This window comes from Vulpes vulpes, chromosome 8 (genome assembly GCF_048418805.1).
Source record: "Vulpes vulpes isolate BD-2025 chromosome 8, VulVul3, whole genome shotgun sequence".
Lineage (NCBI taxonomy): Eukaryota > Metazoa > Chordata > Mammalia > Carnivora > Canidae > Vulpes > Vulpes vulpes.
The window spans coordinates 86,167,336-86,239,424 of record NC_132787.1 but is presented as its reverse complement, the minus strand read 5'-3'; the positions used below and the strand labels follow the sequence as shown (position 1 = coordinate 86,239,424).

Genomic DNA, 72,089 nt, shown 5'->3' with positions numbered 1-72,089 from the left:
CCTGGTCACAGAAGCCACCTCCAATATCACCCAGAATAGAGGAGGGACCTGTAAGAATGACACCCAGAATCATATGATTTGATGGGTTAAGGGAGTGGGTAGAGGAGATGGAGGTGGAGTTAGGAATTAAGAGGAAAAAGATCCAGAACTTGAAGCATCATTAGGGAAGGCAAAAACCCTTGAGGAGCCTTAGGACTTAGAGCTTTAGGACTTCTCTCTTATGCATTCCTAAGAGAAAAGATTTTTAAAAGAGTAGATGGGGATTTAGTTTTTAATGGGTACAGAGTTTTAGTCAAGGAAGATGAAAAAGTTCTGGAGATGAATGGTGATGGTGGTTGTGCAAGAATGTGAATGCACTTAATACCACAGAACTGTACACTTAAAAATGGCTAAAATTATAAGTTTCACAATATACTACAAATATATCCTAGATAATCTGTGAGGGAAATGAAGTCAAAACTATTTTCACCAGTCCTTAATATATTAGTCAGCCTTCCAAATGGTGCCAATGATCCTCATCTCCTAGTATACACTCCCTTATATTGTCTACCCTGCCCCCACTTCCTGCCACAGTGGATAGGGCTGACCTGGGTAACCCAGTAGGATAAAGCAGAAATGACTCCCCAAGACTAGATCATAAAAGACATTGCAGCTTCCAAATGGTTCCCTCTTAGATCTCTTGCTCTGAGGGAAGTGAGCTACCATATTGTGAGGACACTTGGCAGCCTATGGAAAGGTCCAGGGATGAGAAACAGAAGCCTTCAGCCAAGAGCCAGCATTAACCCGCCAACCCACTGAGGAGCCACCTTGAAAGCAGATTCTCCAGCAGCCACATCCTACATCTGTACTTCAACTTCATGACAGAGCTTAAGCCAGAACTACCCAGCTCCCACATTCCTCACCCACAGAAATTTTAAGATAATATTTATAGTTATTTTAAGCCATCATTTTGGGGGGTAATCTGTTGGACAGAAATTGATAACTAATACAGAGTGCATGAAGACCCTCCATCAACTGCCTGAAGCTGATGAGATCTTTAATCATTTATATATCTCTATTCTGGGAATATTTCACAGTTGCTTGAAAATATTCAGTGATCCCATTTAGATAAAGTTGTACTTAGCTTTACATGTTTTGAACACCCAACAGATATTCCTTAAAAATATTTCCAAAAAAAAAATTCCCCAAAATTGGAGAGGCATTGCTGAATCTCATTTTTTAAAAGATGTATTTATTTGAGAGAGAGAGAGAGAGCACGACCAGAGGGAAGAGGCAGAGGGAGAGGGAGAACCAAGCTTCCCTCAGATCAGGGAGTCTGATGCAGGGCTCGGCTCAGTCCCAGGACCCCAGGATCATGACCTGAGCCAAAGGCAGATGGTTAGTCGATTGAGACACCCCAGCACCCTGCATTGCTGAATTTCAGACACTTAAGGCTAGCAAGAGTGATTCCTAACATAATACACCTTGTCAGGTAATGGAAAAGTTTTTCCTTTAATACTATAGATCCAATGCTTAGAAAACTGAAGATGGGCCAGTATTTTAAGTCATTTTACTCCTTAGAGTGTGTGAACTCTCCTTAAATATATTTGTATAAAAAAGTGAAGGTGGGGCCCCTGACTGGCTCAGGTGGTAGAGCATGTGATTCTTGATCTCAGGGTTGTGAGCTCAAGCCCCACATTGGGTGTAGAGATTACTTAAAAATAAAATATTTAGAAAATATAGAGAGGAGGTATATAAACACAATTAATTTTTAAAAGCAACTTAAGAGCTTTGTTAGGGCTAACTCCTTTTGTCTTGGCTGTGTGTGTGTGTGTGTGTGTGTGTGTGTGTGTGTACCTACCTAGAATCTAATCTTGGCATCTTGAGTGTCCAGTTTTTCAGCCCAATCTTGACAAACTGGAGGGGGGGGCCTCCACTTTCTCCAACAGCCTGGTCAGGCTAACTCATATGTCATTCCACCAGGGCAGCATCAGCACAGTTAGCTGTTCCAGGATGTGCAGCCTATCAACATGAAGAATCAGAGAGCAGTTCAGGAATTGAATCCATCTCGAAACTGATGAAGGATTAAGGGATGTGGGAGAAGGAATGGTCTTTTTCTCTGCAGCCCACTCATCATGGGATGAGAATCTACTTGTGTTTTGGTCAGTATTTTTATGGAAAGTATTAAAGAATATTCAGTGACATACAAATAGTATGCAGAATAGTATAATGAAACTATATTACTAATAAGCCAACTTTCAACAAACATCAGATCAGACAAGCTTGCTTCATCCTCACCTAATTCTTTTCCTTCTGAATTATTTTAAAGCAAATCTCAGTATCAGTTTAAAAAAAACATAATAATATCGCTATCACATTTTAAAACCATATCACTAACTCCTTTTTTTTTTTGTATCACTAACTCCTTAAGCAGATTTGTCTTTAATATCAATTACTCTCATCACTAGTTCTCTAGAAGTAGGCAACAGGTGGGAACCTCAGGTGCAATGGGCGTATGACTCAAAGCCATTGGCCTGTTCTTCTTATGGGTGGTTTAAGAAATGTCCTTAAAGGACATCTGGTAAGGCACATGTGGTCCAGAAACATCACATCTCAGATGTCAGAAAAATAGAAAACAAATAGCAATGTTTTTCTGACTATCCAGCACCCATATTCAAGTATCCAACTTTGGCTACATTGTCATTCCTACTCAGTTTGTGTAGAGCTTCATTTCATCATTTTCCAGGTGATTTTCAGATAAGTCAAGAATGCTCAGTTTGGCCAAATTGTGAAGATTCTGAGCTGGACAAAAAATTCAATCCAAAATAAAAAGCCTTTTAGGGAACTACATATGGATTTTTAAATATCCTTAGAATGCTAAGGCTTTATCTTCTTTGTTGATAATATACAAACCATTATTTGACCTGATTAATTAAATTATTTATTCCCAAAGTTATCTGGCTGCATTTAACCCTGAGCTCCCATGGCTGTGACTAAATGGACAGATATTTCAGTCCTAAGTTCTGACTAATAAACTTCAGTTCACATAAAACCTAATGCAGCATAAAATATAGTTATGTCATTATAGGAAAGTCACTCCATTTCTCCAAGCCTCCGTGTCTTCATCTTTAGAATGAGGAAGTTGCAGTAGATAAAATGTGAGATTGCTTCCAATTCTAAAATGCCCTTATCATGCAGGAGAAACAAAGGAACAACAAAAATAACAAAAAGCAGATGCGATAAGCAACTTTTTGTTGACTTCAGCTTAGATGATTTTGGTAATGTCATAGTTGTGATGTTGATAATAAAAACTTAGAAAGTAAAAAAAACACACAGGTGAGAAAAATAGAAAACAAATAGCAAAATGGCAGATGAAAATATTTATATCAATAATTACATTAAATGTAAATGGACTAAACATTGATCAAAAGGCAGAAATAAGACTGGATTTCTTTTTTCAAAAAGCAAGACTCAACTCCATGCTATCTGCAAGAGATGTAATTTCTTGACAAAGACACAAATATGTTGAGGTAAAAAATATGGAAAAGTAGTTTACATGTAAGCATTAATCATAGAATACTATCAGTCTAGCTAACAACTGCTTAGTTCTTTTCTTCACTTTAGATACATATCATGGTTGCTTAATCTAGTTGAAGTTTTTCCTATCAAAGAAGGAAGTGGTTCAATGGTTGAGCATCTGCCTTTGGCTCAGGGCATGATCCCGGGGTCCCAAGATTGAGTCCCACATCAGGGTCCATGCAAGAAGCCTGCTTCTCCCTCTGCCTATGTCTCTGCCTCTCTCTCTATGTCTCATGAATAAATGAAGTTTTTCTATCAAACTGATAAGAAAAATCTCCACTTAAAGAAGTCAAGTTTTTCATGGATATGAACTTTTGTTATAATATTTGCTAATTTTTTCTATTTAAAAAAATATTTTTTTAAGTAAGCTCTACACCCAATAAGAGGCTTGAACTCATGATCCCAAGATGAAGAGTCACATGCTCTACTGATTGAGCTGGCAGTTGCTGTAGCTATTATTATTTTTAATCAATCATATGAACCCTTGTCTTAGAGGAAAGTAACTTCTGGGGTTTGGTGCTTTAACATTAAAAAAAAAAAAAAAGGAACTTCTCTCAAAAAGTGTACAGCTGCCATATTTAGTTCTAAATCTGTCACTCCCCAGGGTCAGGTAAAGAAAGAGTGTACTTATCATTGTTGTCCTAGTAGAGGCTAGACAACCTCTTCTGATCATGGGTTTCTCTAGCTTTTGGTTTATATTAGCATACAAATGATTTCCTTAGTAGTCTTTACAGATTCCTAACAGTTTTATATTCTGTTTTAAGAGGGCTAGACCATCTTTTCCTTAAAATATAAATTTAAAAATATGAATTGAACATATCCAGTTTATCTAGATATATGGAGGGGTTTCTCAGTACTTGGTATGTATACCCTCTGGGAACTCAAAAGACTCAACTCTTATGTTAACGGAGTTAACATTAATTCCATCTTAACAGGACAATTAGTAAGAACTGGACAGCCTGAGAACATTTAAGGAAATTCTCTCTCTGCTTCTCAATCATTTATTTATCCAGTCATCCAAATATTTATTAGGCAGTTATTATGTAACAGAACATGTGCCAAGTTTCAATTACCTATATCTTGTTTACTTTCTCTTCACCATCTCTTAAAATTATAATATCTTCAATTATTCTGAAATTTTCTCCTAATTCTCCATTTTTAATAAATTTTTATTTAAGTCATGGAGAATATCATTAAAAACAGGCTAAGTACTACCTGGACATCTTTATTATCTTTTCCAGTTTCCCTGAAAATTAAATATTCATTTGAGAGACTTAGCATGCATTAGCATGAAAGTATCACATGTTCTCTTACACTGTTCTCATTCAGTTAATGCAGGCAACAATTATCTAGGGTTTTCACGGTGTTTGCTGACAGGCAGCAGCAAACTAATTGGATTTCTTCAAGGTCACAGGGTTCAGCTGACAGACTTTACTATGTAATCCATTCCCTTCCCGATATCAGACAAGTGGGTCATATGAAGTAAACTCATCTTCTTCAGGTTTGTCAGACTTTCAGCTGCAAAACATTGGAAAGGAAATACATTAAGGCATGAAGTTAATTTGATTTAAACATAGATTACTAGACTGAAAGGAAGGTAAAGAGCAATTGCACAGAGATCTTGCCATGCTCTTTCTGTAGACCTTGAGTTATAAAAAGCCAAAGAGAGCTATTCTTTCAACTCACTATCCAATCTCCTGGACTATACAAAGGTCACCTATGTGAAAGTCATTCTTTCAGCAGCATGGAAACACAGGAATGCTTTGTTTTTGTTTTTTTGGCCAGAGATGGGTGTATTCTTTAGCTAAAAATATGTTCTCCAAATGTAGCAGAAATGGACTAGAAAATAATAACAGAAAGATAACAAGGAAATCTCCAAACACTTGGAAATTTAACAATAGACTTCTAAAGAAGCATGCATCAAGGAAAACTAGAGAATGTTTTGAAAAATATAGAAATGAAAATATATCAAAATTTAAAACTAACACTGTGCTTAGAGAAAATTGAATCTATGGTTTAAATTTTTCCAAAAAAGAAATCTGCAGACACAGATAATTTAACCTGCAAATGCTATCAAACATTCATAGAAGAAATAACACCATTTCTATAAAATCACTTCCAGAGGGACGCCTGGAAGTGGCGTCCAGAGGGTGGCTCAGCGATTAAGCGTCTGCCTTCAGCTCAGGACGTACGTGATCCTGGAGTCCCGAGATCAAGTTCCACATTGGGCTCCCTGCATGGGGTCTGCTTCTCCCTCTGTCTGTGTCTCTGCCTCTCTCTGTGTGTCTCTCATGAATAAATAAATAAAATCTTAAAAAAAAAAATCACTTCCAGAAAGTAGAAGTGGAGGGAACACTTCCCAGCTCTTTAATGATGCTGTCATTAAATGATACAAAACCTAGACCAAAAACATAAAGCAAAAGAAAACTTCAGACCAATATATCACTCAGGAACATAGAAGCAAAACTTCTCAACAAAATGTTACTGAGGATTCCAGCCATATATAAGAAGAATGTTATACTACCACCAAGTGGGCTTCCTACAGGGAATGCAGAGCTGTTTCAATATTTGACTATCAATCCATATAATTCAACATATTAACAGTCTAAGAAGAAAAGCTGCATGATCAATTATATTGAGGCTAGAAAAACATTTGATGTCATCTGACATCCATCCATAATAGGAATTCACAACAACCTAGAATAGAATGGAACTTCCTCAACCTGATAAAAGTCATCTACAAAAAAACTACTTTTGACATCATACTTAGTGGTGAAAGTCTGAATGCTTTGTTCCTCATATCAGGAACAAGGGAGGATTTTTCTTTCACCCCTCCTATTCAACATTGTGCTGCAAGTCATAATCAGTGCAATAAAGGAAGAAAATAAAATAAATGCAAATTGGAAGGGAAGACATAAACCTGTTCTTGGAGGTGACATGAAGTGAGTTCAGCAAAGGTGTAGAGTATAAGATCAACTGACAAAAATCAGTTGCATTTCTATATAGTAGCAATAAATAATGGCAACCAATTTTTTAAAATTCTATTTACAATGAAAAAGTTAGGTGTAAATCTGATAAGACATATACAGGATCAACATGATGAAAACTACAAAATGATGATAAAAGAAATTTTAAAAATCTAATTGAAAGAGAAACCATGCTCATGGATTGAAAGATTCAACCAAATAAATATGTTGATTCTCCCTAAATTGGTCTATAGATTTCATGTAATTCCAATCAAGATCCCAGGAAGAATTTTTTTTATTTTTTTTATTTTTTAAAAATTTTTCCAGGAAGAATTTTTGATAAAATAAACAAGGTGAAAGACAAGGGAACTAGAATATAAAAAACAATTTTGAAAAAGAATAAAGGAGAAACAACATTACTCAATCTTATGACTTACTGAAATCTACAGTCACTAAGGATGTTGCCAAATGATGAATCAATAAGAGAAGAGAGTCCAGAAATACACCCACATAATTACACTCAAATGATTTTGGACAAAAGTACAAAGGCAATTCAAACATGAAAGAATAGTCATTTCAATAAAAATAGGACAACTGGATATCCATATGCAAGAAAAATGAACCTTGGTCTAACCATCATAATTTATATAAATGTTAACTCAAATAGATCATAAATCTAAATGTAAAATGTAAAACTTTAAGAAGAAAATGTAGGAGAAAATCTTTGTGACCTAGGGTTAGGCAAAAATTTCTTAGAAATCACACCAAAAGGGGATCCCTGGGTGGCGCAGCGGCTTAGCACCTGCCTTTGGCTCAGGGCGCGATCCTGGAGACCCGGGATCGAATCCCACATCAGGCTCCCGGTGCATGGAGCCTGCTTCTCCCTCTGCCTGTGTCTCTGCCTCTCTCTCTCTCTGTGACTATCATAAATAAATAAAAAAAAAATTAAAAAAAAAAAAGAAATCACACCAAAAGCATGATTTTACAAGCAAATATGGACTGCAACTAAATCTAAAATTTTTGTTCTATGAAAGATACCATTAAGAGAATGAAAAGACTAGCTACAGATTGGGAGAAAATATTTTCAAATCACTTATCTGACAAAGGACCTGTATCCAAAATATATAAAGAACACTCAAAATTCAACATGAAGAAGATAAATTACCCAGTTAAAAAATGGGTGAGAACTTAGACACTTTGCCAAAGAGGTATGTAGTTGGCAAACAAGCCTATGAAAACTTTTTTCACCTTTTACCAGCTAAGTATGATGAAATAACACTGCACCCAGAATTCCAGTTGCTCCACATCCTCCTCAGCACTTGGTGTTACCCGTTTTTTGTTTTTTGTTTTTTGTTTTTTTGTTTGTTTGTTTTTGTTTTTATTGTAGAGCAGTTAGAGAATGACAAAATTTAAAAAACTCACAAAGGAGGGCTGCCCGGGTGGCTCAGCGGTTTAGCGCCTGCCTTCAGCCCAGGGCGAGATCCTGAAGACCCAGGATTGAGTCCCACATCGGGCTCCCTGCATTGAGCCTGCTTTCTCCCTCTGCCTGTGTTTCTGCCCCCACCCCCCACCCCGTCTCTGTGTGTGTCTCTCATTAATAAATAAGTAAAATCTTTAAAAAAAAAAAAACCCACAAAGGATATTAAGTCCTTGTGAGAATGCAGAGCAGCTAAACCTCTCATACATTGCTATTAGAAATGTAAAATGATACATACTGGAAAATAGCTTGGAAGTTTCTTAAAAAGTTAAACAAGCACTTATCAAATGGCTTAACAATCCCACTCCTAGGTATTTACTTAAGTGAATTGAAAACTTATTTTCAGGGATGCCTGGGTAGCTTAGTCAGTTAAGTGTCCAACTCCTGATTTCAGGTCAGGACATGATCTGAGGGTGGTGAGATTGAGCCTCATGTGGGGCTCTGTGCTGGGTGTGAAGCCTGCCTAAGATTCTCTGTCTCTCTCTCTCCCTCCCCATCCTGATCTCTCTCTCGAAAAAAAAGGAAAACGTCTTTTCTTTTTTTAAAAATATTTTATTTAAATTCAATTTGCCAGCATATAGTATAACATCCAGTGAGGAAAATTTATTTTCATACAAAAACCTTCATATGAACATTTATAGAAGCCCTATTTATAATCACACAAGCTGGAAATAACCTACATGTCTTTAAGAGGTGATAAGATAAACTGTGGCACATCTATACAACACACCACTATTCAGCAAAGAAAGGGACAAACTAGGAAGATTCTGAAGAGACATGGAGGGCAGAAATAGAAACCAACCTTGGGTAGAAATGACAGGGCACTGGATTTTAGCTATAAGAATGAATGAGCACTGATTACAAACTCAAATGTCAACAAGGTTCAGGAAGATAATATTATTACAAGAAGTAGAACAGGTGGGTGCTGTGCCCGCATGGAGATGGTGTGTCTTGTCCACAGAGTATAAGAGCATCTCAGGAAGCTCAAGCTGATTGTTACCAAATGGAGATGGGCATGCAGTTGCCAGACTTACACTTTTCAATAGAAATGAGTGTCCTGTATTTTCACACTGCAATCTCCCAATCGCAAAATGCTGCCAACTCCAGGGAGAAGAATCATGAAGGGGATGGGAACGGGAAGAAGACTTCATTGTAGATTGTTTATAATTTGGATCATGTGAGAATATATTACTCAAAAAATAAATTATAAAAATTAAGAACAAAATATTGACAAACATTCAAAAGAAAATTCCACACAATATGTAGGCCAAACTCAGCACATGGGCAACCAGTTTGCAAGATCAGTGCAAAGAAATAGCCATCAAGAGGAGCTGGTGAGCTTCCTGACGCAGAAGGTAGCTAATAGAGTCCCAGGGACCATGCAGAATCTTATGGAAGGGGTTCTTTCATTGAGAAGGTGGCAAAAATTATCTGTGCAAAAGATTCTAGATTTTTTTAATGGTACGAAATTTCCTCCACAGGATGACAAGTGAGGCAGAGCCTGATGGGAAATCAATTGTGAATGAAAAGTAATCATAGATTACAGTCAAGTAGAGCAAAGCTCCTGCGGCCCATAGCTTCACACCACAACAGCTCCTGTTCCAGACAACAGGGATGATCTACACAGAGAAGTTGGTCTACACAGGTAAGGCAGACATTCACCTTTAAGACTATTTTGAATTTGGGGAAAAATCCCCCTTATTCAGAAAGATTGGCCCAACATGTATGAGTCTGAGATCTGAAATTTCTTTGTGTTACACAAAATCTGTTACCAAAATCTTCTATCAAAATGAACGATACTTGAGGGTAGGGTGGGGCTGGGTATGTTCTGCAGTTTCCTGGGTGAGAACCCAGTAACACAATAGCTACCAGCTCCCGCAGGTGATTAGTTTACAGGCTGGATTTCCTCCCAGACCTGAAGTGGGAGAGGTGTCATTTGGCAGAGAAGCAGTGGGAGATGGAGATGCTAAGAAGGGGGATAGGTCAATGAAGACAAGCTTAACCTACCATACACACACACACACACACACACACACACACACATCACACACACACGCACCCCATATAAACTATAGTGCCATTCAGTCAGACTGTATAGCTTCCGCTCGGGAATCCTTCCTAGTGCCTCCCAGTATGACAGCTTCCCTATCACAGACCTCTCTCTCAGTCCCTACCTCCCTTCCAAGTCCTGACACCTGGTTGAAAGTATTAGAAAATCTAAAGCAAAAAAAAAAAAAAAAAGAAAAAGAAAAAGAAAATCTAAAGCAAAACTATATGATACCTCATATTTCCATGGTGCCCCTGGGCTTGATTATAGCTTAAACTGCTGATGTCTCTAATCCCCTGCAGTCGTGGAGTCTGTAGGTCTTGAAAACTCAGGGTGGTTAGGTTTGTCACCAGTGTGATATATATACTGCTCATCTTCTATGGTGAGGGGACTGGCTTCCACAAGAGAATGAAGGTTCTCACAGGTGCTGAGAACCGAACCTCTCGGCCACACCACCCTGTCTTGTAATGCACAATCTGAGGCTTGTAGCAGGGCTGAATATCTTACCCAGATATTTCATCTTTTCCTGAAGTCTTGGAGTGCGACCTCCAGAGTCTTGAATTCCTGCCTCCAGCTGAAGAACAAAGACACAGCCCTGCTGGGAATGTGGGTTTCTGAGGTCTCTTCCTGAGTCCTGCTCATGTCTTCTGTAGTCTTGTCCCGTGAGGCCCTAGCTTCTCCTCAGAAGTCAAGTTAAATCAAGTCCAGAGCACTTGCACAATTAGGTAAGTGTTCAAACAAGTCAAATAAGTAATCGGGGATGTTCTCTGAGTTGATATATATAAGCTTTTAGCACAAAGGAAAATTTCAAATTCTTTGCTCAAGTGTGATTCAGATATACTCCCATGGAATAAATCAATGCCACATTCTGCAAAGGAATTGATGTTGATGGCTTTCAGAGTTTCTTGCACAGGAGTGTTTTTCACATTTTGCATAGATTCTTACCTCCAGAGAGGCTTCCTCGCGTTGGAGAGCCCCAGGAAGCTACTATGTGGATACACTGCTGCAGGGTGTTTCAAAACAGTCCTGGTGGCTTCAGTAGATGATCCACCCTCATATAAGAGCAGGATACTATACTTGATGTAATGTCTGAAATGAAAGCCATTTTCTGTAAGTGACTTTCCCACGTGGTCACCTCCTGTGGCTCTTGAGACTTTAGTGAATTGCTGAGTCTGCATCTTGCTGTGATAGTTCCCTGTGTCAGATTCCCCTTTGATGATGCAGGGTCTCTGAAGAGTGTCTAGCGGGGATCCCTGGGTGGCTTAGCAGTTTAGTGCCTGCCTTTGGCCCCAGGGTGCGATCCTGGGGTCCCTGGATCAAGTCCCACATCGGGCTCCCAGCATGGAGCCTGCTTCTCCCTCTGCCTGTGTCTCTGCTTCTCTCTCTCTCTCTCTCTGTCTATCATGAATAAATAAATAAATTAATCTTTAAAAAAAATTCATTGAAGAGTGTCTAGCAGACCATTCAGACCAGCTGCTCCAATATGTGATGGTGAGGGTCCTTCCTCCAAAGAACAGGTTCTGTGAAGGTGCCTTTCAAATTAAAAATAATGTCAGTATCTTCACCCAGGGGGAAAAAGTTCGGAAAAGATGGGATATGGTATAAAGCCTTTAGATCCTGAGAAAAATCATCTAAGTCTTCTCAATATCTGCTGAGAAAGACTTGGAAGAGAAGAGGAAGGTTAGAAGACTCAATTCTGTGTCTCCCCAGAACTTAGAGTTCAGGACGATAAAGAGGGAGTTGCGCCGAGAATCTTCCCTAGATGACTTGACTTTCCTTCCCCAGTTCTGAGCTGGCACAAAGGATTCCAAATATTTGCTCTTCCCATTTGGCCTTCTGTTTCCTCCTTTCACCACAGTATCTTTGTCACAGCCCAACGGAAATGGGAGGAGTCTGTGTTTGGGCTAAGGAAAGTGCATGAGAATAGTAGGGATGTGGCTGAGAGAGATGGTTAGGGGTAACTTTCCCCAGATCAAGCCTTAACTTTGATTAAAATCTATCAGGAAACAAAATAAAAATTATTTCTTTATGATAGTATTATTTAAAATAGTAATTCCTCATTGGACTAAGGAATTAAGAACCACAACTGCACCAACTTCTTGAGTGTGTTAACTTCTTTATCCAGTTTGACTTTGAATTGAGACTATACTAAATCAGTAATCCCTGACCCTGGGGGCATCTGGCTGGCTCAGTGGTTAAGAGTCTGCCTTCTGCTCAGGTCGTGATCCTGGAGTCCTGGGATGGAGTTCTGCATCGGGCTCCCACAGGGAGCCTGCTTCTCTTCTCTGCCTCTCTCTCTCAAGAATAAATAAATAAAATCCTAAAAAAAAAAAAAAAAAAAAAAGTGATCTCTAACTCTGGAGTGACTTAATTTGGCTTCAACAACAAGTAATCTAAATGGGCGTTTCTTCTGAGAGTGTCTGAGCTTTTCCTTTGCAGAACCAAAACCCACTACCCAGCACTATAAAGAGAGAGGAGAGCAGAGGCCCTCTTATGGGGATAGTCGATCTTCTTCATGGTTTATTCTATTTGTAGAACAGATACAAGAAAATTGGTACTTACTTTGTCCATTCAAATCCTGAAAAGAGGACATTTTCATTTTTCAAGGGATTTGAGATCAAGGTTACAGGATTGGGAGGCCATCTTCAAAGTCATGTGGTTGATCCTTCTCGCAGCATCCTGCTGGACCTTCTCACAGCAAATGATGTTTACTTCTTAATTCAGAGCATTCTACACAAATAGCTCATCCACAATTTGCTTTATAATAGTCATTTTAATCCTTTGAATGATGATTTGACTCTTTTTTATGAAATTCACTGAGGAGATGAGGGGAAATATATTCATTCATTCATTTGTATAAAATGTGCATCTCAGCATCCCTTTGCCAGAGCAAATGGTCATGCATTCCCACCTCCCACTCCCTCTCCTCAGACCCATCTTGAGTTATGGAAATGCCAAATGCTTGAATTCCAGGCCCTCAAGAAAAGCTCTGCAAAGCCCCTCATCCTTAATCTGAGAGTCTTTGTTGAGCAACATAGATTTTCTTTGGTAATGAAGTAGGGGGAGCAGTCTTGTGCCCCAATACAGAAGAGTCTCTAGGGAGGTCTAGTGGTAAGACTATGGACTTTAAAGTAATGAAATTGGCCTAAGATCTGCCGGTTGCTACAGTCTGTGTAAGCTTGGCAAGTTACTAACCTTCTCTGAACCTATTCCAGTGCTGTGCTGCTAAATATTGAAAACATTTGTTCTCTGGGGGTAAAGGCCCTAATTTGTAGCATTTACCAATCTCCACGTTAGAAATCTTTTCACCATGACTGATTTCAAGCTAACAACATATGTCAACTGGCTAAAAAGAACCATGAGAATTCAACAGTCAGGTTTTGTTTTGTTTTTATTTATGATAGTCACAGAGAGAGAGAGAGAGGCAAAGACACAGGCGGAGGAAGAAGCAGGCTCCATGCACTGGGAGCCTGATGTGGGATTCGATCCCGGGTCTCCAGGATCGCGCCCTGGGCCAAAGGCAGGCGCCAAACCGCTGCGCCACCCAGGGATCCCTTAACAGTCAGGTTTGACTGAACAGTAAAAACCGGCTCCAGGATACCACTGGTTGCTTATCTGTGCACTGGGTTTGAGAACACTATTTAACTTATGAAGTCATGAGAATTCCTGTATAATATCTCATACAAAGTAATAGCTCAATACATGTTAGCTACTATTTTTAGCCAATTGTTAAAATTTAAATTCAATTAGCCAACATAAAGTACATCATTTTTTTCAGATAGTGTTCAATAATTTATCAGCTACATAAAACACCCAGTGTTCATCACATCACATGCCCTCCTTAATGTCCATCATCCAGTTACCTCATCTCCCCCATCCCTTTCAGCAACCCTCAGTTCATTTCCTGGAGTTAAGTCTATCATGGTTTTTCTCCCTCTCTGATGACTTTCAATTCAGTTTTCCCTTCCCTCCCCTATGATCCTCTGTGCTGTTTCTTATATTCCACGTATGAGTGAAACCATATTCTCTGATAATTATCTTTCTCTGGTTGACTTGTTTCACTCAGCATAATATCCTCCAGTTCCATCCAGGTCAATGTAATTGGTAAGAATTCATCCTTTCTGATGGCTGAGTAATATTCCACTGTATATATACACCACACTTTCTCTATACATTCATCTGTCAATGGCCATCTTGGCTCTTTCCACAGTTTGGCTATCGTGGACTTTGCTGCTATGAACATTGCAGTGCAGGTGCCCATTCAGATCACTGCATTTGTATCTCTGGGGTAAATACTTCTGTCACCACTCAAAAAAGTAGCACATTTCACCACTCATAGAATTTGGTCTTTTCTGTAGGGTATTACTACAAAACCATTGTCTACCGGGGTAAGTAAGCTCTGGCACCTCTCCAAGTCCCTGGAGAAGCTGTAACTTCTGTTCCTCACTCTCCAAGGTCTAACCCTCAAATGCAGACCACACTGTACCCAAGCAGCCTTTCATAGCTTAGAGAAATATCTCCCTGGCTTTTCACTCTGAGACACTATCTGCACTAGTTTTCTTCCAGGGCAAGGCTGCTCCTATTTTTCAAATCTTAAGCTTGACTCATGCAAATAGACGTGCTCCTCCTTGAAGTCCTCAAGACTCCCTGGTCTGAAAGGCACCATCTGGCACTCACTCCGATCCCCAGGATCCCACCCAGCTTCCCTTCCCATCTGTCACAATTTCCACTACTAACCTCAGTGGAAATGGTACCTCATCCCGGTGCATTTGTCCTGTCAGCAAGTCTCCTCTCTCTCCCTGTAGGGTCTCATCTCTCCTCTTGGCTTCCATATCCTCCCTATGGAGATGACCACTAAGTCTGAGTCTGCTCATGCTCTTCATTTTATACCTGAAGAAATGTCACCTCAGAGAGACTTCAAAAGGTCACAAGGCTAGGTTTTGTGCAGCTATATTTCTTCAGCTATAAAATTAAGGCATCGATACCTTCTCTATTTGGAAAACTCATGAGAAAGATTGAATAAAGTCACTTGGGTCACATACATGAAAATGTTTTAAAATTTGAAAAGTGTACTGCTGTGTTAATGGTAGGATGTTCTTAATGTTAACCATGGTGTAACTCCCTCCCTCTGTGTAGACTACCACACTCCTCTCTCATTGAGTAACTAGGTGAAAACACTGCTGCTCATTCATTCATGCATTCATTCATTCATTCATTCATTCAGTATTCATTTGTACCAGACTCTATCAAGATCAGCACTATATAGTAGAAGGTTCTGAGATCATGAGCATATCCTCCGTTTGTACTATGCAGTAGAATTGCTACTAGCCACAGGTGGCTCTTGAGCACTTGAAATGTGGCTAGCATGACTGTACAACTGAGTTTTAAATTTTATTTATTTAAATTCACATTTAAACAGATATGTGTGGCTAGTGGTTACTCTATTTGATAGCACAGGTCTACACCCAATCATCAAAGTGGAAAGAGTTACACTTTGGTTGCCACTTAGATCCACACCACGTTTCTTCGCAATGATCTTGACAGGTATAGCTTAGCTCTTTGCTATCTGGCTGGGATGCCATGGCTGAATAGGGAATGGCAGAAGACTGATATTTTAAAACATACATCTGGTTATTCTTTGTGTAAGTCCTATTCTCTCTGTAATTCTGCCTGTGTATTGTGGGCTGCCCTGTTTGTAACTGAATTCTCAAAACCACAGAGTAATATTTATTGGGAATTCCACATATAACAGGTCAAAGGAAGGCACAAATTGATTTCAATTCAATGTCATCAGTATTTGGTAGCACATTATATAATCAAACAGATTTTATTTCTAGTGTACTTCCTTTTTCTTAATAAGATTGCCACTTTTCTATATCTCAATAGATGATATTATTTCCAAAAGGACAGGTCTAAGATGACCCTCATATTGTCCCTTCTTTTTGTAAAACTGCTCCTCATTCTCTAAAACTAAGAAAACAGAACCAAAAGTCATTAGGCAGCAACTGCTGTCACTTTTGTACTTTTTTTTTTTTTTTTTAATATACCAAGTAAGGACACACTATACATAATGTTTGACATCTGGGTTGTTTTTTCCTTTACTATTTTTATGAGTCCTTTCTGTATCAGTTAAGTATTAAACTATTTCATTTGGGGGCACCTGGGTTGATCAGTTGGTTAAGCATCTGCCTTCAGCTCAGATCATGATCCCAAGGTCCTGGGATTGAGTTCTGCATCTGGCTCCCTGCTCAGTGGAAAGTCTGCTTCTCCCTCTGCCCCTGCCCTCTCCCTCTCGCTCTCTATGTCTCTCTCAAGTAAATAAGTAAAATATTTTTAAAAAATAAACGGTTATTTATTTATTTTTGTTTACTTATTTATGTATTTTAGTAATCTTTACACCAATGTGGAGCATTTATTTACAACTCTGAGATCAAGGGTCAAATGCTTTTCTGAGCTAGCCAGGCACCCCTTAAACTGCTTCATTTAAAAAATCAGCCTCATTAAGGTATAATTACATAAAATACAAACATATATATGGTATATTTGTGTTTATGTATTATTACATTATGTATTTTTATATATGTATTATACTTTATTAAGTGTATGTTAATTTTAGAGAAGCTGCCAAACTATTTTTCAAAGTGATTGTACCATTTTATGTGCCCGCCAACCTATAAAAACCAACAGCTCCAACTGTTCCAAATTCTTGCCAGCACGTGACATTATTCATCTTTTTAATTTTAGCCATCCTATGAATGGGTAGTGGCAACTCGTTATGTAGGGTTTTTGTTTTGGTTTGGTTTTTAAGGATCTTATTTACTTATTAGAGAGAGAGCATGCACAGGGAAGAGGCCGAGAAAGAGAGAATCTGAAGCAGACTCTTAGCTCAGTGCAGAGCCCAATGTCAGGCTCAATCCCATGACCTCAAGATCACGACCTGAGCCAAAACCAAGAATTAGACGCTTAACCAACTGAGTCACCCAGGCACCCCTCTTATTATGTAGTCTTAATTTTTTTTAATGATGTTGAGCATCTCTTCATGTACTTTATTGTTCATTCATAACTCTTCTCTGAAGTATCTGTATGGATCTTTTGCCCATTTTGCAAATTGGGCTATCTTATTATTACTGACTTTGAAGAGTTCTTCATAGATTCTGATGTGAGTTGTTTGTCAGATATATGTACTATGAGTGTTTTCTCTTAATCTGTGGTTGTTTTGATTGTATCCAGGAGCTAATTTATAAAGGTAACTGAGTGACAACATGGAGAGGTTAATGCCAATAAAAGAAATTTTATTACTTACAATCCCCAGTAGGAGTGTATGCTGCATTATACAGGGCTTGGTCAGGAAGCAGAAGGAGTAAAGGAGAAAGCCTAGCCCAGAGCCTGCATTATAATTTTCACAGGAAGATATGAGTGAAGCAGGGTAGGTAAATTTGAGCAAGTTTAGGATAATAAACTTATCCTAAATAATAATTTTAGCAGACTCTGGGCTATAAGCGTGACTCTGGAGTGATTTAAGGCAAGGGAAATATTGGCTTGGTGCATGAGTTAGTAAAGGTGATGGTTGGGGCTATTGTCTTTGGATTGGTTGTTTGGCATAAGAAAGCACTCTCACAGACAAGATTTTTGCTCTTCCTAGAAATTAGCTAGCCCTGAAAGGGGGAGTCCCTCCCAACTGCCAGAACCCCCAACACAGCAAAACACCATAAAATATAAAAAATTTAAAACATAATTAATAAAATGGTTTTTGCCTTTTATTCTCTTACATCTTTTGAAAAACGTTTTCCTTTTTATGGATACCACCTTATTAATTTTCTTCTTCAATTCATGCTATTTGTATGTTAGCAAAATTATTGTTAACCCAAGCCATAAAGATTTTCACCCAAGTTTTCTTCTAGAGGTTTTATAGTTTTTGCTTTTACATTTAAAAGTCATTGATCCTTTTGGGGATAGATTTTGTTCATGAAGTGAGATGAGGAGTTGAAGTTCATTTTTTTTTCCCCTATAGAGATATCCAAATTCTCTAGCATGATTGATTAAAAAGATTATTCTTTACTCATTAAATTTGTGAGTCTGCTTCTGGACTCTATTCCGTTCCATTGATTTATATGTCTGTTCTTTTTTTTTTTTTTAAGGTTTTATTTATTTATTCATGAGAAACAGAGAGAGGCAGAGACAGAGGCAGAGGGAGAAGCAGGCTCCATGCAGGGAGCCCAATGTGGGACTCAATCCCATGACCATGGGATCACGCCCTGAGCCAAAGGCAGATGCTCAACAGCTGAGCCACCCAGGTGTCCCTATATGTCTCTTTTTATGCCAATATCACACTGTCTTGATTATTGTATCCTTACAATAAATCTTGAAGTCAGGTAGTATAAATCCTTCCATTTTGTTTATTTTTTTCAAAGAATTGTTTGCATTTCCATATAAATTTAAGTGTTTATTAATTTATATTTTTAAAAGAAGCCTTTTGACTTCTAGTTTCTGCTGTGGTATGTAAAGAAGTTGTTACTCCAACCTAACATCAAGTAAAAAGTAAACTGAATAAATTTGAAAATCAACAACTCTTTATTTTGTTTTTAACCTTTTAAAAAAGATTTTATTTATTTATTCATGAGAGAGAGAGAGAGGCAGAGACACAGGCAGAGGGAGAAGCAGGCTCCTCACAGGGAGCCTGAGGAGGGTTTGATCCCAGAACCCCAGGATCACACCCTGAGCCAAAGACAGAGGCTCAACCACTGAGCCACCCAGGCGTCCCAACAACTCTTTTAAGATCTGTCAGACAACTGGGACAAACAAGTGCCCCCAAACTGGAGACAGTCAGGTAGATACAGAGAATCACACTTACTGGAGTAGAAACCCATAAGGAGCAGAAACTCATGAGCAAAAACCTTTAAGGAACCAGTGCATTTATATGGGCCCCAGTGCATTTATATGAGGTGCCAGAGGATTGGAGGCTTTCAGAAATGAGAGAAGCAAGAAAAGCTGTCAAAATTAGAAAGAGTATCTTCTAGGGCAGTTTTTCAAATTGGCCAACTCATTAGCAGGTCATGATAGCAACTTAAGTGGGTTATAATTAGTAAATAAATATATTTTTAAAGTTCATTTATTTATTTATTTTAAGTAATCTCTACGCCCAATGTGGAGCCCAAACTCACGACTCAGAGATCAAGAGTTGCATGCTCCTCCCACTAAGCCAGCCATGCACCCAGGTATATATATTTTTAATGAAATAAAATTAAAACTATCAGAATGCACTGTATTTTTTTCATGAAAGTTTTACTTCAATTATTTATGTATCCTGGCACTGGGTAGTAGTATAAGATATATTTCTTATCATGAATTGAGGCCAATGCAATTTTGAAGGCCTGTGTTCTAGGGGAACCCCTGCAGAAGGATATTAAAATCTGCTGGAAGAGGTGACTTTTGAGTTGTTCTTGACGGAAACCAAAGTTCCTGAGGCAATAAAGGCAAAAGACTATTTTTAGGCAGAGGAGCAGCTTAGGGAAGGAGCCATGTGGGAACAACTTAGAAATAAGGGGGCAGCCCCAGTGGCTCAGCGGTTTAGTGCCTGCCTTGGGCCTGGGGCGTGATTCTGGAGACCCAGGATCAAGTCCCACATCAGGCTTCCTGCATGGAGACTGCTTCTCCCTCTGCCTGTGTATCTGCCTCTCTCTCTCTCTCTCATGAATAAATAAATAAATAATCTTTAACTAAAAAAAAAAAGAAGAAGAATGTGGACAGCACATGAGTGTGAGCAAAGGACTAGGTTCAAATCCCAGCTCTACCACTGATGAGCTGGGAAGCCTTGATCAAGGAATCACTGGTACACAGAAAGGACTCAGTAAACAGCAGCTACTAAAGTTTCTTGCCTCCCTTTCTACTACTGCAAAAAAAAGTTTTGGGTCTTGGAGGTATCAGACCTCCACTGACTGGGAGTTTAAGAGAACCGAAAAGAGGAAGATAGAGGAAGGAGGCAAGAAGATCCTTATATTTGCATGTAAAGAGAAAAAACTCATTCCTGGGTTGGCTGTCCATCCCTTTCTGCTAAAATAATCAATTAATATTGCTACATGGGGGCACCTGGGTGGCTCAGTCAGTTAAGGGTCTGCCTTCTGCTCAGGTCATGGTCCTAGGGTCCTGGGATCAAATCCTACATTGCATTACCTGTGCAGCAAGGAGTCTGCTTCTCCCTTTGACCCTCCCCCCTCTCCTGCTCTCTCTCTCTCTCTCTCTCTCTCTCAAATAAATAAATAAAATCTTTAAAAAATAAAATAAAATTGCTACATGAATCATGAGGCAGGAATCTCAGCTGATTCCGAAGATGCTAAAAACTCGTATTCAGTATCTCACGACATAATTGGCAATGAGGCCTTTAAAGAGGGAATTTAAGCTAAAATGAGGCCATTAGGGTGGGCCCTAATCCAATCTGACTGGGGTCCTTATAAGAAAATAAGATTTATACACACAAAGAGAGGCCCCAGGGAATCCTGCCCTGCGGAGACCATGTGAGGACACAGTGAGAAGGCAGCCCTCTGAAAACCAAGGTTTCAGGAGAAACCAAAACCTGCTAACACTACAATCTTGGACTTGTAGCCTCCCGAACTGTGAGAAAATCACCTTCTCTTTCTATGGTTTTTGTGATGGCAGCCCTCGCAGCCTAAGACAGTTAGAGAGAAGTGTGCCGAACTCATAAGAGAGCAATGACAGGAGTGGGTACTATCCTATCTGCAGTCAAGGAACTGCATGACCTGAAGCATATCAACTCTCTCTACCACGTTTTCCACCTCTCTAAACCAGCATTGCAAGTAGTAACTGAAAGTACAATAAAGACCCCATCAACCTAGGCATCCTCTGAACAGTGGTGCCCTTCACTTTTTTCTCCAGATATTGGGTTTCTTGTCAGGAATTTGAGGACTGGAGGGACTGAGTAGTCCCCCACACCTTCTCAGCTCTGACCTGCGATTCTAACAACAGCTTTAGAAACAAGAGTAGGTTTCCTTTCTGTAAGTCCAACAAGTATTTTTCAAAAGTCCTTTCCTTCGCTTTGTCCCAGAGCAAAAACACACCCCTCTGACTTCATGTGCATTTAACATCAATTCCAAGTAACCTAATGAAATCCCAGGAGACCACACTGACACCCCTAAAAGTTTCCCTTGCAGTCAAATCTAGCCATCCATGCAAAACCACACTCATTGGTGCAAAGCCTTTTATAGCTGCTGACACAAGCTTGAAATGAATGTAAACCCAAATTTTAATATTTGGTTCCAACCACTTAAAACCCCATCCTTTCTCTCAACAAGTAGCTGGTTGAACAATCCAGTTGCCCTCTTCTAGGTGGATCAAAGAGACTTTAAAAATAAAATTTCTGTTTATTTGCTTTCTATGTCACAGGGAGGCATTTCTATAGGTTGGAGGCCCACCTGTCCTGTGGTAGGGGACTGTAAGAGAAAGACAAACACATGTTCTCTTTTTTCTTTTTCTTTTTCTTTGAAAGCATGGTAATAATGACAAGTTCTACCAGTTCAGAAAGGGGAGATGAGTGCAAGCAGAAGTAGCAAGGGGAGAAGTGGAACTTGTCATTTAAAGATGCAAGAGGTAGAAATTCACACCAGGAAAGGAATCGCTCATTTGGTTTCTTTTGATTCACAGCACATCAATCCTAGTTCTGTTGGCTTATCTGTTCTATAGCTAAAATGAAGCAAAGTGTTTTGAACACTTAATACATATTAATTTTTATGAGTAAGCAAACGAGTAAAATTAAGCAAGCCAGTCTGACTTGGCTAGAGCATGCTGCTGTAGAAGCCAGAGCCACCTGTGCCATGGATCCCAGCAGACTCCTAGCAAATACATGCTCTTGGTCACCAGGGTCCTGGGCAACATTGGCACAGAACAAATGGGTCATGTCAGTGGGTCACTGTCAGTCTACTCCACTGATGATGCATGGCATATTCTTCTGGGTATAAAGAGCCACAAGCTCCACTGGCACATACATGTGAAGCTTGTGGTCACAGACTCCAAGAAGCCAGTTCGCATTCAGCTCTGGATGTGAGAAATCTCTTGGCAGTTCTCTTGAGAATGACATTCTTGCACATTCTTTCCTCTATCTTTGCACAAACTACCATGAACTTCTTATGTTATTTAACTGCCTATTTCAAAAAGAACACTATGACATTAATCTATCTGACATAGGGGAGATGTAAGTTGTCCCCTAAATAAATGTCTGCATTCCACATTTCCAATGGGGCTAACAATAATCTTTTCTGACTTGGGAGGTGGGTTTCTTTGAAATGAGATCAAGGTTGTGCTATCAGCTGGGGTTTTTGTTTTTTTAAGATTTTATTTATTTATTTATTTATTTATTTATTTATTTATTTGAGAGAGAGAGAGAGAGAGAGAGACCACAAGCAGGGAGAGCAACAGGGGGAGAGGGAGAGGCAGACTCGTCACGGAGCTGGGAGCCTAATGCAAAGCTCCATTGCAGGATCCTGGGATCATGACCTGAGCTGAAGGCAGGCGCTTAACCAACTGAGCCACCCAGGCACCCCATCAGCTGGGTTTTTAAAAGTTTAATGAAACCTATATGCAAATGTATGTTCACAGAGAAAGAATTGTAGAGGTAGGTACCAGAATATTAACACTGCTTAAGTCCCAGGGGTGGGGGTAGAATTAAGGTAATTTATAATTTTCTCCTTTGCTTATCTGTATAGTCTAATTTTCTGTAAAAAAAAATACCCATTGCTTTTATAAAAACAAATTATATAATACAGGATAAAAAGGGGAAATGTAGTCATAGGGGGCCATGCAAAATATCAGATCTTAACCTTTGGAGTTTTTAAATGTATTTTTGTAGATTGGTTAAATTAAGGATCTTGAGATGGAGAAATAATCCTGGATTATCAGGATGAGTTCTAAACGTGGTTGGATCACAAATGTCCTTATAAAAGAGAGGCAGAAGGAGATAGAGGAGGAGGAGGCAGTGTGACCATGGAGGCAAAGATTGGAGTCATGTGGCTGTGAGTTAGGAGAGGCAAAAAAAATGGATTCTCCTCTAAAGCCTCAAGTGGGAGTGTATTCCTGTTGACACCTTGATTTCAGCCCAGTGATACTTTGGACTTCTGGCCTCCAGAATGTGAGAAAATAAATTTCTGTCGTTTTAAGCTATCTAGTTTGTGATATTTTGTTACAAATAATGCCATAGTGTATTATGGTAAAATAAACACAGTTCTATCGACTTTGATGCAAGCAAATCCTCCCTGTGGACTCATGAGTTCCCATTGCAAATGGATTTTAGCCAGGTGTTTTCAATGCATTGAGAATAGATGATTTACTAGAAAGGTCAGCATGCTGAGTAAATTCCAAGAGCTATGTCCCTTGGCCTTTTGCTCTTCCTCCCAGGCTCTCTCACTCCTTTTCCTGGAAGTATAAAATACTGGAAATGCCCAGGACTCTGAAGCCAAAAGACGTGAGTTCAAGTGTGGGTTCCATCTTGTGACTAAAACAAGTCACAAGCTTCTTAACAATAAATTGGTGGTGACCTAGCTTGCCCTGGGATCGTTCATAATCTTCATCTGAGACACTGTATCAGAAACCACCACACCAGTACAACCCGCTCTGTGATTTTAAGCATTTATAGATACTCATGTTTTTCATTCCCAGTTTAATGAGGAAGGAGGGGAAAAGTCAAAATACTTTTCTCCCTGGTGGCCTGTAACTTATAATTCTAATAGTCATTCTAGAATTTTGGAGTCTTTGGAGTATTTTGTCTTCTGCAGTCAGAGACAGGGGAAGTTGTTGGGCCAAGTCACACTTGGCAACTTCCTAATAAACCTTACTGAAAGAAGGTCAAATCTTTTTGACTTCCTTTAGGAAGTCATGGTACATTGTGCATAGTATCCTCAGCTTTATATATATGTGTGTGTGTGTTACATATATAAATATATCTATAATTCCCTACCCTCAGCCCTTATAATTGGAATTGTCAATTCAGATACACGATATACAAGAGGCTGCTGGAGGACAGATGTTTGATTTTCAAGGGGACTGAAATCCTGCGCTAAAATTAACATTTGAAAAAATTGGAGATATTTGGCAAGAAGAAAAAAAAACCTCAAGAAATTTTGATAGCTGTGTTCAGATATTGCAGACACATGGTGTAGTGAAGAGGGAGCATGACTCAAACGTTGATGAAAAATGCTATTTACAAGAAGTCGTTAGTTCATTCAAAATGCTAAAGGAGCCCAATGATAAATGAACTTCTTTAGGATAATTAGTCATTCTTTTGGCTCTCTTTGAATTCTTGGACACCTTCCAACATTTGGGGAGTTTTCTAAATTGTGAAACCTGCATCCTCAGAGTAGTAGCCAAAACCCTTTGTCACAGCTTCCCTTGATGTTAGCGTGCACATATCCCTTGGATCCAGCTGATTGGAAGCCAACAGGAAACCACCATGTTGGAGACTGCCAATTTGGAGCCAAGAGAGTGCCAGCAGGAAAGCCATCCCAGAGAAACCCTAAAGAGGCAGTCAGCTTTGGAAGCAACAACACATTTGCTTCTGCTCCAGTGTCCTGAGGAGCCTGTGCCCAATGGTATCAACAGTAGGGTTTCCACATGAGCAATCCAGCACTAATATTACTCTGCTGCCTGCACGGCCTCCCTTGAGGGTTCCCAGGACTCTCCTAAAGATTCTGTGAGTTGTCTGATATCCTTGGTAAATTTCTTTTCTGCTTAAACCCTCTGGAATAGTATACAATGGAATATTACTCAGCCATTAGAAACGACAAATACCCACCATTTGCTTCAACGTGGATGGAACTGGAGGGTATTATGCTGAGTGAAGTAAGTCAGTCGGAGAAGGACAAACAGTGTATGTTCTCATTCATTTGGGGAATATAAATAATAGTGAAAGGGAATATAAAGGAAGGGAGAAGAAATGTGTGGGAAATATCAGGAAGGGAGACAGAACATAAAGACTCCTAACTCTGGGAAATGAACTAGGGGTGGTGGAAGGGGAGGAGGGCGGGGGGTGGGGGTGAATGGGTGACGGGCACTGAGGGGGACATTTGACGGGATGAGCACTGGATGTTATTCTGTATGTTGGTAAATTGAACACCAATAAAAATTAATTTATTAAAAAAAAGTTTTAAAACTGGTTATCATAATGCTAGATTTTTAAAATATAATTCAGGAATAAAAACTGGATTAAAAACTAAAAAAAAAAAAAACCCCTCTGGAATAGGCTCTGTTGTACCTTATCATAATAAATACTGGCTTAGCAGCTAATTGGTGTGGATTTTTTAAGAGATTAGTGTTTGCATTATGTGGAAAGTTGAATTATCTCTGATGTCACTCTCAAATTTATGATTCTATGAATAAAAGCGGTAAGGGATGGAATATAGGAAAACTCAGTGAGTAAATTTGACTAGTGTCCTATAAACAACATGGAATTACTTTTCCACTATAGGTGATTTAAAAACTTAAAGGAGAGTAGTGCCTGGCTGGCTCAGTTGGTAGATCATGCAACTCTTGATTTCAGAGTTGTGAGTTCACACCCCATGTTGCGTGCAGAGATTACTTAAAATTAAAAACTTTAAGGGGCGCCTAGGTGGCTCAGGAGTTTGAGCTTCTGCCTTTGGCTCAGGTAATGATTTCAGAGTCCTGGGATAGAGACCAGCGTCAAGCTCCCTTCTCAGTGGGGAGCCTGCTTCACCCTTCCCTCTGCCCCTCACCCCACTTGTTCTCTCTCTCTCTAAAAAATTTTAAAAGTTAAAAATAATAAAAAATAAAAACTTTAAGGGGAACCTGGGTGGTTCAGTCAGTTTAGTCTCTGACTCTTGATTTCAGGTCTTGATTTCGGGGTCCTGAGTTCAAGCCCTGCATTGGGCTCCACAGTAGGTATGGAGCCTACTTAAAAAATAAATGAATAAATAAAACATAAATAAATTTAAGTAAAAATAAACAAATGTTTAAGGGAGAGTATAGGGGAGATGGTGAGAACAAGCTTTTTTTTTAATTTTTTAATTTATTTATGATAGTCACACACAGAGAGAGAGAGAGAGGGGCAGAGACATAGGCAGAGGGAGAAGCAGGCTCCATGCACCGGGAGCCCGACGTGGGATTCGATCCCGGGTCTCCAGGATCGCGCCCTGGGCTAAAGGCAGGCGCCAAACCGCTGCGCCACCCAGGGATCCCCGAGAACAAGCTTTAACTAATATACCATCATTAGTTAAATAACAAATTCTTTTTTTTTTTTTAATTTTTTATTTATTTATGATAGTCACAGAGAGAGAGAGAGAGGCAGAGACACAGGCGGAGGGAGAAGCAGGCTCCATGCACCGGGAGCCCGATGTGGGATTCGATCCCGGGTCTCCAGGATCGCGCCCTGGGCTAAAGGCAGGCGCCAAACCGCTGCGCCACCCAGGGATCCCTAAATAACAAATTCTATAGGTCAATCACCCTGCCTATCCACTCAGTTATTTTTTTACAATGCAAATATTTTGGAAAAAGCAACTTAGAATATTCTACTGCCTATGTTTGATTTAGTCTATAAACTTAACAGTAACAAACAGGTGTGAAAAACACAAATTTGGGATGCCTGGGTGGCTCAAAGGTTGGTCCCTCTGCCTTTGGCTCAGGGTGTGATCCCGGGGTACAGGGATCAAGTCCCGCATCAGGTTCCTTGCATGGAGCCTGCTTCTCCCTCTGCCTGTGTCTCTGCCACTCTCTGTCTCTGTGTCTGTCATGAATAAATAAGTAAAATCTTAAAAAAAACACACACACACAAACTTTCTTCATTTCTCTATATATCAGGTTGCTCTCTGTTACAACTTCCATGTCAGTGGATGGTAGAAAACTCATTTCTGAGCCCTCGGTCCAACCAGGTATATAATTTAATCACATTCCACCCTAAAACTCCTGTGGTCATTTTTCTTGCTGCTTTCCTTCTCAGATGTATCCTAAGTTTCAGGAGGCTGTCTCTATCAGTAATGAGGAGGCTCAGCACACTCTTCTCAGCTCAGTTCTTGTATGGAATTTGTCGCTGCTGTCCTCTTGAGTGTTCCCTGGGCTCAGGTGATGTGCAAATTCCCTTTCCTGATGTGGAGCCCAGCTGGCTGCCTGAGGGCCCCAGCCTGCTAAGATGTCACTCTCTTCTGTTCAAAGGCAGCAGTCTACATGTCAGTCTTCAGAGGTGTGTTTTCTACCCCTGGATGACAGACTGATGCTCTCTCTGCTTCTCCCACCTCCGCCACAGAGGGCTGGGAATCTCAGACCTCCTTGATGCTACAGGGAGGCCCCTGGAAGGGGTCTTCCTTCTTCCAACCATGGGAGGCCCTAGATTTCTGGGTCATTGAACTCAGGAGTGTTGAGAATGGTCTTGAGAGAAAAACCAAGCAGGGCTTGCTAGTTGGTGTCTAAGATAATTGATCCACCATGGGTCTGGATTTGCCTATATATGTTTGAAACATAAGCATGATGTTTTTCTAGTTTTCAGAAAGTTGATTCCACAAAAGTACTTCTGTATGCAACTAATGAGCTAATTAATTACTTCTTGGCTCAATGGACAACATATAGCAAAGCTCTGGATGGGATGTACTTCTGTCCCACTTGAAACTAATTAAATTGAATTTATCTTCCAAAAACTTTTTAATTTCAAAATGCTTTTTGAAAGCATTAAATAAATTAATAAATATATTAATTTCAGAAAATTTGAAAAATACGGAAAAGCTTAATACAAAAGACACAAATGTTACCTATGATCCTACCATCCAAAAATAATCCCTGTTGATACTCTAAGATGTTACCTTTCATTTATTTATTATATATAATGTAACTGGGATCATATACAAATTGGGATCACAATATATTATTTTATAAACAGATTTTTCTCACTTCATAAAGATTTTTGAGATTTTTTCATGTCATGAAATACTCAAGAAATGATTCTCTTTTTTTCATAATTTTTTCTTTCTTTAAGTAATTTCTACATCGAACGTGGGGCTTGAATTCATGACCCTAAGATCAAGAGTTGCATGCTCTACCAACTGAGTCAGCCAGGCACCCCTAAAAGATTATTCTTAATAGTTGTGTATCATTTCATTACATGGATGTAGTACAATTTGTTGGTCCATTTTCCTATTGCTGGACATTTAAGTTGTATCCAGTTTTCTTTCTTTTTTTTTTTTTTAAGATTTTATTTTACTTACTCATGAGAGATACAGAGCCAGCGAGAGAGAGGCGAAGGGAGAAGCAGGCTCCACGCAGGGAGCCCGATGCGGGACTCGATCCCGGATCTCCAGGATCAGGCCCTGGGCTGCAGGCGGTGCTAAACCGCTGCGCCACCGGGGCTGCCCTGTATCCAGTTTTCATTCTGATAAATATCCTTGTGCATACATATGTGCACACTTCTCTGAAGATTTCCCTAGAGTAAATTCCAAAAAATAGAAATTCGGTGTCAAAGGAAATATACTTTTTAAGGATTTATCTAATTTGTCCAATTGCTTTTGAGTAAGGGTATATCTATGTTAACCATTCACAAGGTCATAAGAGAAGAACCACTTGTACTTTTACAACATTGGGCTGTGTCATTCTTTTAAACTTTTGCTAATCAGATAAATATAAAATGGTATCTCACTGTTACTCAAATATTGTTTTTTTTTTTAGATTATTAGTTGAGCTCCTTTCGTCTTTGCTGACAATTCTGAGTCCTTATTATATGAATTGTCTGTTCTAGTCCTTTGCCTCTTCTTTTTTTTTTTTTTTTATACATTGGCTTTATTGAATACTAGTTTATGTACATGAAAACCCACTCATTTAAAGTTGTACAGTTGGATGAGCTTTGATAAAGACTACCACAAACATAATACAAAGCATTTCCACTGGCCTAAAAAGTTCCCTCAGGCCTTTTTTGTTTGCAGTTTCCCTGCCTATCAATTCTTGTCTCAGGCAACGACTTATCTCCTTTTTGTTACTGTGGATTAGAATTTCTCTTGTTTAGGATTTCATATGAATGGGATCATAATGTATATATTCTTTTGTGTCTGTCTTCTATCACTCGCATAAGATTTTTAATATTCATTCGTGTTCTTGTACGTGTCAGTCGTTCATCCTTTTTTATTGCTAGTACTATTCCATTGTATGGATAAAGCACAATTTATTTATCCATTTATTCACTAATCTGTTAATAGATATTTGGATTGTTTCTAGTTTGGGAGTTTGTTTTTCATTTTTAGGATTTCGCTTTTAAGTCATCTCTACAGGGCGGCCCGGATGGCTCAGCGGTTTAGCACCGACTTCAGCTCAGGGAGTGATCCCAGGGTCCGGGGATCGAGTCCCAGGTCGGGCTCCCTGCATGGAACCTGCTTTTCTCTGCCTGTGTCTCTGCCTCTCTCTCTCTCTCTCTCTCTCTCTCTGTGTGTATCTCTATGAATAAATAAATAAAATCTTTAAAAAAAAGATTAAAAAAAAAGTCATCTCTACACCCAACATGGGACTCAAACCCACAACCCTGAGATCATGAATTACACTCACTACTGACTGAGCCAGCCAGGTGCCCCCCCTTTTTTTTTTTAAGATTTTATTTTATTAATATTTTATTTATTTGAGAGAGATAGCATGATAGGGGTGGGGGCAGAGGGAGTGGGAGAAGCAGACTCTCCACTGAGCACAGGGCCCACAAGGGCTCCATCCCAGGACCCTGAGACCATGACCTGAGCCAAAATCAAGAGTCAGATACTTTACAGACTGAGCTATCCAAGTGCCTCTTAAGATTTTATTTTTAATAGTTGTTATTAATAAAGCTACTATGCACATTTCTGTACAAGTCTTTTTTTTAAAGATTGTATTTATTTATTCATGAGAGACACACAGAGAGAGGCAGAGACATAGGCAGAGGGAGAAGCAAACTCCCTGCAGGGAGCCTGATGTGGGACCTGATGCCAGGACCCTGGGATCACACCCTGAGCCAAAGGCAGACGCTCAAGTCTTTGTGTAGACAGGTTTTCCTTAGGTAAATACTTAGGATTGGAATTGATGAATCACATGATAAGTATATGTTTAACTTTCTAAAAAAAAAACACCAAACAGTTGTCTTTATATGTTACAGTTCCAGTTGGTCCACATCCTCTCCAATGCTTTGTATTATCAGTCCCCTTAAATGTAGTTATTCTCATGAGTATCTTGTTATGGTTATAAATTTCCATTTCCATTAAGACTAATGATATTGGGCACCCTTAATGTACTTATTGGCCAAATGAGTATCTTCTTTCAGGAAATATATCTTTGAATCCTTTGTCCATATTTTAATGACAATGAGTTATAAAAATTCTCTAAGTATTCTAGAGACAAATCATTTGTCAGATATATGGATGATGAATATTTTCTCCCAGTCTGTGGTTTGTGTCTTTAGCAGTTTAAATATTTTGTGAAGCTCAATTCACCATTTTATTTTTATTATTTGTGCTTTTTGTATCATATTAAATCTCCCGTTAACCCAAGATAGTAAAAATTCCATCTATGATTTTAATTCTCTTTTGCCACATAACATAGTCAGAGGTTCTGGGTATTAGGACTGGACATCTTTCGAGGGCCATTATTCTGCCTACCACATATGTCCATTATCAGAATGAGGAACTGCTATTCTGTTCCTACTTTGTTGAGTGTTTTTTCTTGTAGACATCTTTATCTATTTTATTTAAAAAGTTATTTGATTATAGTTGACACACATTACATTAGCTTCAGGTGTACAGCAGTGATTCAAGAGCTCTATACATTATGCCATGCCCACCACAAGTGTAGTTACCATCTGTTGCCATATAACACTATTACAATATCATTGACCGTATTTTCTATGTTGCACCTTTTGTTCCAGTGATTAACTTATTCCAAAACTGGGAAACTATGTCTCACCCTTCCCTTCATCCATTTGCTGAGTGGTTTTTTTTTTCATCAAGATACATACTATTTATTAATTGCTAACCACTCTGTGAAGTGTTTTACACATATTATCTCATTTAACCTTTACCTATGACATGATTATCATCTTCAATTTACAGACCAGTAACTGAGGCTTAGAAGAATGAAATGACCCCTCCTGAGTAATATAACCAATACCTAGAATTAGAATTGATGGGTCTTTTGTTAAGTATATGTTCAACTTTAGGCAGAAGTAAAATTTGAACAGAAATATGTTAAAACTGAAACCCAATGTTTTAGTAACTATCAAAATAAACTTAAATTTGAATGTTCTTCAGTTTCTGCATAAGGCCATCCGCTTATCTTTTTAAATGGCTTTATTGAGACACAAATAATATACCTTAAAATTTACTAATTTAAAGTGTATAAATCAATAGCCATTAGTATGTTCTTAGAGTTGTGTATCCATCATTACAATTTTAGAACATTCTCATTACCCCCATAAGAGAATCTATACTCCTTAGCTATTACTCCTAACTCCAATGCCCCCCAGCCTGAGACAACCACTAATCTACTGTCTCCAGACTTGCCTATTCTGAATATTTCATATAAATGGAATCATAATATGTGGTTGCTTGTTTTTTTTTTAATTTTTATTTATTTATGATAGTCAGAGAGAGAGAGAGAGAGAGAGAGAGGCAGAGACACAGGCAGAGGGAGAAGCAGGCTCCATGCACCGGGAGTCCGACGTGGGATTCGATCCCGGGTCTCCAGGATCACGCCCTGGGCCAAAGGCAGGCGCCAAACCGCTGCGCCACCCAGGGATCCCCTATGTGGTTGCTTGTAACTGGCTTATTTCACCTAGCATAATATTTTCAAGATTTATCCATGTTGTAGCATGTATCTGCACTTCATTACTTTTTATTGCCAAATAACATTCCATTATATGGACTATAATGGAAACTATTCATTAGTTGATAAACATTTAGATTGCCTCCACTTTTTGGCTATTATGAATAATGTTGCTATGAATATTAGCATACAAGTTTTTGTGTGGACATATACTTCCCTTAGATATATACCTTGGAGTAAAACTGATAGATCATATGGTACATCTATGTTTAACCATTTGAGGGACTGACATACTTTTTTTCCAAAGCAGTGGCACTATTTTACATTAATGGGGGCTGTGTATGATGGCTCCAATTTCTCCACGTGCTTTTTTTTTTTTTTTAAGATTTTATTTATTTATTTGAGAGAAAGGGAGAGAGCATGAGCAGGGGAGAGGGGCACAGGGAGAAGGAGAAGCAGACCCCCTGTTGAGCAGGGAGCCCAACATGATGCTTGATCCAGGAACCCTGAGATCATTATCCCAGTCAAAGGCAGACACTTAACTGACGGAGCCACCCAGGCTCCTCACCTCCACATCCTTGTCAATACTTGTTATTATCTGTCTTTTCTACTACAGCTATCTTATTGTTTGTAAAGTGGTATCTCATTTTGTTTTCGTTTATTTGCTTCTTTAAAAAATAAGTGAGTAGATAAGTAGAATAATAACATATTTGTGATAAGTTCTAGGAAAAAATAATCAGCATACTATAATAGAGATTGATGTGGTAGCTAAAGAACCTAGAAATGTTACATTTAAGCTGAGGTCTCAAGGATGAATTTAACCAGCCCTAAATGTGCTGGGAAAGGAATTTCTAATCAGAGAATAAGCACAGAGCCCTAGAAGTAAGAAAGAAATTGACTAATTCTAAGAACTGGGGAAAAAAAGCCAGAATAATATATTGCAAGCAGGAGGGTGGCATGAGATAAGGCTGGGGAGGTAAGCAAGAGATGGTAAAGAGTTGGATTTCACCCTAAATAAAGTGGGAAGCCACAGAAAGAGTCTACACTAAACAGGGCATGATGGTGTTTGTGTTTAGAAAGATTACTGGGCAGCCCGGGTGGCTCAGTGGTTTAGCGCCGCCTTCAGCCCAGGGCCTGATTCTGGAGACACGGGATCGAATCCCACATCGGGCTCCCTGCATGGAGCCTGCTTCTCCCTCTGCCTGTGTCTCTGCCTCTCTCTCTCTCTCTGTCTCTCATGAATAAGTAAATAAAATCTTTAAAAAATAAAAAACTAAAAAATTAAAAGGTTAGCTGCTCCATCATAAACCCAGTTAAGAAGTGATTACAGTTGTTCACATGAGAGATAATAGTAACTTGAATAAGAGTAGTGATAGTGATGATGAAGAGAAGTACTTTCTAGCTCTACTGGAGAGGTAGAACAAGCAAGACTGGATGGGACTTGGGTGAGTGAAAGGCAAGAGTCAACAAGTTTCTGGCTTTAATGATGAAGCGGATGAGGGTATCATATAACAAAATAGAAAACCAACAAGTTAAAAATGAATTAGCAATGATATGGCATACTGGTCCTTAAGCAATGACCCTACAATATGCTTAAATAAATTCTGAGGACATTAAATTCAGTTTTTCTGGAGTTGCCATCCTTCCTTTAGGTGTATACAACATCTGCTTCCTTGGCTATAAGTTTAATGACAATTGACTGGGTTCTGGGATTTATTTACCTTTACACTACATTTGTTGCATTACATTCTTCTCTCACTAGTATTAATTAAAATTTGAAAACATTTCGTTTCATTTCCTTTCAGATGTCTCTTCCATCTACTATTTAGATTCTGTCAACTTTTCAAGTACTTTGAAGTGTCATAAATTAATTGAAATCAACGAAATATGCAACAACAAAATACACATCACTCATCATATTAGCATGTTAAAAAATGATTATAGCCAGTGTTGATAATGGAGACAGAGTAGGGAAAAAAGTACTCTTTTTTTTTTTTTTTTTGGAAAAAAGTACTCTTACACTCCACCAATGAAGTACAACTTGTTGCTACCTCTAACAGGACAAGTTACCAATGTGTACATACTTGAGACATTTGCACCCTTTTGACCTCAGTTATTTCTCTTTGAAAATCTTATCCTAAGAAAACATTCATTAATATGTACAAAGGTACAGCTAAAAGGTTGTTTATAATGGTACTGTTTATAATTATGGAAATTTGAAAAGAAATCCAATGTCCAAAGATAGGGAATTGGCTTTATTAACTATAAGATCTTCATTAAATGAAATAAAAGGCAGTGTTGAAAATGTAGAAAAATATATGGTGATATTGAAAATGTTAATGTTATAAAAGTGTGTATGAAATAATATATTTTATATACAAAATGCTTAGAAAAAGGATTGTATGGATTTACATGAAGATGTCAATGGTGTTTACTTCTATAGGTAATATAATAGGGCAATATTTACTTTCTGTTTTCTCTAATAACTATGCATTAATTTTAAGATAAGAAAAATGTTATAAATATAAAAACAACCAAAAAAAAAAAAAACAAGTCATGGGTTTCCCACTTGAGGTAGTCTCAATGAATATCATAGTTAAATGTTCTTAGTCTGAGTAAACTAGCCCTCTTCAACAATATTTAAAACATTGAAAGTCAAATTCGCAAATTAAACATAGCATTTGTACCACTCCTAGAAGGTCAACAAAACCATTATTTAAAGAACCAAAACAAATAAACAAACAAACAAAACAAAACAAAACAAAACAAGACATGAATTCCTGAAACAAGATTCCAGAAACAAGAACCACAGTCTGGAAATATCCTAACCTCAGCTGCCCAAAGTGTGTATTGGAGGAATGGGTGTCTATAATTTACTAAGATTATATCACCATTGACAAAACAGTGACTGAGAAGCAGCCCTTGTGCAGCTACATCAAAACTACTCTTTTAAATTCCGTTGTGGCTACTGCAAGTTGATTGCAAGGTGTCACATTCAGTAAACAACCAGAGCTGTGTGACCCATTAACTTGAACAGAGCCAAAACAAAACAGAACCATCAAAAAACTCAAGCATCAAAGGAGGAATAATGTAAATTAGCAAAAAACAATAAGTTTTCAGAGCATTGAGGTCCAAACTCAAGTCAGATTACTGGGATCTACATCCTAATTTTATCACTTAGTATTTCTGTGATATTTGGCAAGTGATTAACTTTTATCTGCCTCATATTCCTTATTTGTAAGTGAAAGATACGTACTCATGAGATTGTAATGAGGATTAAATGATTTAATGTAAAGCATTTACAGTACTGGAATTCCTGGTTAGCGCAGTCAGTTGGCCATCTGACTCTTAGTGTCGGCTCAGGCTGTGGTCTTGGGGTTGTGGCATCGAGCCCTGCTTTAAGCTCCACGCTCAGTGTGGAGTCTGTTTCAAATTCTCTTTCTCTCCCTCTGTCCCTCCCATCATCTCTCCCACTCTCTCTCTTTCTATCTTGAATAAACAAATCTTAAAAAAACACAAACCACTCACATAGTACTTGGCACATAGTAAGTGCCATGAAACTATTATATATCTAATTGGACTTTCAGAAGGAGAGGAGAGAGAGAGATGAATAGTGGTACTATTGGAAGAGATAGTAACTAAAATTTTCAGTAACTAAAGAGAGGCAAAAACATTGAGGTTCAGGTTACCCAATAAATTCCAAGAAGCATATACAAAAAAGAAATCCATACCACTTACTCATTTCTATTTCCATTCTCTGCATATAGAAAGGCAAATATATATTAAAAGCCACTGGGAAAAAAAACCAGAAAAATCATCTTCAAAGAAATGCTCATTTCTCAACAGCAAGTAGAAAACAAAAGACTGGAATATCTTCAATGTGCTGAAAATTTTTTTAACATTTATTTATTTGAGAAAGAGAGAGAGAGAGAAGGAATAGAGAGAGAGAAGGAATCTTCCTTCCAAAGGAAAGGAAAAAAGAATGAAGAAAGATGATCAGAGTATAAAGGCCTTGTGGGACACCATCAAACTGACCAAATACATATTATGGAAATCGAGAAGGAGGAGAGAGAGAAAGGGATAGAGAAATTGTTTGATGAAATAATGGCTGGGAATGTGGAGCTCTAGAAGAGGGAGTTGAAGAACCCGAGAAGGAGTTCACCAACTGACTTGAGAAGGTAAGCACATCCAACTGCTAACTGAGCCTGACAAAATCAGTTGATCTGCATAGCTACCACCTATGTGGGGCCACAGCTAACTGTCTAGGGGCCTCTGTTGGTTGACAGGGTTTGCGAATAGGAAGAACAGCTAAAGGCAAACCATAGGACCATCAGGAGAAGCTGGAACCCATTGCGTTTGTCAATCACATCTAAGAAGAGGCTCACAGTGCAATGGCTACTGCTTCACTTCTTTACAAATATGGTGCAAACTATTCTTTTGAGAAACTCTAACCTGAAGACATATAGGGATATGAATTCAGGAATCATAGTTCCACCTTAACTGAATGGATCCAGTACAAATGATCACATCCCTGAAATCTTTGTCCAACTGTCTCTTTTTTCAATTTTGCATATTCTGACCATCCAGTTTTTATTTTCATTTATTTTTAAATAAAGATTTATTTATTTATTCATGAGAGACACAGACTGAGAGAGAGAGAAGTGGAGACATAGGCAGAGGGAGAAGCAGGCTCCTCGCAGGGAGCCCTATGCGGGACTCGATCTGGAATCCCAGGATCACGACCTGAGCAGAAGGCAGGCGCCCAACCGCTGAGCCACCCAGGCATCCCATCCAATTTTTTAAAATTTAAATTCAATTAGCCAACATATAGTATATTAGCTTCAGATATAGTGTTCAACAATTTATTATTGAACAATAATATAGTGTTCAACAATTTATTATTGAATTTATTGTTATTGTGTATAACACCCAGTGCTTATCACATCATATGCCCTCCTTAATGCTCATCACCCAATTACCCATTCCCTCATCCACCTCCCCTCTAGCAACCCTCAGTTTGTTTCCAGAGTTTAGTCTCATGGTTTGTCTCCCTCTTTGATTCTTTTCCATTCAGTTTTCCCTTCCTTCCCCAAAGATTCTCTGTGCTTTCTTAAATCTCACATATGAGTGGAAACCATATGATAATGGTCTTTCTCTGACTGACTTGTTTCACTTATCATAATACCCTCCAGGTCCATCCATATTGGTGTACATGGTATGTATTCATCTTTTCCGATGGCTAATATTCCATTATATATCTATATCCATATTACATCTTTTCTATCCATTCATCTGTCGATGGACATCTCTGCTCTTTCCACAGTTTGGCTATCTTGGACATTGGTGCTATGAACATTGGGGTGGAGGTGACCCTTTGGTTTGTATCTTTGGGGCAGATACGTTTGTATCTTTAGGGCGGATACTTAGTAGAGCAATTGCTGAGTCATAGGGTAGCTCTATCTTTAACTTCTTGAAGAATCTCCATACCGTTTTCCAGAGTGGCTGTACCAGATTGCATTCTCACCAGCAGTGTAAGAGGGTTTCCCTTTCTCCACATCCTTGCCAACATTTGTTTCCTGTCTTAGTAATTTTCGGCATTCTGACTGGTGTAAGGTAGTATCTCATTGTGGTTTTTAAAAAATATTTTACCTATTTATTCATGAGAAACACACACAGAGAGGCAGAGACACAGGCAGAGGGAGAAGCAGGATCCATGCAGGAAGCCCGATGTGGGACTCGATCCTGCGACTATAGGATCACGCCCTGAGGCAAAGGTGGAAGCTCAACAGCTGAGCCACGCAGGCATCCCTCATTGTGGTTTTGATTTGTATTTCCCTGATGCCAAGTGATGTTGAGCATTTTTTTCCTGTAGCTGGTGGCCATTTGTATGTTTTCTTTGGAGAAATGTCCGTTCATGTTTTCTGCCCATTTCTTGACTGTGTTGTTTTTTGGGTGCTGAGTTTGGTAAGTTCTTTATAGATCTAGGATACTAGCCCTTTATCTGTCATTTGCAAATATCTTCTCCCATTCCCTAAGTTGTCTTTTAGTTTTGTTTACTGTTTCCCTTGCTGTGCAGCTTTTAATCTGGATGAAGTTCCAATACTACATTTTTGCTTTTGTTTCCATTGCCCTTGGACACATGTCTGGCAAGAAGTTGCTGTGACTGAGGTCAAAGATGTTGCTGAGTCCTCCTCTAGGATTTTGATAAATTCCTGTCTCACATTTAGGTCTTCCATTCATCTTTAGTTTGTCTTTGTGTACATTATAAAAAAATGATCCAGTTTCATTCTTCTGACCATCCTATATTAAATTGCAAGTCATCTCACCTCTTTTGCATGCCAATCCTTCCTCGACTGCCTTTAAATGGTGGTGTTCCGGAGAGTACCATTCTTGGCACTCCTTTCACTCACCACATTCTTCCTGGCGAATCGCATCTGTACTCATAAATGCAATTACCAACCATACACTGATGATTATAGTGCTTTATCTCCAGTTCATAACTCTGTGCACTGGGTCCTTATTACCAAAGAATAACTAGACAGCTCAATCTGCATGTTCTTAAACTAATGGTGTTCAAAACTTTCCCCTCACCCCACACCAGGTCCTCTTCTGTTTCCTCACTTGACAAATAACACTTCCAACCACCTAAACAACAAACATGAAGTCACAGCAGACTCTTTCCTCTTCCTTACTCCCAATCTCTTTCCATTGATCACTAAATCCTGTGGATTCTTTTTTTTAAAGTATTTATTTATTTGAGAGTAAGAGAGAGCATGAGTGGGGGGAGGGGTAAAGGGAGAGGGAGAAGCAGACTCCCCAATGAGCAGGGAGCCCGACATGGGGCTCAATTCCAAGACCCTGAGATCATGACCTGTGCAGAAAGCAGACGCTTAACCAACCAGGCACCCCAGTCCTGTGGATTGTTAAACTTCATATATCTCATATATGTTTCCTCTTTTCCCATCTCCAATTCTGCAACCCTAGTCCAAGACTTATATTTCTCCGGAAGTGTCATACAAGTCTCTGCTCTCGAAGTGAAAATACCCACTACTGTGGATATTTTAAAGTAATAATTCTAACAGGGTTAACTGATATGTCATTCCTTTGTTCTAATTCCTTTAATGGTTCCTCCAACACTTCCAGAAAAAAAAAAAAAAAGCTAATCCTTTGAATAGCACGCAAGATTCATGATCTCTTCTTTACCTATTCATGCAATCTCATCTGTAGCCATTCTCTCCCATGAGACGTAAGCTCCAAGTTAACTAAATGACTTCCGGTTCTCCAAGTCCATTAAATGATCTCTGGAATGTTATGACCCAAGCTGTCAGCCCCACCTCTTTGCCTGTAAGTTTTTACTCCTCCTTTGAATTTAACTGAGTTGTTACCTTCTATATGCAAAAATAAATAAACAAATAAATAAAAATAAAAATAAAAAAATAAAAAAAATCAATATTCCCTTTTACTTGGCCATGCCTTCCCATTGCTCTACTACTGGCTACATCATGCATCTCTGCAAGTCTGTCTCATGCGACACCCTCAAAACCTCTCCCTCCAAACTGGAAGCCACAGTTACGTAGCTTGGGTATTACATTTAAGCATATTTACTTAAACATTTAAAAATGTGGGTAGGTGTGTAAACTTGGATAAGTTTATCAATAGACAGGGCCTTGTAATGAAAAGAGCACTGGACTAGAAGTCAGGAGATTTGAATACTATCCCAATTCTGTTCCTTCCTTACCTTTTCTGGCCTCAGTTGTCTCCCTCATACAGAAATGTGGCTAGCCTACAGCCCCAGTCTCTCGGTGGCAATTTTACAACAATTGATACAATTTACAATATCTGTTTTTTTTTTTTTTTTATTATCATCCAACCCAGTCCCTTTCCATCCACACGTGACTCTCAGAGACGACATATTAATTAACTGAAAAGCCTATTACAATCAACCAATGACTAAAAGCAACACGACTTCGGTATCCTAGACCAGGGCTGACCTCTAGGAACGTTCCTAGTTCCACTATTCTTTAACCCATCCAGTTAACAAAACGGAAGAAACAAGTAAAGAAAAGCCATGAGAGAAGAGACGTAAACGACAGCAGCGAAGAAGGCAGGGGAAGCCCGGAGATCCCACGAATTAGAAGTGAACTTCCGGTCCTTGCTTCAACTTCCGGAATCAACAAGGGGAGACCCAATCAGAACCTTTCTCCAGGAGCCAATGGGAGAGCACATTACAAAGAGCCAATCGGAGGGCCGCTGTCATTGTTATGGTCCTGTCAGGGCGCCGGCGTCGTGGTGCCCAGGGCGGTCGCCACCTAAGGGACTTCGGCGGGGCAGGCCCCGGAGCGGCTCGTCTCCGGCCTCGCTCCCAGCCCGCTCCTCCCGGCTCGCGGGCCTCACGGTAGGGTGCGCGTGCGGGCCGGTGCCGCGGCCGCCTTGGGGCCTGGGCCCAGCCGCACAGGGGCCGCGAGATGCAGCCGCCGGGCCCGCCCCCGGCGTATTCCCCCTCGAACGGGGACTTCACCTTTGTCTCCTCGGCGGACGCGGAAGGTGAGGCTGCGCCCCTGGGGGCCGGACCCCCTCCCCGCCCCCTCCCCGCCCCCCAGCCCTCCGGGGGACGCGGGGTCCGACGCGGCTGGCCCTTCCTCGGGCCGAGGCGGTTGCGGCCGGGTGGGGACCGCAGCCCTCCGCGGCTGCCGGGCGGTGGGAGCGGCCTGAGCGGGGCCGGGGGGCGGGGCCGGGGGGCGGGGGGGGGACCGGAGGGGGGGTCCCAAATGACTCATTTGGCCTCCGGCTCTTCCCCGCACCTCAGATGGGCCTCAGTTGTCTCCACGCAACTGTGCGATTTCATTTCTGCCCTGACTTGCTGTTATTCCAAAAAGAGGCGGTTTAATTGGCCGGGATATAGGTGTCAGAGAATGAAAACCGAGTAGGGCAGCTGCGTCCCTCTTATCTATCCACAGACAACCCTGCGCTGCCATTAGATTCGGTGCTTCCCTCAGGGAGTTGTTGGGTCGGTTGGTTGGTTTTTGATGGACACTGACCTCTTGTCTGCGTCCCACTTTTCTTCCTATTTTACATACAGCGTTTGACCTCAATATTGAGAGAAGTGGGCTTGAAGTATGTCTGAAACTTCTTGTAATACAGTTGGGTTGTTCTCAAGGGCTTCTGCATAGTTCCTTGCACTGTCGCGAGGAACCAGTTGTGCGGGAGAGATCTTCCTGCATCCCAGGAAAAGTTTGTTTTCCTCCTTTTCTCTGCTCGTTACCAGGCTCTTGGTAACCCGAATCTTTCTCTGCCAGTTTCAGATTTTACTCTTAGACTGTGTACACCAAGCTTACTGCCCGACAAGGGAAAAATAAATCATGATAAAGCTGTAGAAATTTCGGTCTAGAGAAGAATCTAGCGTTTGCTCAGAAATCTGGTTTCAGAGTGCATCAGTTAGTATAGCTTGTTTTGCTTTCCTTGTTTTGATTTCTGAGTGGCGTTGTTTAAAAAACCAATATGACACTGTATGTTAACTAAAACCTAAACAGTATTATAGTTTTGGTTATAATTTAAAATGGAAAATTAAATTTATATTTATCATGGAGAAGATAACCAATACATTTATTTATTTTGCTTTTTTCTAAATTTTTAAAAAAGATTTTATTAGAGAGAGAGAGAGAGAGACAGAGGAATAGAGAAGCAAAATCTCCAATGAGCTGGGAGCACGCGTGGGGCTCCATCCCAGGACTGTGGCATCATGAGCTGAGCTGTAGGCAGACGGATGACCGACTGAGCCACCCAGGCACCCTTGATACATTTATTTTATTTTTATTATTATTTTTAGATTTATTTGTTAATGAGAGACAGAGAGAGAGAGAGAGAGAGAGAGAGAGAGAGGCAGAGACACAGGAGGAGGGAGAAGCAGGCTCCATGCACGGAGCCCGACCTGGGACTCCATCCCGGGTCTCCAGGATCACGCCCTGGGCTGAAGGCAGGCGTCAAACCGCTGAGCCACCTGGGCTGCCCTATTTTAAAGTTAATATGAGTATTTGGTGAAATATAGCATCCCAAAATATTTCAGTTTGTTTAATCTAAATTTGATAGCATAGTGTTTCGGGAGGAATATCAACTTTAACTTACTAGACCTTAAGAAAAATTGTCTATCATTGTTCAAACTTACATATTTATGTGTGTATGTTTCTTACCCACAACTCCCAAGCCCCAGAATAACCTTTCTTAAATACACCTTAAAAAAAACCAAACAGAGTGATACAAAAACTTACCCATTGACTCTATATACTAAGAAACCCGGAATAAGTAAACCTAACCTAAGGAATGTAAGGCTTATTTGAACTTCTCCATTTAGCTTTTAAAGATACGTGGACTCTCTATATATTTGAAGAGGTACAGACAAAGATAGATATACTTACAATGATACTGTCAGGTGTATAACATTGTACAGTTTCAATTTACAGAGTATTTTAAGCAGATGACTTGTTTGGTCTTATAAGAATTCTGTTGAGCATCAGCTGTCTTGTATTTTACGACGAAAATGAGCCTTAGAGAAGTTCAGTAACCTCCATGTGAAGGATCTGAATTAAGAGCTAATCAGAATTCTTTCCATGAAATTATGATGCTTCTTATATTTTTGTAAATTGAATAGTATATCTGTAGTGTTAAAGAGTCCTAGGTTTGCATCCTGGCTTTGCCAGTTACTATCTATGTGCTATTGCTGAGTTCCTTAGCCTCTCAGCTTCAGTTTTCTCTTATACAAAATGGGAATTAATCTGTAAGTGCTCAGATATTTTGCAAATGCAGAGTACTTAGTACTATATCTGGCAGAGTTAAGAGCTTGCCACATGTTAACAATGATGCTGCTGCTCAGTTTTCACTATTAACTGGCCCCACACTTTTTTTGTTGTTTTTTTTTTGTATTTTTCTCTAACTTGAAAATTTGACTCTGCAATTCTGTCTTTTCTCTGGTTCCTATGCATGTCATGTAAATTATTTCTTCTCCCTTTTTCTACTTTTACTCTAACCATGAGTGTTTTCAGTGTATATTTTCCTTCTGGATTCCATCCAGGTCTCTTAATAATACCTTTCTGTACTCTTTGCACATATATATCCTTTATTCTAAAATGTTCCTTGGTGTTCTGTCTCCACACCTATGCATACCCTGGTCCTCATGCTTAGACTGCCTTTCTCCTTACCCGGAGTTGAGACTGAAGACTGAACCGTAATGTTCCTTCTTTGGTTTCTTTGGTGAAAACCTGCTTAACTATCTTTCAGAAACAGAGACTTCTCTGATCTTTTTTATACCACAGCAGTTACCACAGAACCTGAACATAAACATCACAAAATAATTGTTGAAGGAATAAATGATTTCTGCTTTTATCTCATTTGACATTGATGTTTGGGACTATAAAACAGCTTCTTTTGGATGGTATAACTAAAAAGTTACTGGATTTAGGGCCAATAGACTTCAGTTAAAGTCTTGACTTATAGTAGCAATGTGATATCAGGCAGGTTATATAACTTCTGTAAGCTTCCATTTTGTCACCTATAAAATGAAAAGGAGGGGCACCTGGCTGGCTTAGTCCATAGAGTATGCAGCTCTTAATCTGGGGGTTGTAAGTTTGAGCCCTGTGTTGGGTGTAGAGATTACTTATTTTTTAAAATTTTTAAATGAGGTGCCTGAGTGGCTCAGTAGGGTAAGTGTCCGACTCTTGATTTTTGGCTCGGGTTGTGATCTCAGGGTTCTGAGATCTTAGGGCTCTGCACTCAGCATGGAGTCTGCTTGAGATTCTCTCCCCCACATCTGCCCTCCCCCTACTTGCACATGCTCTTGAGGTCACATGCTTTCATCTTTAAAAAATTTAGAAATGAATAAAAAGCACGCATAATATCGTGGGGTATTTAAGATAATATATATTAAAGCAAGTTCCATGTTCAAGTTAAATGAACATGAGCTATGTGTGAATAAGCCAATACATGTATAAATAAATAAATAAATAAATAGTGAAATCCAACCTGAACATTCAAGTCAATGGTGTAAAACTGTATGCAGAAACAGTGATAAAATGCATGTATGTAAATGTAAGAATGGAATTATACCATTATGTATATGTAAAGTGTAGTATAGAAGTATTCAGGATCCTTTGACTTTATTTGTATCCGATAAATAAACACTTTGCCTAGTTTATGTCTTGGCACTTAGTAATACAGATACTGCCTTAATCATAATTTGCATTTTAACAAGATCCCCCTGTGACTTATATGCATGTCATATAAGGCTTGAGAAGTACTGATTTAGAATGTTATGAACAATTAGAAGAGGAGGAAATATTTTCTAGCTGTAAGATAAGGGGCAGTTTAATGGAGATAATATTTTGCCAAATTTTGAAGGATAGATAATGTTCTTTTTCTGTAGGATGAACTAAGTATCTTCATGTGCAAGGGTCTGCAAATGAAGAAGTCCCTGACACCAAGAGATGGTCTAATAAGAGAGATAAATTTCATTGTACATAATAAATGACATAAAAAGTATGGTTCACAGGAGGAAGTGATTAACTGCAGGAAGGATGAAGGAAGTCTTCAGGGACAGAGGAGGTATAATGTGAAGAATAAGTGGGAGTTCTTCCAGTTGAAAAGGGGGCATTTACTTAAGAACTGTGCAGCCTCCTTGGTGGAGGCTGTCTGTCCCTGTGTCTTACATTAAATCTTCACAGATCTAGAACAATGCTGATTTAGACAATGAGCTACTCAGGGCTAGAAGCTGTGCTTTACTCATTTACACTGCCTAGCACAGAGCCAAGCACTAGCAGGAACTCAGTGATGAATGAATGAATGATTACATGATACTTTTTGATTAAGATAAAGGTGTTGCTCCTAGCACTGAAGCCAATACTAATTCAACAGAAATTCAGCAAGTAGTTGGAAAGGTAATGAGCAGAGACAACTAAGCAAGAAAGATGATCTAAGCCACTTGATAGCCATTTTCCCATCTTCTTATTTTTCTACTACTGAATATCTTTGTATGTTTATTGAAACATTCATCTCTTCTGCAAATCTTTTTTTTATTTTTTTATTTTTATTCATGAGAGACACACACACACACACAGAGGCAGAGACACAGGCAGAGGGGCAAGCAGGCTCCGTGTAAGGAACCTGATGTGGGACTCGATCCCAGGACTCCAGGATCACTACCTGGGCTGAAGGCAGTGCTAAACCGCTGAGCCACCCAGGGATGCCCTCTCCTGCAAATCTTACAGAAAAGTTTCTTTTCCTCCTTTCCTAGGATAAGCCTCTACTAATGCTTTCAGGCCCATATCTTCCTGCCTTTTTGGACCCTTTCTCTTCACTTTTTCTCTCTAGCAATTTGGATTTCTCCTGTTTTTTCCATCTCTACTATCAGTCACAGGTGTCCTTCTAATTTACAGGATTGTAAATTAGATCTACTTCCCTTTTTCCTTATTTTCACAGCTAGACTGTTATTTCCTGTTTCCTCAGCATCCAGCAATCCCACCGCTCTGTTGGCACTTCAGTTGCTTCCTTTCCTCAGCAGAAGTATCCTCAGCAGTGTTTCCCAGCAGCGAAAGGTTCTATGACAATATAATTTGACACATGACAAGTAATGTTAAACTTATTTCCTTAATGCAGGATTTCCAGAGCCTTTAATATGCCAATATTAGTTCTGAAACACCAAGTGGGGGTTGTATGTAGTATGTAGGATTTCCCAAATTTAGTGAATATCAGAAGCCTTTTGTGAAGGGCATGTCATAGGATCCAGATTCCACAGAACATGCATAAAGAAACACTTACCTATAAAGACAAGTTTGTTTTTTGCTTGATATTTATGCTCTTAAAAATTTGTCCCCACCCTGTTTTCTATAGCTTTTGGGGATGAACTCTTTCCCTTGGGAAACCTTCAGCTTCTATGCCTTTGTTCTTGCCATTTCTTTTCTTTGGAATGATTTCTCTTCTCATTCTTTCACTGCTTATCTGGCCATCTCTCATGGCCAAATTCAGGTTCTGTTTCCACATAGCCTTTCTGTCCACCTCTCTGGTAGCTTAGGCCTACTTATTCCCTTGGCACCTATGATCACTTGGCAATTTGCATTGCCGTTGACCTACAGAAGAGTGTGTTTTACAGTATTAATAGGGTTTTATGTTACATGTTACCTCAGTTAGATTTTTTAATTGAGATATAATTTATGTGCCATAAACTTCACCCATTGAAAGCATACAATCAGTTTTTAGTTTATTCACAAAGTTGTGCAACCACCACCACTAACCCTAGAACATCTCACCACTCCAAAAAAACCAACCGTATACCTATTTTTAGTGATTCTTCATTGTCTCCCAGCTCCTTGCAACCAATAATTTTCTTTCTGTCCCTATAGATTTGCCTTTTCTGGACATTTCATGTAAGTGAAGTAATATGTGACTTTTTGTGTCAGATGTCTTTTACTCAACATAGGTTTTCAAATTTCATCCATGGTGCAGCCTGTATTCCCAATAATGTTCCGTTGTTGGGATATACAGTACTATAAATTAGATTTTAAACTTCTCGAAGTATCTCACTTCTTCATAGTCCTCTAAGGGCATCAAAGAAATAAGCTAAGTAATTCATAAATTTAATTGTTAGATTAATTAATCAATATTGAAAACTAGGTACTAAAGTAAAAATGGCAATGTTTGTAACTTAGTTCTTCTTGCCAAGGGCTAGAAACTTGACTTTAGTCTCTTTCTCGTTTTCTCATATTTAGTTGGTCATCAAAGTATTTCATACTACCTCCAGAATAACTATATAGTAAGTCTATTCTTTCTCTACTGATACTACCTTGGTTTTAGTCTTTGTTTCTCATTTATAATGTAGCCTCCTGAGCATACTCCCTTTTCCGATCTCTCCCCTCTTAAATCAGCCTTCCATTGTGCAGCTAAGATTATGTTTCCAAAATACATATCTAATTTTGTATATTTGCTCTATTAAAAAGCCTTAAAAAAATAAAAAGCCTTTAATGTAACTTATTTATTTAAGCCATATGGGGATCCCTGGGTGGCGCAGCGGTTTGGCGCCTGCCTTTGGCCCAGGGCGCGATCCTGGAGACCCGGGATCGAATCCCGCGTCGGGCTCCCGGTGCATGGAGCCTGCTTCTCCCTCTGCCTGTGTCTCTGCCTCTCTCTCTCTCTCTCTGTGACTATCATAAATAAATAAAAATTAAAAAAAAAAAAATAAAAATATTTAAGCCATATGGAGCTATTTGCCCTTCCATTCATTAATTAATTCCACCAGTACACATTTGTTGGTTGCCTACTATGGGCCAGGCACTGTTATAAGTAGTGGGGAGATATGTTCAAGATAAAACTACAGCAGAAACACTTAGTTCATGCCATCATAGAACTTAAAAATATTAACCAAATAATCACACAAATAATGTTATTATAAACAGTGATAAATGCTTTGAAGGAAAAGTCCAGCAGACTATGAAAGGAATCTAATCTAGTCTGGGAGATCAAGGAAAATTTCCTTAAGCAAGTACATATGACGACTGAGAATGGATGGCATTTAATTATCTGAAGTTGGAGAAAATAGCCTGGTGTTCATACTAGGTAAAAGGGATCCTGGTTCATTTAAAGAACCTGAGAGGCTTAGTATGGCTAGAAGGCCACTGAAGGATTTAAAACAGGAGAGTGAAGGAATTGCATTTTAGAAAGATTTTTCTGGCTACAATTCAGAGAATGGATTGAAAGGAGATAAGAATAACTAGGGAGAAAGCAGTTGGTAAACTATTATAGTCATACAGGCAGGAGATGTAGTTTGCTCTAGCTTGTGCTGGGAGTAGAAATGGAGAAAAGTGGACAAGTTCAAAAGCATTTTTTTTTAAGATTTTATTTATTTATGCATGAGAAACACACAGAGGCAGAAACAGAGGCAGAGGGAGAAGCAGTCTTCCCACGGGGAGCCCATTGCAGACTTGATCTTAAGACCCTGGGATCACAAACTGAACCAAAGGCAAATGCTCAACCACTGAGCCACCCAGGTGCCCCAAGTTCAAAAATATTTAGAGGTGAAAGTGACAATTTAGGTGGGTTGGATAGAGCAGGGAGCATGTGATTGAAGGAAACTGTCAAAGATAATCAAGCTTCCAGTTGATAATGCTGAGTGGATAATGGTACCATTCACTGGAGGAAGACTTTAGATACCAAGAATTCAGTTTTGGAATATTGAATTTTAGGTGCTTTTGACATAGTTAAAAGGAAATGTTAAACTGACAATTGATTGTATAAGTCTATAGAAGCAGACTGGGCTCAGTATATTGCTTTGTGCTCAAAAAAAAAAAAAAAAAGCCTTCAGTCTTCTTAACCCTGTTATGGTCTGAATGTTTGGTTCTCCCTCCACAATTCATTATATTGAAATCCTAATGCCCAGTGTGATGGTGTTAGGAGGTGGGGAGCTTTGGGGAGGTAGTTAGGTTACAAGAGTGGAGCTCTCATAAATGGGAATAATGTTTTCATAAAAATGACTGTACAGAGCTTCCTATCTGCTACTTGTCTGTTAGGATTCAAGGAAAAGTCTGTAAGCCAGAAGAGGGCCCTTTTCTGACCCTGCTGGCATCCTGATCTTACACTCCAGCCTCTAGAAATGTGAGAAATAAATTTCTATTATTTATAAGGCACCCAGTCCATGGTCTTTTGTTATAGCAGCCTGAACAGACTAAGACACTTGTATATAGAAATCATAGTGTCTAGAGCTCATAGTACATTAATGTAATCAGTAAATTGTAGACATAATAATCCAATAATTATTATCAGTGTTCTTTTGAGTAAGTGATAATTTTCTGTTAAGGTGGCCAAACATTTTTTTTTAAAGATTTTATTTATTTATTCATGAGCGATACAGAGAGAGAGAGAGAGGCAGAGACACAGGCAGAGGGAGAAGCAGGCTCCATGCAGGGAGCCCGATGTGGGACTCAATCCCGGGATCTGCTCAAAGGCAGATGCCCAACCGCTGAGCTACACAGGCGTCCCAAGGTGGCCAAACATTTAGCCTACTCTTTGTGTGAATTTCCCCCTCCCCAGAAAGGATATTATCTCGAATACAAGTTAGTAGTGTAGACAAAGGAATTGTTAGTTTTTTAAATAAAAATTTTGCACTTGATTTTTTAAAAATTATATTCATGTAGGGGCACCTGTGTGGCTCAGTAAGTGACGGACTCTTGATCTCAACTCAGATCTTTTTTTTTTTTTTTCAACTCAGATCTTGATCTCAGTCGTGATTTCAAGGCTTGTGTTGGGCTCTGTGCTGAGTATAGAGTTTATTTTTTATTTTTTATTTTTTTTAGAGTTTATTTTTTAAAAAAGTTATATTCGTTTAGGTATTATCACTAATATCTTCCTTACAGTAGGCTAATGAAGTATGATATGTGGTATATAATGGGTGCATGAAGAGCTTTTCTTCCCTGTTGGAAACTTGAAAATAACTTTTTAGCTAGCCTTTCTTGGGGAGACAAAGGGTAGTTAAGCAAGGTTTACCATTTAAAACAAACTGTTTTCGGGACACTTGGGTGGCTCAGCGGTTGGGCATCTGCCTTTGGCTCAGGGCGTGATCCTGAAGTCCCAGGATCAAGCCCTACATCAGTCTCCCTGCAGTGAGCCTGTTTCTCCCTTTGCCTGTGTCTCTGCTTCTCTCTGTGTCTCTTATGAGTAAATACGTAAGATCTTTAAAAAATAAAAATAAAAACTTTTCATAAATTTTAAATTCATAGGCATTATATACATCTATAAAAGTGATAAAATTGCACAGAACTGTATATACATACACACCCAAATAAGTGCATGTAAGACCGGTAAAATTTGAATAAGGTCTGCAAACTGTATCAATGTTAGTGTCCTGGTTTGGTGGTTATATAACATGGTACCCATTGGCAGAAGTTGGGTGAAGGATACATGGAACCTATCTGTACTATTTTTGCAATTTCCTGTGAATCTATAATCACTTCAAAATAAAAAGTTCACTTAAATGATTCATAAGACAAAAGAAATTTCTGTGAAATTAACATTTAGGCCAAAATGAGATTTAGTTTTTCCAAAGGTAGGTTCAGGAGATTTAATTGATTTTTTTTTCTTAAGTTTATTTATTTATTTATTTATTTATTTATTTATTTATTTATTTGAGTAATTTCTACAGCCAATATGGCTGGAACTCATGACTTTGAAAAGAATCACATACTCTTCTAACTGAGCCAGCCAGGTACCCTGATTTAATTAATTTTAATTAATATTATATACAATATAAAAATTTACAGACAATAGTGAATAGTAAGGGTACTCAAACCATAAATCAAAATAATATGAATAAAAATATAGCCTAAGACACAATTTTATATGAAGCTTTTAAAATTTTTCTTGTGGAGTAACATGATCAAACTCCAATGTAAGGGTAGCAGTGATAAGATCATTATTTACTTGCATTGGTTTCTTGATCTTTCATTGACCTATGCAAGCATTAAATATTTTTATCTCTAAAATGGAATGATATAATTTATCCTTTCAGTGTGAAATATGTTCTTGTTTTTCTGTGCACTCAGTTCTATTTTAGATTTAAGCACATATGGATTTCATTTTCAAATGAGATGATTTTTATCCTTGTTGCTTAAGTAATAAAACGCTTCTTCACATATATAAGAAGCTAACAAGTATCAACAAAATGTTAATTGTTCATTGTAGGATACTCTTCTTTCTCAGAAATCTAGAACTTGTGTAGGAGAGGAGATCAGTAAATCTCATCCTGAGTATAGATCCGACGGCACTGACCAAGTTCTCTCTCATCTTTCCAAGTGAAGTTAGGCTGAAGAGAAAATTCACATGAAAGATTCCTCATCTAGTAATACACTTGAGTTTAAAGGGGTGAGGGAAATTACTATTAAATCTTCTCCTGCAGTTTTTCTAGGTAACTTTTTTTAAAAGATTTTATTTCTTTATTCATGAGAGAGAGAGGCAGAGGCACAGGCAGAGGGAGAAGCAGGCTCCATGCGGGGAGCCTGACCTGGGACTCGATCCTGGGTCTCCAGGATCACGCCCTGGGCTGAAAGGGGTGCTAAACCACTGAGCCACCCAGGCTGCCCCAGGTAACTTTCAGTAAAATTTGAAACTTATCCTTGTCACTGAGGCAAACAGGTGGAAACATTTTTAAGATTTCTTTTTGCAGTAGGTTGTTTCAAAGATTATTTTCCTTTAAATCCACTTACATTTACTACCTTTATGTTGTTTTTACTTAGCAAATGATGAGAATATTAAAATAATATAGCAAGAAATAATTAATTTAAAATTAGTGTTTTATAATAACCTATCCTAGAGTTGATAACCAAGCCAGCTGGTTCTTACTCTGGTTTAACTTAAGGCACTGTGCTCCCGGAGTAGTTTGGAATCTTCTTGTTTTCTAATATTCTTGTTAACTTGTTAACGTATTAAGCTAACTAGCATTTTTTGTTTTGTTGTGTTTTGTTCTTTATTTTTCTATTGCTTTTTCTCACCCACACCTAATTATATCTTGGGGACATTACGGGATGTGTCAAACTGCTGTTACTGGCATTCCTGCATATGTCCACGATACTTTCCTACTTTATAGTAAATGGGATGAAAAAACTACAAAATCATAAGCTCAAGGTGCCTTTTTGAGGTTCTGACATATGTGCTATGACAAACTGCTAAACATATAATTCTTTATCACAGCATTTCTTAGCAGTATAATTTATATATCCTTTTTTGGTTTAAAGACTTTAAGTGCAGTTCTTTTTGGAGGCCCGGAAACAGTTGTTAAGGTCCTTTCCTGCCTCATAATTTTAAAACCTTTAATGTTACTGCTGTACTAATCACTTCCTGAGCTAAATCTTCCTCTTGTTAAATCAAGAAAAGCACTCTTTGTACCTATTGGAGATGGAATTTTAGTTAAATTTCACCCCTTTTATTTATTTTTCAATTTAGATTAAAACAAGCAGAAAGTGGTTTTGGAAAATATTTTAGTCACAAGATTCTATGATAGCATTTATAGGGACTATTTTTAAACTAAGTAGGAAAGGACAGCAAATTCAAAAGTACTTGGATTTTATTTCTAGCTGAGTAAACTCCTTTATAAAAACTTTTTAGAATCATATACTATTAAATCTGGAAAGAATTTTGAATAGGAAACTGGAGACAGAGACTAATGATTTTCTCTATATATAATCTCTGGGGAAGGAGAGTCTTTGTTAATGTTAATGTTTGTCCTTGCCAAGAGAATTTTCTTTTTTTTTTTTTTTTTTTAATTTTTTTTTTAATTTTTTATTTATTTATGATAGTCACAGAGAGAGAGAGAGAGAGGCAGAGACACAGGCGGAGGGAGAAGCAGGCTCCATGCACCGGGAGCCTGATGTGGGATTCGATCCCGGGTCTCCAGGATCGCGCCCTGGGCCAAAGGCAGGCGCCAAACCGCTGCGCCACCCAGGGATCCCCCCAAGAGAATTTTCTAAAGTACACTCTAGTCATGTGACTTCTAGTTAACAGCATTGATGATTGTTTAATAGTGCATATGTCTGGTCCTACAGATTTTTTTTTCTTCATTCCCATATGACCTCAATTCCTTTATTCTTGACATTTTCTTTCCAACCAGAAAATGTGGCATTTGTACTATTAAAATTATCCATGACCTCTAAGGCACTGGTCAGACTAGAATGAGACTTATTTTGTATGTGAATAACTGATTCACTGCCTTTTTAGAACTGACCTAAAAGCAAAACAGAAACCCCAAAGCACCTTCATTTTTATCCAAACTAAAGATGATGTCATTATATAAAGAATAGAGCTGAAATATCAGGAATTCTTACTAGTCAAATTTATCCAGAACCAAGCATTAATATACAAAGCACTGAGCATCAATATTTGGTGATTTAAATGCAAGAATATGTAAATAAATACATGAAAATGTAGGGGGAAATTACCTACAATTTTTCTTTTCTTTTTTTTTAAAGATTTTGTTTATTTATTCATGAGAGACACAGAGAGAGAGAGAGGCGGAGACACAGGCAGAGGGAGGAGAAACAGGCTCCTTGCAGGAATCCGATGTGGGACTCAGTCCCGGAACTCTAGGATGCCCAGATGCTCAACCGCTGAGCCACCCAGGCGTCCCTACAATTTTTCTTTAGCAAATTATATGCAATTGTTTATATGTATACATGTGTATAAAGCCTTTAGGAAGTATTTGTATAGTCACTTTGTTCCGAAGTACATAGTGTGCATAATAATGAAGGGAATCCAAAATGATATCATGTAGTATATTTTGTATATATTTTGCATATAAAGTTGCTGTTATAAGTCTGTTTTTTTCCTAGTCTAGCTAATTATCTGAAATCTTTTAAATGTCTTCACTTTTCTTATCTTTCATTTTCCTGTAAAATAAAAGATGATTTTTAGATGTTTATCAGCTATAAAATATGAGGATTGTATGCAATAGCAGATGTTCATTGTTAGAGATCTTCAAATGATCATTTTTACTTGAATATTATGCTAATGTTGATTAAGATTCACACATTTTTACCTTGATTTAAAGTTTTGTCCTCTCTTCTCCTAAGATCTCAGTGGTTCAATAGCATCTCCAGATGTCAAATTAAACCTTGGTGGAGATTTTATTAAAGAATCTACAGCTACTACATTTCTGAGACAAAGAGGATATGGCTGGCTTTTGGAAGTTGAAGATGATGATCCTGAAGATAATAAGCCACTCTTGTATGTAAAAATTAGTAATATATATTTTTTTGTTTTTTAGAACTAAGCTATGGGATGGTTATATTCTTTCATCTTATTTAAAGACAAGTATGGCAAATCTTAACCTTTTTGGTCTAAACTTCTAGATAGTTGTCACTTTTACTAGTAATTAGAAAAGTTAAAATAATGAGAGTGTTTTTAGTCTATTGAATGGCAAAAACTGGAAAAATCATAATTCTGTATCTCTCTTTTTCTTTCCCTCTCTTTCTCTCACACACACACACACCATAAACTCCAAATTATTAGGGCTTACTTGGGCCTATAACTATCTCAAATAAACATTCAGTCTAAGTAAAAAAGCAGGATGCTTGCTGTGGCAATTCAGTATAAGGTAAATTAAAACTTCTGAAAAGATCAGTGCTCCAAAATCTCTCCCATATGGAAATTCTCGAGCTACCACTATGAGGAATCTTTCACTTTCTTCATGGTACTTGAAATTATTTAAGTGATTATCATTTGGGGGAAAAAAAGGTAAAGAATTGAACAACTTGGGAAAGAACCTACGGCTCATTAAAATTGAGGCAGGGGGGATCCCTGGGTGGCGCATGGGATCCCTGGGTGGCGCAGCGGTTTGGCGCCTGCCTTTGGCCCAGGGCGCGATCCTGGAGACCCGGGATCGAATCCCACGTCGGGCTCCCAGTGCATGGAGCCTGCTTCTCCCTCTGCCTGTGTCTCTGCCTCTCTCTCTATCTCTCTGTGACTATCATAAATAAATAAAAAAAAAAAAAAAAAAAAAAAAAAAAAAAGTTAAAAAAAAAAAATTTTAAAATTGAGGCAGGGATCCCTGGGTGGCGCAGCGGTTTGGCGCCTGTCTTTGGCCCAGGGCGCGATCCTGGAGACCCGGGATCGAATCCCACATCGGGCTCCCGGTGCATGGAACCTGCTTCTCCCTCTGCCTGTGTCTCTGCCTCTCTCTCTCTCTCTGTGACTATCATAAATAAAAATTAAAAAAAAAAAAAAATCTTAAAAAAAAAATAAATAAATAAAATAAAATTGAGGCATTATCAGGGATCCCTGGGTGGTGCAGCGGTTTAGCGCCTGCCTTTGGCCCAGGGCGTGATTCTGGAGACCCAGAATCGAATCCCATGTCGGGCTTCCGGTGCATGGAGCCTGCTTCTCCCTCTGCCTATGTCTCTGCCTCTCTCTCTCTCTGTGACTATCATAAATAAATAAAATTTTTAAAAAAATTGAGGCATTATCAGATTAATCTCTGGTAATGGCAGATTAAATGCTAAAACATCCTGTTTCTTACTATTAATGTATCATATTTCATCAAATATAAAACAATTACAAGATGCAGTTATTTTGTTTGTCAATAGAAGGAAACAGTACATAGGGCAGCATAAAGCTAAGACATTAAAGGGCTGTCTCCTTAGTGTAAGGTTAAATGAGAAATAACCCATCATACAAAAAGAGACAGCAAGGACATTTGCTTGTCTCAATTTGGCAGTGGGTGGGTTGTTGGAAGAAAAGTTTCCCTTAAGAATGGAAACCCCACACTAGCACTCATACAGGATTGCAGACTGAATTAGCAATATGGCCAAGAAGGGCTCAAGCAGAAGATTTTATTCAAAGTTGTAGTGCCTCTAGGATACTGGAAAATGAAAGGCAGATCAGAGGTGTTAGAATATTGAAAGTGTGGGCATCCTGGGTAGCTCAGCAGTTTAGCGCTGACTTCAGCCCAGGGCCTGATCCTGGAGACCCGGGATAGAGTCCTACGTTGGGCTCCCTGCATGGAGCCTGCTTCTCCCTCTGCCTTGTGTCTCTGCCTCTCTCTCTCTCTCTCTCTCTCTCTCTCTCTCTGTCTCTCATGAATAAATAAATAAAATCTTAAAAAAAAAAAAAAAAAGAATGTTGAAAGTGTACACCATGGAATCAGTGAAATACTGTACTTCAGATGCAATGCTTTGTTGTCCTACGGAGGTGACACTGTCATATTCAGACTTTTCTTAAATTTTATTGCAGCTGTCTCAGTATTCAGAAGTATGTGCGTTTTAAGAATTTTTATTATATGTTGTAGGGAGGAATTGGATATTGATCTAAAGGATATTTACTACAAAATCCGGTGTGTTTTGATGCCAATGCCATCACTTGGTTTCAATAGACAAGTGGTGAGAGACAATCCTGACTTCTGGGGTCCTCTGGCTGTTGTTCTTTTCTTTTCCATGATATCATTGTATGGACAGTTTAGGGTAAGTATATGTTGCCTTAATACAAATTTGAAATATTTTAAAAGTTTAAAATTAAAACTAGCCAAACATTAACTGTAATACTACATTATATATTTCTGAAATACTTTAACACATTATTTCTAACTTGTTCATCTCTAGAATTCTTTTTAATTAAGTGGAGGAGTACCTTAGATTAATGCTTTCCAAACTTTTATATCATCATTCACATAAAATATTAATACTTGGATGGAAACCTGGGTAAACAGATGGGACTACTCTCAGCTGAGCATAAGTAACCACTGACTAGAAATGACCAAAAGGGCTGCCCTTGCCCTTTAAGATTTCCCCCAAGGGATGAAGAGTTTGTTTGTTTGTTTGTTTGTTTGTTTGTTTGTTTTAATTTTTTTTTTTTAATTTTTATTTATGTATTATAGTCACAGAGAGAGAGATCGAGGCAGAGATACAGGCAGAGGGAGAAGCAGGCTCCATGCACCGGGAGCCCGATGTGGGATTCGATCCCGGGTCTCCAGGATCGCGCCCTGGGCCAAAGGCAGGCGCCAAACCGCTGCGCCACCCAGGGATCCCGAAGAGTTTGAAACACAATACTCAGAACATGCTCTTACCTTTTACTCATTTTTAAGATAAATATTTTAGGGGCTCCTGGCTGACTTGGTTAGTGGAGCATATGACTCTTGATCTCAGCATTGTGAATTCGAGCCCTACATTGGACCTAGAGCTTACTTTAAAAAATAATAATAAACATTTTAATAAATAATGACAAGGATTCCATCAGAATTTGTTTTTAGGGATCCCTGGGTGGCGCAGCGGTTTGGCGCCTGCCTTTGGCCCAGGGCGCGATCCTGAAGACCCGGGATCGAATCCCACGTCGGGCTCCCGGTGCATGGAGCCCGCTTCTCTCTCTGCCTATGTCTCTGCCTCTCTCTCTCTATGACTATCATAAATAAATAATAAAAAAAATTAAAAAAAAAAAAGAATTTGTTTTTATATAATACTTTGCGCTACTAACAGGGGTTTTATCTTTATTATCAAAACACAACATACATACATTACTCCTTAGTCCCTAGTTTAAGGCTTTAGGGAAGTAAAAAATAACTATCACAGAATGATTTGGAAATGAATTCATTTCTCATTGCTTCTGTAACAAATTTCCACAAGTTTTGTGACTTAAAACGGTGAAATTTTATTCTTTTACAGTTCTGGAAGTCAGAAATCCAAAATGGGCTTGAAGGAGCTAAGATCAAAATATTAGCAGGCCTGGTTTCTTAATAAGCTCCAGGGCAGATTCTGTTGATCACCTCTTCCCATGTTTAGAGGCTGTCAGTATTCCTTGGTTTCTGGAGGCATTACTACAATCTCCGTTACCATGGTCACATTACCTTATTCTCTACGGTAGTCAGAACTTTCTCTGCCTCCTTTTTTTAAGTACAGTTGTGATTACATTTGGTGCTCATCTGGATAATCCAGAATAATCTCACAACATCAAGAATCTTAACATAATACAACACTAGTCTTATTAATATTTACCTTAGATCAGTAATTTATATCTTACTATTTTGTGTAATCTTTCATTTGAACAAAGGATTGTAAAGCTAAAAACAGGTTACTCCTCCATAGAATGTTGCTCAGTTTGGTCTTGCTTGATGTTTTCTCATTACTAGATTGGGGTCCTGAATTTTTGGCAAGGATACTACTTTGTGTCCACCTCAGTATACTATCAGGGAGTATGTGATATTCGTATATCTTTTCCTGGTGCTGTTAATATCGGTTGCTTAATTAGGTGATGATTGGTGTCTGCCCAATTCCTCCACTGTAAAGTCCTCCACTGTTTTCCCCCTTTTTAATTAATAAATAAATATTTTATGGAGATACTTTATGACTATGTAGACATCATGTTTCCCATCAAACTTTGCCCACTAGTTTAGCATCTATGGATGGATCTTGAGTGTAACAATTATTACTATATTGTTTACTGAATGGCGGTTTTCAGTTTTCGTCATTCCTTTCCCTTGTATTAATTGGTATTCTCTATGGAACAGCTATTCCTTCTTTGTCACTGCTTAATCATTGTTTTATTTATTCATGTCCGTATAGAATAATGAATGTTTATTTTATTTTCTGAATTATAACCCAATGCTATCATTTATTTTATTGAGATTATTCCATCGTTAGCAATTGGGAACTCCTTCAGGTTGGCTTCTATGTCCTTTGGACATCTTCCCATTGTTTTTCGAGCATTTCCTTTCCTTCTAACTCCAGAATGTTCTGGGATCATCTTTTTATCTTTCCTGTCGCAGCTTTGGATTCAATTATTTATCGAAGGAATCCTAGTTCCTTTTATCAGGGAATGATATTTAGAAACCAGGATCTGGGCAATAAATATACCTGTTTTGCTGTTGGGGCTTCATTATTTCTAGACTCTACAAGCAGACAAAACTCGGAAATAGAGGCATGTATCATTATTACACTAAGTCTTAGGAGTTAAAATTGTCCGAAACATCTTCCACTTATCTATCACTTAGATACATTTATAATTAACGTAAATTTTAAAGACCTCCAGAGAAGACCTATAACTTCTTTCAGGGATGAATTTTCTTCGCAAGATGTTGTAAACCAGAGGTTTGGATGTAAATACTTTGTTCTTTTTTTAGAGTAATATTTGATCATAGATATTGAAATATTGAGATTTCCTAAGACAATTGATCATTGCTAAATTTTCAAGTTGGAAGTAAAATTGTATTAACATATTGCATTCTTATTGGGTTTTGGAAAGATACCTGGGAACTCAAACTCTCTATGACCTGAAATTTGGTATACCAAACTATCTTATATTAGCAGAGAATTGACTTCCAGGGAAATTGTCAGCTTATTAGGTGCAAAGATATTAATTGCATGATTTTTTTCCCCTTTAAGGTGGTCTCATGGATTATAACCATTTGGATATTTGGTTCCCTAACAATTTTCTTACTGGCCAGAGTTCTTGGTGGAGAAGTAAGTAGTTAATTTTGAAAATAGCCTTCATTTCTTATCATAAACTTTATTTTTGGTATTGTAGATATTATCAGTAGCTTTATTCATCGTAACTCTTTCTTGTCCTAGAATTGCTCTTAAGTTATACTACCCTTAAGATGATAAACATTAGTATTGTACATACTCTATAAATGTTATAAGAAAAAAAGAAGAAAGAAAAGATCCCATACCACTCGTAAGTAATTTACAGCTTTTTAGGGAAGCATATCCTTTATTCTCTAGTACAGCAGTTCTCAAACTTTTGGTCTCAGGTACCCAAAGAGATTTCTTTGCGTTGGTTATATTTATCAATACTCCTCATGTTAGAAATTAAAATTAAGATTTTAAGCATGGGGATCCCTGGGTGGCGCAGCGGTTTGGCGCCTACCTTTGGCCCAGGGCGCGATCCTGGAGACCCGGGATCGAATCCCATGTCGGACTCCCGGTGCATGGAGCCTGCTTCTCCCTCTGCCTGTGTCTCTGCCCCCCCCCCCCCCTGTGACTATCATAAATAAATAAAAATTAAAAAAAATATTTTAAGTATGTATGTATTCATTTAAAAATAAGACCAAATATATTTTAACATAAAGAAATACTTTCTTTTTAAGATTTTTATTTATTTATTCATGAGAGAGAGAGAGAGAGAGGCAGAGACACAGGCAGAGGGAGAAGCAGGCTCTATGCAGGGAGCCTGACATGGGACTCAATCCTGGGTCTCCAGGATCAGGCCCTGGGCTGAAGGCGGTGCTAAAATGCTGAGCCACCCGGGCTGCCCTACTTTATTTTTTTAAGATTTATTTACTTATATCTTTGAGAAAGAGTGAGAAAGCAATGGGGAGGGGCAGAGGGAGAGGGAAATCCAGAGTCTTAAGCAGACTTCCATGCTGAGTGCAGATTTTAGGACCTGAGCCAAAACCAATAGTCTGGACACTCAAATGACTACGCCACCTAGGTGTCCCATAGATAAGATATTCTAAAGAAAAACAACTTTTTCAAAACAAAAAAGCAATGAGTGACCTTATTTTACATTTTTGCAAATAGCTTTAATGTATGGCTTAGTGGAAACTAGTTTGTAATATCTGCTTTCTACATTCAGTCTGTTTTAATACATTATTTTGGTTAAAGTGTATGAGAAAAATAAGGCCTTAACCAGATATATAATTGGAAAAGGAAGAGTATCTTCTTTTTTTTTTTTAAGCTTTTATTTATTTCTTTGAGAGAAAGAGAGAGAGCACAAGCATGGGGAGCGGCAGAGGGAAAGGATGAAGCAGACTCACCCCTGAGCAGGGAGCCCACACAGGGCTTGATCCCAGGGCCCTGGTATCCTGACCTGAGCCGAAGGCAGGTGCTTAACCAGCGGAGCCACCCAGGCTCCCCAAAGGAAGAGTATTTTAATAGCTTTTTCAGATGTTTATATTCTTTTTTGATACTACACCTACATTCAACAAGTAACAGTTTCTTAAAGGTTTGTTGCAGTAAGGAATCTCAAACAATATTAATGAATTTTTCTTACTCTGTTTCATTAAAATTCACTTTGGGTGGATCTTTTTACCATGCATAGTCACTTGGAAAACAATGGTTCACTGAGGTTTGCAAATCTTACAAATGTTGACATGACTCATTGTGCAATATCAGAAAATCATTTTCATTAATATTACCACTCACCTCATCAGAAATGTGTATTGGAAAACTTAAGCTTATAGTGTAGATACAAGGTTTCCAAAATTCTAATTTTTGCTTAAAAGATAGAATTTTATCATTTGCAGCAAATACTCAGTTTTCCTTAAAGCAGTAGGTTCCCATCATTTATTTTTAAGAACATGCTTACAGATATCCAACTTTGAATAATCATAGCTTATCTCTCAGTTGTTTCAAGTAAAAATGGTGTTTCATGGTAAACACATCTAATTCAGCTCTTTACTCAAACAGTTGTGTAAGTGCTTTTCCTTGGGATAATATTGAACCAGAATACAGTAGAAATGCTTTCTGTGTACTTCCCATTTTGTTGTACAGAATATTAAAAAGACATATTCAAAAGTTGAGATTTAATAAAATTATTTTAACTGCTTCATTAAGGACATTCTTTATTTTTAATTTAATTATTTTATTTATTTATTCATGAGAGGCACATAGAGAGAGACAGAGACATAGGCAGAGGGAGAAGCAGGCTCCCTGCAGGGAGCTTGATGTGGGACTCAATCCCAGGACCCCAGGATCATGACCTGAGCCAAAGGGAGACACTCAACTACTGAGCCACTCAGGTACCCCCTTCATTAAGGACATTCTTAGTGAAACTAGCTTTTTTTTCTTTTTCTGTGATTGTGTAGTAGTAAAGAGTACAGTAACTACTAATATAGTTGTGCCACCTTGATTCAGGATAAAGTAGCACGTTTTACCCACTGTTGTTTTTCCTTGTTAGTACCAATGTGAACCCAGTGAGAAGCCAAAAAATGTTTTATTATTTTTATAGAAAATAGTTTTGACCTTCATCTGCTGGAAGAGTCTCTGGGACCTTCCATGGCCCATGAGGCACACTTTGAGAACTGCTGCCCCATTAAACAAGACTGGATTCCTAGGAATTCTACGAGTTTATTCTTTTTTTTTCCTCTCTTCTCTTAACAGTTTATTCTGTGGAAAGAATAAAGCAGAGTGGATCTCAGGCAGAGTTACCTTGTGGGTGCTGACTCCATGAGCGTTGATTGCTAAATGCAGAGACCTTGAGCCCTTTTTTTCACATTTTGTAGAAAGATCTGCCAAGTCAGTTACTTAGCTCTTTTTCATCTGTTTTCCAGCTTCCAAAATTATGTTGCTATTGTCCCATGTCCTGCTCTTCTGTAGAAGCCTCTTTTTTTAAAGAAAATTATGTTGGGGTGCCCAGGTGGCTCAGTTGGTAAAGGTATCTGCCTTCAGTTTGGGTCATGACCTTGGGGTCCTGGGATTGAGCCCCATGTCAGATTTCCTGCTTAGCAGGGAGTCTGCTTGTCCCTTTCCCATTGTCCCTGCCCCTGCTTGTGTTCTCTCTCAAATACATAAGTAAAATCTTTAAAAAATAAAATTGTCATTTATTAATATAATAAAACAACATACTTTTATTTCATGATATAGAATATATAATTATACACTAGGGAGAATGCAAAGAATGATATGAAGATACCATCATTCATAAAGTGTCACAACTGGAAATTACTATAAAGATGAGGAAATAGCTTTCATCAAACTTTATTTTCTCCAAATAATAGAGTTATCTTACACAAAATAACACTTTGATTCTTACAAATGGCTTTTCTTTCATTACACTCATTCTCTTTTTTTCATGTGTCTGATCTAAACCTACAGAGTTTAAAATCAGACTTTTGTTCCTGGTCCTTTTGATAGTGTTATTTTTTTTCCCATTTTATTCATGATTTCATATGTACTTTGGGACTTAAATTATTATGAATAGACTAAGGTATATGAGTAATGAGAATGAACTTGATCTGCATTATCTGTGTTCTTAGAGTGCTCAGGGGTTTCATCCACAGCCCATTGAGCCTTATCACTTCCTGTGGTGAGTGCTGAGATGTACCTTTAGGTTTATAAATTTTTAATATATCAGTTAGGAATCAGTCCTCCTTTATACAATGACCAACCTATATAGCCTCTGGATTTTACTATTACTTTGTTTCTCCCAGGTGTGTACAATGTTTTTACATCCCATGATTATTTAATGGTTTAGCTTCCATTGTTTATGCCTTTTTTAAAAAGATTTTTCGGGGGGCAACTGAGTGATGCAGTCCCTTGGGTATCCAAATCTTGGTTTTGCTCTGGTTGTACTCTTAGGATCCTGAATTCAAGCCCCAAATTAGGCTCCCACTCTGCATGGACTCTGCTTGAGACTCTCTCCCTCTGCCTTGCTACCCCCCTGCGCCATGTAGGTAGGTAGGTAGATTAGATAGATTAGATAGTTTTTTCCCCCTTCCCTTTTAGTATAGTTTCAAGAGGTAATAATATTAGATAAATGTGTTCAATCCATCATTTTAACCTAAAACTGTTGAATAAATTTAGAATAACATTTATTGGGGCACCTGGGTGGCTCAGTGGGTTAGGCATCTGCCTTTGGCTCTGGTCATGGTCTCAGGGTCCTGGGATCAAGCCCCACATTGGGCTCCCTGCTCAAGGGGTAGTCTGCTTGTCCTTCCCTCTCTGCTCCTCTCCCTGTTCTCTCTTCCCCTTCTCAAATAAATAAGACTTTATTTTTTTTTGTTTTTTTTTTAAATAAAACTTTAAAATAACATTTATTTATGAAACTTTTTCATTCTACATATGAAAATTTAAAATAATTCGATAGAGACTTAAAATTATATTTGTTCACATATTATTTGTTGTATCTTTGATACAACCCTGTATAATATTTACATGAAAATAGATATCAGTAAATGTTTTAGCAATTTAGGATTATTGATGTAAGAGTTAAGAGACCTAGATCTTAAGGGCCTGGCTCAGTCAGTTAAGCATCTGCCTTAGGCTCAAGTCATGATCTCACCATCCTAGGATGGGAGCCTTCTGTCAGACTCCACACTCAGCAGGGAGTCTACTTCTCCCTCTATCCTTCTATCCTCCCTCCTACTCATGTGCTTGAACACTCTCTTTCTCAAGTAAAATCTTAAAGAGAGACCTAGATAATAATTTGAACTCTTTCTCCCATCAGCTTTGCTTTCCTAAACAAAGTACTTTGTCTTTCTAAAATGCAGTTTCTTCATAATGGAGGCAGTAATACCTAGTGAATAGGATTGTTGGTCTATTTAATCTGTCTTGATCTATTACAGAATTTGGCATGCTATAGCCATTAAGTATTTTTTCTTTCAGTCTCTCCTGCCTGCCTTCCCTTCCCTTTTAGTCTGCATTTGTCACATGTAGCTTCTCTAGACATTGAATTTTTTTTTTTTTAAAGATTTTATTTATTCATGAGGGACACAGAGAGAGGGGCAGCGATATAGGCAGAGTGCAAAACTTGATTTCAGGATTCTGGGATCACAACCGGAGCCAAAGGCAGCAGCTCAACCCTGAACCACCCAGATGCCGCTAGACCTTGAATTTTTTGTTTAAATAAGATGGTTGTGGGGGATCCCTGGGTGGCGCAGCAGTTTGGCGCTTGCCTTTGGCCCAGGGCGCGATCCTGGAGACCCGGGATCGAATCCCACATCGGGCTCCCGGTGCATGGAGCCTGCTTCTCCCTCTGCCTGTGTCTCTGCCTCTCTCTCTCTCTCTCTGTGACTATCATAAGTAAATTTAAAAAAAAAAAAAAAAAAAAAGATGGTTGTGGTCCCTTTAAATAATCCTTCTACAACTTAACGTAAGTAGTGAGAAAGTATACTGTAGGTATAATGAAGATAATTGGATATGTAAGTCTCAAAAGGGAGAAGGGGCTGGAAATGTAGATTTGGGTATCCTCAGAAAGTTGATGAGTTTATGAGACTGTCTAGGAACATAGCAGATTATGATAATTTGAAATATAAAGCATATGATACTTCATGATTTCTTCTCGTCACGTTTATGTAAGTACAACCAAGATATGTAATGTTCAGTAGTGATTAATGTAATTATTTTGATTTCTATGACATTTGCTTAAACTTTAAAATTCACAGGTTGCCTATGGCCAAGTTCTTGGAGTTATTGGATATTCACTACTTCCTCTCATTGTAATAGCTCCTATACTTTTGGTGGTTGGATCATTTGAAGTGGTGTCTACTCTTATAAAAGTAAGTAGAATGATCATTGTTTTCCAGGAACAAAAGTTTACTAGTTATCTACCTAAAGCATTGTAACTATCAAACATTTTTAAGTGTTTTGGGACAGTGATCTCACTCATTGTTTTTGCCAGTTGTATTTCTTTTATTTTCCCATTTTAATTGCCAGAAATATATTGTATGTCGGAGGGGGGTAGTAAAAAACAAAGAGCAAATAAGACTACAGGATATTACACTCAGATAATTTTTTTAAGATTGAATTTTTATTTTCTTTGTAATACAACTTCACATGACTTAGATTTTGTGGGAGATACTTATTTTAAATTTTACTGGGCATTTATTTAATAACTTGCTCCTATTTGAATAATAACTTCATTATCAAATTTCATAGACATGTAAAAAATTGGCTTTTCTGTATTGCAGAGATTGGAATTTCTCCATTCTGTGTTAAATTTACATTAACATATGTGCCTATATTAAACATTTACTGATAATATTAAGTACTAATAAGTAGTAAAATAAATTCAATTTTGGTATTTATTAATTTTGAACAACTTTGAGAAATAAATGTTATATGTATGTATATTACACAATGAATGTAATTCTTTTCTTTGTGAAAAAATATAGACTTTCTTAAAACCACCACTTTCAGAACTGCCATTATGTAGCCTTCACATTAAAGTATTATTTGTTTTTAAGTAGAACCACTTAATTTTTATGACATTTCGTTTTATTTAAAGTTGATTACTAATTTTAATATAAAAGAAATGAGGGAACCCTGGGTGGCGCAGCGGTTTAGCGCCTGCCTTTGGCCCAGGGCGCTATCCTGGAGACCCAGGATCGAGTCCCACATCGGGCTCCTGGTGCATGGAGCCTGCTTCTCCCTCTGCCTATGTCTCTGCCTCTCTCTCTCTCTCTCTGATGACTATCATAAATAAATAAAAATTAAAAAAAAAAAGAAATGATTCTTTTAGTATTGGGTACTTACAGGCTAATACTAACATATAAGCATTCGGTATTGAGAAGAGTATGGATTTTGGAACTAGTCAGTTCTAAATTCAAATTCTGATTGTTCCCCTTACTTGCTGCCTGTCTTGGGGAGAGATCTTTTCTTATACACCTCTGCAAATTGGAAAGCTTGACAACTATTTTTTAAGATGTGTTAGCTAGGTGGTAAAGTATATATACTTGATAACAGAGTAGGCACACAAGAATATTTTGAGAACATCTTTGTATGCTAGAACTGCTTGAATACTTTAGAGACTAAGTAGAAATCATTCTTTCCTCTCTATTCTAATCCTAAAGTTGTTTTTTGTTTTTAATTGGCATTATTAGCACTTAGTTTAAAAGTCTTGCAGTGCAGAAGCTAGCTCCATTGCTGGCATTTAATTATCTAGTGAACACTTTAGAGACTAAGTAGAAATCATTCTTTCCTCTCTATTCTAATCCTAAAGTTGTTTTTTGGTTTTTTTAATTGGCATTATTAGCACTTAGTTTAAAAGTCTTGCAGTGCAGAAGCTAGCTCCATTGCTGGCATTTAATTATCTAGTGAACATACCACTTTACTGAATCATTCAGGATCCTTCCTGTTTGTGTGTTATTTTAACTTGGGTTAAAGCCTATTTGAGTATTTCTGAGACTACTCCCAAAATTGCTAAAACTGTGTGTCCTCTGGTCACTTTTAGTAATCGAGTTTAGCTGAAACTAATGTATTTTTATAAAATGGCAAAGTCTTTTACATTGTTAAAAATTTAGGATACAATTGTTTTAAACTTCAGATTTTTCTCTGCCAATTTTTTCCTAATCGTTTAATCTTCTTTGTATAGTGAGCTATTATATGTTTGAGATTTGTTTTGTTGAGAAATATGTTACAAAACCCTTGTCATTTAAATCTAGCATTAGAATACAGTACTGTTTTTTTAACATTAAATCTCTATAACTCTTACCAACCTTTAACCATTTATTTATAACAAAAAATATATGACATACAAATGCAGTTTGATCGTAATCTTACATATTTCCCTATACTTTTCTGAAAGTTTAAAATGTTTTGTAGTTTATTTTAATTTAAAAAGCACAATAGAAAATTGGACCATCTCAAATATATTTTCAGTCTGCCAGTGTTTATTTTTGACCTCTCTACCAGTGGTTCTCAAGTGATTTTGTCACCTGAGGACATTTGGCCATTTCTGGAGACTTCTTTGGGTATCACAAATGGGTTAGGAGTGGAATCGTATTAGTAGTATGTAGTAGGTAGAGAGGCCAGAGATACTGCCAAAATCCTACAATGCACAGTACAGCTTCTCACAACAATTATTCAGCCCGCAAATGACAATAGTGAGAGATTGAGAAATCCTACTCTGTGCCAAGTCTTTTTCCATCATACTTTCCTTGTTTTTTGCCCTTGAAGTTCTTCCTTTCATTTTACTTTATATAAAATGCTGTTAAGTGTCTATATCAATGAGTACTATATAATATTCCAGGGAAATAATTTAAGTTTAGGTATGTGTATAATCAGAAAACCAAGGTACATTTTATTTAATTAAACTCTTGACCAAATATTATTTTTTCTTTTAACACTGTACTTTTACCAATTCATGAGAAAATGCTGTTAATACTTAATAAACATTGTCTAAAATTTTCACTTAGTCTGTTTTCCTACTTCTTAGAAGAAGAAACAGGAAAAGGTTTACTTTGTAATGATCAATTCATTTTCTTTCAGCAGTCAAATTTCTTTAAGCAATTGGCCAAAAGTTTCCTTATCTTAAATCACCAGGGACACTGTTAAAAAGAATAACAAGACCCTTCCCTTAGTGATTTTGATTCAGCGGAGCTAGAATGAATCCCAGGATTCTCATTTTGTTTTGTTTTTAAGATTTTATTTTTAAGTAATCTCCACAACCAATGTGGGGCTCAGATTTACAATCCTGAGATCAAGAGTCTCATGCTCTGACAACTGAGCCAGCCAGGCACCCCTCAGGATTCTCTCTCTTTAATAGGCAAGGGATTCCTATGATTAGACAGGTTTGATAACAAAAGACTTCATTTGCATAAGACCAAGGAACAGAGCAAGGAAAAACATTCTTAAATTTTAAACATTCTTTAATTTTAAACATTCTCAATAAGTTTTACTGTTTATCACAATTGGTTGTCACGGTTATTTTAAGAAAATATCGTAAATGTTATTTTATTCTCTGATACCTAAAATGTTAATTGACTTGCTAATATGCTGCCTTTTGTCTTTTTTGTTTGTTTTTTTAAAGCTGTTTGGTGTATTTTGGGCTGCCTACAGCGCTGCTTCATTGTTAGTGGGTGAAGAATTCAAGACCAAAAAGCCTCTCCTGATTTATCCAATCTTTTTACTATACATTTATTTTTTGTCTTTATATACTGGGGTGTGATCTAAGTCATACATGGGTAGAAAAAGACAATATTAAACTTGTGTGTAGTCTGGGAATTCTTGCTGAGATGATTGAAGAAAACCTGTTGCTGGTAAAATTTTACATGTTTCACATGTAAAGGCAGGTTTGAGGTCTTTTTAAAACCATACTTTTTTGTATTTAATTAAATAAGCATTTGCAGTTACCTGAATTTTTTTTGGTCAGAATTCCAAATTCTGTTTGATTCTTCATATTCCAGTGAATAAAATATAAAAGCATTGTGTTTTTAAGGTTGTGTCAATATTCACCTAAAAACTTGTGCCAAAAACACCTGGAATGGTAATTATATTTCATTCAAAGGGTAAATATGGCAGCATCCTGATAATCTAAAAGTGCAATTTTTTTTAAAGGGTTTTCTCCTGCATCGCAGATCCTGTAGATATATATTTATATTTATACATATATATTTATGAAATAATTCTTATTATCCACAAAATATATTTCTGAATAGCCTAAAAGTTAAGATATTTTAAATCTGATGCTTAACCATTAATTTGGCCATTCTTTTTATTTATAAATTCAAATTGTTTTTTAAATTGTATATAATTTAAAAAATCTCGTATGTGCTTCAGTATGTCCTTATTAAGCTCTAATAACAACTAAAACTAATTTTAACAATTGCTGATACAGATTTGGTTTGCTTGGGTGTGCTTTGAAAAACCATTTTTGAATACCTAAATACCTGATTTCAGTTTCGTTTATCTTTCTGACCAAAGCAACAGGAGGTATAATGGATATGGCATTATAAAAATTGTTAATATGTAGAAAAATAGTAGTATTTATAGCATCAATAAATATTTTTAAGTGGTACTTCTAAGTCATAAAAGTTGCTGGAAAGAGACTTTAAAATCTTGTCCTGAACAATGTTATATGAAGTAGAAAAAAATAAAATGCTTCCCAGCTGTGTGTTTTGTTTTATAACAACTTGTCCTGTATTACTAACATGTATCAGGTCCTCTAACAAATGTACAGTATTTGCTAAGGGAAATATTAAGAAATTTTGACTAGTGAAATTTTTATTCCAATTATTTCATAGACTGTAGGTGTACTTTGTAAAGTAGATAAAATATTTTGTTGATGTCCATAAAATAGCAAATGCCTGATAACTATTAGCAAATTATTGTATTATCATTTCTGGTCTCAGCTGGAAGAGGTAACTGCTGTCTTAAATGTGCTAACATGACATGGCTATACCCATCCTTTAGTATGTATTCCTTTAGCAACTAACTATGTCGGGAAATATCCAGCAACTCTGAAACAAGTCTTCAAATTAGCAAGGTATCGAGCTCATCTCTCCTCCTTTCATCCCTCTCCCCCACATAAAAAAAAAAGAAAAGAAGAAAAGAAAAAAAAAAAACCTGCAGGAAAACTATGAAGCTATCTTTGAGACAGGATAATGTGAAAATTACATATGATGATTTTCTTAAACAAGTTTAAGACAACAGATAGAAGCACCAGAGGGATAGAATTTCTAGAACCTAAAATAATATGAAATTGTGAGGAAAGATCAATAACTACAGAAGCAACAGCTATAAAATAAACATTTGTCACTTGTAAGGAATTCCTAAAGTAAGTACTTTGTTAAAGTGGATTATTATATTTAGTGTTCATTGTGTTGAACTTGGAATCTTCCCTAAGAAGCTGAGAAGTTGGTACCAGGGGGTACTATTTTATTTAAACAATAAGTCAAGGCATTTTGGGATCCATTCTATCAAAAAATGGTTTAATTTTTTTAAGCTATCATTTCTTTAAGGTGAAAAGTTTCATATGTGGATCATGTTTATTCTCTAATGATGTAAAATAAAATAAGGTATTTGTGTTCTAAAATAGTATTTTAAAAATATTAGCATTTAATCCTGAGAACTACCCTGGTTAGGGTTTGTATAGATACAGTTTATAATGTTTCAAGCCCAACCAACATCTTTGTGTGCTAATGAGCAAAGCAGTTAAAATAGATTGTCAGTTTGGAAACATAATTTGTACATTTTTACAAGATACAGTACTATTAACCATAAGCTGACTTTGACAATGTCCTTTCCTTGAATTTTTATATAGTAATATTTTCTAAATGATATTAATTTTAAATCATAATTCCAACCTAATTACAGGTTCATTAGTATTTTTAAGATAGAACTAGCCATATTGTCTCTTCTAGAGTGTGTGTGTGTGTGTGTGTGTATTATCACCTTTAGTAATCGTGGTGAATGTTAATCCTTAAAAGGAGAATTATGAGACATATTTACTTCTGTTTCAGATTGATTGTAAAATAATTGAAATTTTGATTAAAAATAAAAATCTATATAATTTGCATTGTATTAAAGACCACAAGTTAGATTTGTAAAGTTTTATGAACCATTATTAAACTTGCTTATTTCTAAGGTCTATAAGGCAGTTTTATATATAATAATATGTGTTTCTAAAACTTCCCCAAATATTAAAATGCTAATGTAGAGTTTTAAATTACTGAAAATTTGCATTAACTTAAAATAATGAGGTAGACAGTTTTGTTTATTGTTTAAAATTTAGTCAGATTTTTAAAAATTCCAATGTAATTAAACATTGGATAAAATAATGCCCTACAAACTAATAAACAGTATTTTTCATATTTGGCAAAACTAATTGAATATTTTAAGATGATTACTATTTATTTATCTTTTACATTTTTATGCATATTTTAGCTGGTTTTAGGCTTTAGGGAATTGTGACACATTTTTAAGTTTTGTTATAATATCTTCCATACAATACTGGTTTTGTTTTGTTTTAAGATTTTATTTTTAAGTAATCTCTACACCCAACATGGGGCTTGAACTCAAAACCCTGAAATTAGGAGTCTCATGCTCTACAGGCACCTCTCGTACAATTCTTTTTTATTTTTCTTTTTTGTGGTTGGACAACCGCACATCAGAGGCTTGTGTTAATACAGTTCTTTCTGGTTGTATGGCCTGGCAGTCTGAAATAAGTTTTAATAGAGCTAAAAATCACCCTCAGCAATTCTCTGCTCTGATAACATAAAATAAGTGTTTTATCATCCTTTTTCATAAATGATTTCCTTAATGGAATCCATGTGTTGGATCTTACTTTATACTACATTTTAATTTCCCTTTAGAAACCGAATTACAATTTCTTCTTTATTTCTCATTTGTATGATTTCCTGGCAGTAGTTTGTATGTTTGAGAATCTGTTGCCTCTTTTTTAAGTAAATCCCAAAATAAGATTTTGACATCAGTAAAGGCTAGACATCCTTATATCTTTGAACTTCAAAGCATGATATTTTCTGAAGAAAGTTCCACTTGTGAATATATTTTCTTTGTAACAAACTGATATAAATTTTAGACCGTACTGTGTCTTTATGGAGGGTAGTGATTCTGAAAGAATTCTCTGTACAAGCCATATTATTAAACATGAAGTTTAAGATTAGGTTTCTCATTTGAAATTCTTTCGATATGCTCAGGTTGCAACTTAGAGGTTAATTAAAGGAAAGATTGTCAGGTTGATTAAGGGGTGCCTGGATGGTCAGTGAATTCAGTGTTCGACTCTTAATTTTGGTTCAGGTCATGATCTGAGGGTTGTGAGATTGAGGCCACATCAGGCTCCATGCTCAGCTGTGAGCCTGCTTGAGATTGTCTCCCTCTTCCCCTCCCTGCATGTGCATTCTCTCTCCAATAAATAAATAAATTTTTTAATGGTATTATTAAAATAATTCCCAGTTTTATATTTTGTGTTGGTAGTAACCGTGGTTTTAACTTTTCTTAGTTTCAGTTTCAATTATTTTCAACTTATTTTCAGTTTTAGTATATACAAGTTTTAACTTTGAAAATATTTATAGAAACACTTGGGTGGCTCAGTGGTTAAGCATCTGCCTTCGGCTCAAGGCATGATCCTGGGGTCCCGGGATCGAGTCCCACATGGGGCTCCCTGCATGGAGCCTGCTTCTCCCTCTGCCTGTCTCTGCCTCTCCCTCTCTCTCTGTCTCTGTGTTGCTCATGAATAAATAAGTAAATAAAATATTTTTAAAAATATTTATAGTATGCAGGTACTTGAAAAAAGTTCTTATATTCCTTCTGGACAGTTCGGTGGTATAAGTTAGAATTTAATAGGGAAAAATATTTTTTATAAAATATTTTGCATT

At 37.8% G+C, this 72,089-nt stretch overlaps 2 protein-coding genes and 2 pseudogenes across 2 annotated transcripts; 1 reads left to right on the top strand and 3 right to left on the bottom strand.

The window, feature by feature from the left end:
* Positions 1-9,152, bottom strand: part of LOC140593743 (NLR family CARD domain-containing protein 4-like) — a 21,534-nt pseudogene extending 12,382 nt beyond the window's left edge.
* Positions 9,153-10,336: 1,184 nt separating this feature from the next.
* LOC112933018 (NLR family CARD domain-containing protein 4) lies at positions 10,337-11,243 on the bottom strand (the record flags this gene model as incomplete). The annotated part of the gene is given in 5 exon segments (XM_026016044.2): positions 10,337-10,487; positions 10,489-10,570; positions 10,573-10,828; positions 10,831-11,126; positions 11,129-11,243. Coding segments are annotated over 5 exon segments (900 nt in total), but the record flags the coding sequence as incomplete, so codon positions are not given.
* On the bottom strand, positions 11,225-24,551 carry LOC140593742 (NLR family CARD domain-containing protein 4-like; annotated as a pseudogene).
* A 15,517-nt stretch (positions 24,552-40,068) lies between these two features.
* YIPF4 (Yip1 domain family member 4) lies at positions 40,069-68,866 on the top strand. The gene is made up of 6 exons (XM_026016015.2): positions 40,069-40,357; positions 53,404-53,557; positions 55,617-55,788; positions 58,699-58,776; positions 64,419-64,532; positions 67,784-68,866. Exons 1-6 carry the CDS (start codon positions 40,279-40,281, stop codon positions 67,919-67,921), a joined length of 735 nt encoding a protein of 244 aa, XP_025871800.2. The 5' UTR covers positions 40,069-40,278; the 3' UTR covers positions 67,922-68,866.
* The last annotated feature ends 3,223 nt before the right edge of the window (positions 68,867-72,089 follow it).

What these genes read in the sequence shown, in the direction of transcription:
- YIPF4 (XM_026016015.2), top strand. Translation starts at nt 40,279, where the DNA reads ATGCAGCCGCCGGGCCCGCCCCCGGCGTATTCCCCCTCGAACGGGGAC. An exon ending in CTCCTCGGCGGACGCGGAAG is followed by an intron (nt 40,358 to 53,403) that starts GTGAGGCTGCGC and finishes TCTTCTCCTAAG; the next exon opens with ATCTCAGTGGTTCAATAGCA. An exon ending in CCAGAGTTCTTGGTGGAGAA is followed by an intron (nt 58,777 to 64,418) that starts GTAAGTAGTTAA and finishes TAAAATTCACAG; the next exon opens with GTTGCCTATGGCCAAGTTCT.